Below are 72,089 nucleotides of genomic sequence, written 5' to 3'. Positions count from 1 at the left end.
TCTTCTATCCCCCCATCAAGAGAAATAGAAAATATGTCCATTTCTCACAACAAGGCTATTTTAGCGAATCGAAAAAGTGAATATTTATGTAGAAGTCAAAAGTCTTTGAGTTAATTTCAAGATCACGTGCTTTTGTAGATGGGATTGAATTATTTAATATATGTTTCACATGGGATTAAAATAAAATAAAATCACATAATTATAGAAATAATCAAATCATTAAAAGATTGATTATGATACCATTTGCAAAAATCAATTTATTGATGCGTGATTTGTACAGTGATAGATGATGATATATATCTGTTAGAGAATCTTAAACATGTGCTCTGTTCAATTATTGATGATGAAAGACAAAGACTACCACTTCAATGGATTATTACTTTATTATAAGGTTTGGCAAAGTCCATTTTTACATTATTGATTGTGGAATTTACACCGTCTACTTTTGGCACAATATTCAAGATGCATTTATTTTAATATTCACACTTCTAGTTAAAATTCAATCATATTTTATTCAACTCAAAACATTAACAATTACCTTTCTTAACAAAAATTTTAAAATTAACAAAAACACTCTCACTCACCCAAGCCACTATCACCCGCCAGTAGCCACTGCTGGCCACCGACACTATAAGGATGGACGATTGGCTAGATCTAACCGTTCATGCACCGATTTATCCTTTTTTGGTTAGATCCACCATGGATCTGACTAGAAACAGTTAGATCTACAACTAAAGATCTGGTTGTTGATGGCCAAGATATAACAATTGTCAACAACCAGATTTGTGGTTGTAGATCTAGTTATTTTCAGTTAGATCCACAGTAGATATGACCGAAAAATGTTAGATTAATGCACGACCGACCAGATCTAACCGGTCATGAGCTATCTCGGGGGCTTACGACTATTGTCCGACGGTGGTGGCCGGCTATTGGCAATAGTTGGGTGGATATGTGTTTTTATGTCAATTTTTAAACTTTTATTGTGGAGAGTGTTTAGTTAAATCAACAAACTTAGGGGGTTAAAAATACTCTAATTATTTTTAGAAAATATCCCAAAAACATTCTTAGAATCATATCCTAAAATGTATTCAGAATAAAATTTGACAAATGAAACATTTTAACTTGTAGTCCAATTCCATCCACTTTTTACATCTACACCTTTCAGTTAACCATAGAGAAACACACATTACCGCAATAGCATGTACATAAAATAGCATATGGAAGTAAAATTAATAAATCAAGGGTGACGATAAAAATCTTAATGAAATATAGATATTGATGGTAGAGGGTAAATATTATTTGAAGGGGAATTTTATTCAATAAAACCTGAGGGAAATGGCATTAAACCCTTAAAATTTAAAATTACCTCTAAATTGATTAACTTCTTTTTTTCTTTAAAAAAAAAAAAAAAAAGGAAAAAAGCTCACAATCTTGGAATTTTGGTCAAAAGGAAGAGGAGAGTATTTTCGAGGTGATGGTGAGCGTTTTCGATGCTGGCAACGGTGAGATCTAACCTAGAATATCAATACAAACATTGATAAGATCTGACTTAGAATACTGACGCTGGCATTGGTGAGATCTGGCCAAAATTGACCTGATTTTGGTTAGATCTTAGATAGATTTTATGGAGAATGGGTTAAAGGGACGATTGTGATTGCATTTGGAGTGTTACCGTCGTCAATCAATTGCCAATCGATTTGTATTTTGGGTGTATTTGTTAAATTTTAAACTTATAAAAACTTAATAATATTTAGAGATATATTTACTAAATTTCAAAAATTTTGTCACTTGTTTGATCCGCCAGTCAAAGCGCTTAAACCAATCATCTCAAGACCAACAACTTTACTCGGTTTCACCTTGGGTTGATTTTTAAAACATTGACAAAAATACATCTGCACTTTCCGCCCTTCTCTCTAGCTGTATACAACGAAGATTCGTCTCCCAGTCCCACGGCCACGAGTGGCCCCCGGCACCAATAAAAAAAAAAAAAAAAACTCTTCTTTGCTTTCCTCTCTTTATGAGGCGTGTAGTTCCAGGAATCAACCGGGCCCATGTGTTCACAAAGTCAAGAAAGTAACCAATCAGAGATTAGATATATTATTTAATTATTTAATTTTATTTTTCTGAATCAGTCAATCACATGCATCATTACTGTTGTTCTGTTCTGTAATTCTATTCTAGATTTTGCTCCCTGGGCTGGTTGTTTATTTTCAATTAGTTTCTAACAGGAACATATTTACATAGAAAATTAAATATCATTGATGAGCATAAATTTAATCATTTCATCATCGTTGCTAAGAATAATTATAATCTTATTTTTATTATTATGTTTATTCTGAATTTGAAATAAATAATTAAAATTATAAAATATTCAATATGAAAATGTAAGTGAAAGATAAGATGATGATATATATCTGAATTTGTAATGTTCATTGATTGTGTCTGTTGCTTTCAATATTTTGTTTTTTAAGCTAACTTAGAAGACTACCAAGTTTTGCTTTAATTGATATTGACAAATATATATAAATATTATTACAATGACACATACCAAATCTTTTATTTTTTATTTTTTTATATAAAAGTAATCACATAATAATGTTTGACGTGTACTATTAAATCTAAATTATAAGATATTATTATGGATGAGTATGATTTTTGATAAAATTAATATCAAGACATCTTGATCAGAGAAGAGAATAATGATGTATTAATCATTCTACATCAATATTAATTTCATCAGGACCATACTTAATTTACCTTTGGATTTATCTTATTAGACTAAAATTGTATTTGAATCCACTCATATATATATATTTATATATATGGTCTTTAACAGAGATGAAACCAATTAAATCATTATCATTATAGCTATATATTTTACTCCATGGAACGATGGAAATGGAAGCAATGAACGTGGATAGGGACGAAACCAACTAAAACATTAAATTATTTTTGTGGTCATCACTTTAACTTTGGTCGCATGCATCAGTTTGCTTCTACCACACAGTGAAAGATGATGATATATATGTATGGAAAATAATACAGCCATCGACGGTAATATATCGAATTTGTGCACCAAATAACGTGATAAAATCTTGATCGTTGATCAATTTTGACTTAATATTAATCAACATTTAGGATTTTATCACGTCATTTAGTGCATAAATTCGTACACTAGGCTATATGATTACTTTGCATGTATATCTGTTAGGGAATCTTAAACAGTATGCTCTCTTCAATTATTGATGATGAAAGACAAAGACTACCACTTCAATGTATTATTACTTTATTAGAAAGTTTGGCAAAGTCCATTTTTACTTTATTCATTGCGGAATTTACACCTACTTTTGGCATAATATTCATGATAGTGCCTTGTTACTTTCAACGTTTTGTTTTTTCAGCTGGCTTAAGAAGATTAAACTTTTGATATTTACTAAATCTTTCTTCTTCAAAAAAATAATAAAAATAAATAAAGCAAGAAACAGTTCAATTAATATTTGATCTATCATATTTTTTGGTGCGTTTCTTTGCTTTACTGTACTTTTATAGATTTGGTGATTTAATAGTATCTGCTGAATAACGCAGAAAGTTTGTTGGCAGGTTGCTTTCTTTGTTGACTGACATTTTGAGTCTTTCAAAAATAATTTTAATTTGGTTTTGAACCATTCAACACACATGTTAATGTTAGTAGTGAGCACATGAGATCACAAATTCACAATTCACAAATTTCCTGTATCACTTCAACCCTCTGTTATAGACATCTCTGAGTACACTTTTCTTTTTGATTTTCTTCTACTAAGTCGCCCCAAACAAAGTCCAAAACCAGATCTTTCCTCGTATTTGCTTGAACATACTTTTACTGTGATTGTTGATCACTAGATTTTTCACTCCTTCCCCTTCTTCTGGATCCCCTGCTTCTCTTTCAGTAAGCAGTAATATCCAAATCACTTCATATTTTAACTTGTAATCCGATTCTATCCACTTTTTGCATCTTAATTTCGCTGGTATATTTTCCTTGTCACTATTTTTCTGTTATTGTGGTTTTGTTACCTAGTTGTCCCGTTCTTTTCTCCGTTTTGTTTGATGATTTTTTTTTTTTTTTTTTTTTTGTTCAGATCTATTTTTTCTATAAGGGGTTGGGAATGGGAGAAACTGCAGGGAATGCTCTTTTAGAAGTTGGGAAGTGCTTTGCTTCTCCTNCAACTATGCGGCAACGCGTCGGGGTACGTGGCGTTGTTAGACCAGAGGTCGCCAAGTGCTGCCAGGCAGCGTTTAAGGCGGTTACTGGTTTCCAGCCGATATACCCTACAGTAGGACAATGCTGCTACAAAAACATCAGCCACGACGGGTCGGTGAGCTGCGGCCTCTACTAGATTCTGACAAGGAGGCCAGCTCCAAAAAACACCCGTAACTCTGTAGGAGAGTTATCATAACAGTAGAACCAGCGGAGATGAATAGCACAAAACGCCGCATCCAGGATCACAAAAATATTCAGGAGTTAACAGACAACCGCGGCAGAGCCGAACTGAGTGTCTGTTAAAACGAGAAACTTCTGTGAAGGAGGAGGGCTTCTGGCCGGAGAAATCTTTAACAGAACTAATGCATTAAGAAATTTAGAGAGAGAGAGACATTTGTAGAAAGAAGGTTTTTTATTTTTCTTCCCTGCCTTCTGAAAGAAGGGGAGCCTCCTTTTATAGGAGAAGGGCAAGCATTACAAGCATTACAAACCATACACGTAATACATAGGGATTACAAATATTACAACAAGTGGAAGGCCAAGATCTGGCCAGCATAAAAGGAAAATACAAGTGGCAAAAGATTAAGATAGACGGCTAAGATGTTGCCGACAGTCGGTGGAGGCTACGTGTCTGCATCTGGAGAGAGAGTGAGATTAGCAGGATGACGTCATTCAGAGGATGAGGTGTCAGTCCTGGTTGGGTCTTCATTGTCGTCTGAGTCCATTGGGTTGTGAGTGTATCCAAGAGTCTTCCACCAGAGTGGATCAGGAGAATATGGGTCTTGGGAGTCTTGGATCATGCGGGCTTGGGCCTGTATATAGGCGGGACTGTTGAGAACAAGGTCAAGGTCTGGATCATCAGTCTGTATGCCAGGGATGGTAATCGCATGGTTTGGGTCATAGTCCAAAGGATAAAGTGTTTGGGGGGGGCTATGGTTAATGAGCTGAGTATATTGGGAGACTGGAACAGTATCTTTGACATTTGGGCGGATAGTTGAAGAAGATCCTGCCTGGAAATCTGCATGTTCGTGAACAGCAGTGATCAAGGTTTGGCAATAAGGATGGGGAAGTGTATCCCAGGGTGGTTCAGAGGGATTATGGCGAGGCCAAAGGGATGGAGGTATGTATTTATTTATGTGACACATATGGGTCTGTAAATGTTTAAGGTCTGGAAGATGGAAAGACCAATCTGTGTGGAGGGAAAATATATGGAGGCGGTACTTCTTAATGGTACCAATATGGGTGAGGTCAGTGGTGAGGTAATGATCTCGTTGGAAAGTAAAGATAACATGGGATGTAGGAAAATGAAGTTTGGTGCAGAGGGATTCCTGTTGAGTGAAAAGATGTTTCCAATATGAGAGAGGATGAAACCATTCAAGGAAAGTCTGAAACAGGAATTCAGGAAAACCAGGGGGACGTTGGAAAGGGTTGTATGATTGGAAATAGGAAACCATGGGTTGAAGGGGAAATTCAAAGGCTAAAATGTATTTGTAAAGGAGACACCAAAGAAGGTACAAAAGAGGGGTGGTAAATGTGTGTGGGTCAGATATATGGAAAAGAGTGAGGAAAGGATAATCAGGGTGATAGTGTATTCCACCAAGGGTTTGTAAACCTGTGGCGTGGATGGTTTGGATTTGATATTGTGAGGTAAGGTGGGGAAGGCGTTGGTCTAAACTGTTTTCTTCAAGTAAGGCCGGAACTTCGGGTGGTTGATCCTGGAAAGGATTCATCATGCATAGAACAGGAATGGACGGGGTTTTAGTGGTAAGGTTTATCTGGAAAGTGGGCTTAGATTTCTTGGGCCGGGAGAGCAAGTCTGCAAGAGTATTGTGTTTGCCTTTGATGTGTTTGACAGTGAATTGGTAGCGAGAAAACCATTGGGCCCAGCGAAGTCGTTGGGCATCTGGAATTTCTTTTTGCTTGAACTCGAGCATGCGGGGAAAGGATGACATGTCCATTTCTACAAGGAAATGATGGCTGATCAAGTGGAATTCAAATTTTTCAATTCCACGTCTGACTGCAAGAATTTCTTTGTAGGTGGAATGGTAGTGTTCTTCACTGGGTTTGAAATGACCACTTTTGTATCCACAAACTTTGCGAATTCCATTAAATTCTTCAAGAAGGATAGCGGACCAATGAGAGTCACTAGCATCTGTCTGGAGTATCCGTTGACCATTAGAAGGAATTTGGAGTGGTGGAAGTTGTAGGGCAATTTCTTTGAGATGCTTGACTGACGTGGTTTGGTCTGGGCCCCAGGGAGGAGGATTCTTTTTGATCATTAGGTGAAGGGGACGGACCAAAGGAGAAAGTTTCTTGATAAAGGGAGCCATATAAGTAACAATTCCAAGAAACTGTTGGGTTTCTGTGAAAGTGAGATGTGAGTCCGGGAATTTGAGAAGTTCTCTGCCAATATGAGGTTGAAGTTGATATTGGCCATCTTCAATATGCATGCCAAGGAAATCAATGGAGGTGGTCTGGAGGACCATCTTTTTCTTTGAAAGCATAACACCATATTTTTTGAGGAGAGTGTAAAATTGGTGGAGGAGAGACATATGACTTGAATGGTCAGGGGAATAAAGCAAAATATCATCAATATAGATGAGAGCTTGCTTTAAAATAGGTTGGAAAATGCGGATCATAGCTTTCTGAAAAATGGAAGGGGCTGTTTTAAGGCCAAAGGGAAGAACCGTCCATTGGTAGTGGAGATTAGGGATGCAGAAGCCAGTCTTTTCTCGTTCAGAGGGATGATGACCAAGTTGCCAAAACCCTGCTTTGAGGTCAAACTTGGAAAAAATACGGGCATTGGTCAAATAATTGAATAAAAAGTCCTGGCGAGGAAGGGGAAACTTAATATCAGCAAGGAACCAATTCAATGGTTTATAATTGATGACAAGGCGAAGCTTTCCGCGGACTTGTTCTGCTCGTTTGTTGACATAGAAGGCTTGGCAAGCCCATGGAGATTGGGTTGGTTCAATGAGACCTTCTTTTTCTAATTGGGCCAATTCTTTTTGGGCAAGAGCAAGATGTTCTGGAGTCATTCCAGGGTGAGTGGCTTTGGTCGGATTGACGTCTTCATTTTTCTTAAAGGGAAGACTAACAAAAAACTCAGGGTTAAGCCACAAAGGTCTAGAACACTTGGTCAGGAATTCTGAATGTGAATCTGCAGAGCATTCAGAAATAAGTTGAGCAGTGATATCTGTGGTCGAGGCAGTGGACATGGGTAGGGTGGTGAAATAATTTTTGGGTTGTTTGTAAGGTTGTAAATAAGATTTGTGTTTCAGGCCTTGAGAGGTAAAAGTGAATTTAGCTTTGAGGAGTTGAGTGAGAAGATCCCATCCAATAACCATATCTTTCTTGGGATGATGTGAACCAAGGCATTGATGAGTCAAGATAAGGTTAGGAAAAAACTGGATGAGGATAGGTTTACTGATGAGATTGGTTGAGAAATGTTCACCATTGGCTGCTGTAAACCATTTGATATGAGGAGACCAATATTCTTCAGGTAACACATCTGGATTGAGAATAGTGGACGTAGCACCAGTATCAAATAATGCCATCACTGTTATTGGGTGATCATATTTGGATGTGAGGTAGAGAGTGAGTTCTACCATGGGGACTTGTACGGATAAATTCATAGGAAAATATCCAAACTGGAATGAACTGTCACTGGAATAGTCACTGGAAGTTGAATCATCACTAAGGACGACAGGAGTAGGAAAAAGATCAACTGCAAAAACAGTTGCAGAAGTTGGCTCGTCTGTCTCGGAATAGAGGGACTCAAGATCATGTTGATCTAGAGTAGGATCAGTCGCAATCAGTTGATGGGCTAGCTTTTGTTTGTGGGGGCAATTTTTGGCAAAATGACCAGGCTGTTTACATAAGTAACAGCGTGGAGCTTTGGGAGAGCCAGCCTTTTTCTTCTGGAAATAAGCCCGTTTTTTCTGTTTCTGTTTCCTGAAACGAAATTTGGACCCTTTCTTGGGAAAGGGTTTCTTGTTCCTTGGAAACCAAGGGTTCTGCTTATTTTGCTTATAGCGACGGAAGTGTTTCTTCTTTTTTGTAGGACAGGGACAGGAGGTGTCCTTGTGGGAGCATTTGAGAATAAGATCCGGAGCGTGGCATGATTTTCAATGCGTTGACCAGTCTGGGGAACTGGTGACAACATTCCATTTATTGCAGAGGCCTTGAAGGGCTTTGTCAATTAGTTGGCCAAGATGACCAAAAGTAATTGAAGCAAGTGTAAGCCCATTTTGTTCAATAAGCCGTTGGGTCTCTTGGGAGAGAGAGTCTGGAATAGAACTTAAATAGGCCTGCTTGATATTGGGGTCATCTGGACCACCAATCTCGTAAAAACGAAGAGAAGCCTGTTTGAAATGAAGTTGCAAGTCCTTAGGATCAAAAGAGCAACACTTGAGCTTGAAAAATTCATCACGAAGTTGATCAACTCGGTTTTGGGTTTCTCCAACAAATTCTTTCAAGAGAAAGCCAATAAACTGATCCAAAGTTTGGACATCTACAACTTGTTGTTGTCTATATGCGCCAAGATTATTCCACCATTGCTTAAGAATTCCCATGAAACGGGCAACAACAGCTTCAAGAACACCAAGTAAAGTGGCATTGGGCTTTATTAGCTCAGTTTCAGCCCAAGTATAAATCTCATGGATTTTCATTCTCCATTTAGAAGGATGATGTTCATCAAGATTGAACCAAGGACTTGAAGAGGGTGGAATATACTGTGTTTGGGGGAAAAAGGGTGTATAAGGTGGTTCAGTAGTATCCATTGGATCCAGAGGATCTTCCACAATAGGTTCAGGGGGAGCCGGAGGGCTCTGATAAGCTTGGTTCATGAAAATGACAGGGGAGTCAGATTCAGTGGATGAAGTTTCATCGGATTCTTCCGAAGAACTAGAATCTTCTAGAGTAGCATACTGTATGGGGAGATTCTGTATGGGTGTCAGATCTGTTGTGGTATGGTGGGTAAGGAAATCGGTGATCGGGTTTGATCCTGAAGAGGACATCATAAAAGTGGGAGGGGGTCCTGGTGGAACAGAAGAAGAAGGACCAGGTTGGTCTGTTCGGGGAGTTTTGGATGGTGGAGGTGAATTATATGAAGGTGTTGGTGGAACCTGAGATGGTTGAGTGGGTCTTGGGGACCAAGTTTGTCGGAAAGGTTGTCTGTTTCAGAAAACAGACATATTGGGAGAGCCTGTATTGAAAAGAGGTGTACTCTGCAAGGGCTGAGTAACACGTGGACTGTGAAACAGTGAGGATTGGTTCTGAGAAGGCTGAGTCCATAATGGACTGAGAGTAGAATCATATCGAGGACGAGCAGGTTGTTGTGATCTTTCAAGAGAATCAAGCTGAATCTTGAGAAAATTAATCTCTTGTTCTTGCTGGGAAAAATCTTCTCGTTTTTGAATCAGAGAGAGTATCTCATGATGAAGAGAATTGATATGAGCACGCAACTTAGCAAGATTATCCTCTTGAGTCTGCAGGCGAGTAGACAATTGAGATTCTATTCGCTGGAGACAAGAATTTTGAGCAACAGCATTTTGAGATTGCCAATTAAGGACAGATTCAGCAGGGGAGAGCTTAATAGGAGTTCCAGTGGGATCTACCGTAGTAGGATTTTTGATTTTCCAACAATGAGAAGCATTATCCGTTGTGAAGGGAGTAAGCGGTGGAAAATCATCTGGTGATGGAGCAGGAGTAGGAGTAGATGCTGGAGCAGAGCTGCTAGTATACATTGCACATGGAGCAGCTGTAAAGGCTTGTTGAGGTTGTCTTTGATCAACAGGGATGCATCGAAGAGCCTTTCGATAGTAAGGATTAAGATCTGTATCTGGATTATCGTCTGTATCCCAACCAGTTGGAGTGGTGGGATATGGTGTAGGTGGAGGAAACAAGATAATCATATTTGCCTGAGGGTTGGCCAAGTGGGCCAACATGTGGGTCACCGTGATCATACCGACTTTTAAAAGTCTTACACAACGAACGAGGCTTTTTCTTCTTTGTACGGCGTGAATGATTCTCATCGTAAATGGAATCATTATAACAATCATCACAGTCGCAGAGATCCCAATATTTGTGACCAGTGGAGGGATCCGAAAAAGCATAGACAGGAGCACCGTCGGAATCAAAGTAGTTGATAGGAACTTCAACAGTGATATCGTGTTGCTGTGATGGGGAGACATCTAGAGGAGTCATGGCAAAGGATGTGGAGAAACACGGAGGAGTATCAGTAGGAGGTGTTTCTCGCTCGTAGCGAGTTTCCACTGTGCCATCTGGAAGAGTCTGAAAAGTGCAAGTGGTGGTTTGCACTGGTTGATTAGTTTCAGCTGTAGGATGAAGCTTTTCGTATGCTGTGAGCCAGCGTTCAGGCATAAGAGTCAACAATTCTGGCTTAGGGATCTGGCGTGGGACATAAGTGCAACTAGCAGAACAGTTGTTGTCCACCTTAAGGAACAATGCCTTATCCAGAAGATCGGGATGACGAGGGGGTACCAAATCAAAAGCATGATTTTGGACCCTGTAGACCATCTGATAATGAAGAGTAGCCATAAAGCCACCAGCTTGGGGAATTTGACCTGCAATCTGTATTTGAACTTTCAAAAAATCAGGAAGAGCCTGATCATTCAAAAGCATGTTGAAATTTGGATAGAAGGTAGCCATGACAGTGCCAGCATTAAGTGTAGTTTCCATGCTACCTATACAGGCGCTGATGTATGCTGGGAACCGAGTATCGAGAAGAGCTATTCGGGCAGTAGTTGGAAGACCTTTACGCCCATGAAAAGTGAGAGCTAGGCGGATTGCCCCATAATGGATATGAGTGTATTCTTCACGAAGCCATTGAGTGATGAGCTCATGAGGAAAAGTCAATGGGAAAAACTGCTCAGCATGTGAAGTGGGAACACCATGTTGGTTAAATCGAGAACTATGAACATATTCTTTGGTATGGTACTTGGGAGGTTTAACTATGGTTTTAATGCGGGTAGCAACAGGGGGAGATGGTTTTTTATATGGAGAGGGAATAAGAAGATTATCCAACGGTGTGGAGTCACCTTCTGGGATATATGATAATTCGTACAAAGACTCTACCTTAGTTTTATAATCTGTATGGACAAGAGAAGTAGAAGANCTGAATCTTGAGAAAATTAATCTCTTGTTCTTGTTGAGAGAAATCCTCTCGTTTTTGGATTAGAGAGAGAATCTCCTGATGAAGAGAATTGATATGAGCATGCAACTTAGCAAGATTATCCTCTTGAGTCTGCAGGCGAGTAGACAATTGAGATTCTATTCGCTGGAGACAAGAATTCTGAGCAACAGCATTTTGAGATTGCCAATTAAGGACAGATTCAGCAGGGGAGAGCTTAATAGGAGCTCCAGTGGGATCTACCGTAGTAGGGTTCTTGATTTTCCAAGAGTGAGTAGCATGATCTGTTGTGAATGAAGTGAGTGGTGGAAAATCATCTGGTGATGGAGCAGGAGTAGGAGTAGATGCTGGAGCAGAGCTGCTAGTATACATTGCACATGGAGCAGCTGTAAAGGCTTGTTGAGGTTGTCTTTGATCAACAGGGATGCATCGAAGAGCCTTTCGATAGTAAGGATTAAGATCTGTATCTGGATTATCGTCTGTATCCCAACCAGTTGGAGTGGTGGGATATGGTGTAGGTGGAGGAAACAAGATAATCATATTTGCCTGAGGGTTGGCCAAGTGGGCCAACATGTGGGTCACCGTGATCATACCGACTTTTAAAAGTCTTACACAACGAACGAGGCTTTTTCTTCTTTGTACGGCGTGAATGATTCTCATCGTAAATGGAATCATTATAACAATCATCACAGTCGCAGAGATCCCAATACCAATTGAACTGAAAAGGATATCCTGTCCAGCTAACGGCCCAAATACCTTTATCACTCCCCTTCCCAACTGATGAGACCACCAAGCAGCCCCTACCCGCCTTTGAGCATTTTTCTCCACACTTAGGATTTTTCTGCTCCTCGCGGGACTCGAGCACAGGCGACGGGGATGGACGTTAGGCTCTGATACCAAATATGCGGCGGACGGACTTGGGTACGTGGCGTTGTTAGACCAGAGGTCGCCAAGTGCTGCTGTTTGACAGGCAGCTTTTAAGGCGGTTACTGGTTTCCAGCCGATATACCCTACGGTTGGACTATGCTGCTACAAAAACGTCAACCACGACGGGCCAATGAGCTGCGGCCTTTCACTTTTCCCCCCAAACCTCAACTATATATTAACCCCCAAACCTCCTTTTTCTTCACAACTCAACTCTCAACCTCTCATTCTCTCAATCTCTCTACTCCAATTCTAAAATTCTCTTCAATTCAATTTATATTTACAGTTATTCCTATTATTCATTTTCTTCTATTATTCAATTTCTTTCATTTTAATTATTTATTATTTTTCATAAATTCATAATGGATTACCAAAGTTATGCATTCAGAGGATCATCCCTAAACGAGTTTTACGTTCCATCCACCAAAGAAATGGAAGGGTTCGATCCATTTTCACCCTTTCCAGAGGCAACAACTGCAATTCCACAATCACAAACGATCGGGACTGGGTCCAGGCAAACACAAGGGAGCTATGACTCCATGGCCCAACCATCAAAGAGGGTCGTGTCCGGAGTATGACAATTCTTCACCAAAACAAAACGGTCAAAGTTATGCATATTATTATTATTGAATTTCTTCTATTTTTCAATTTCATCTATTATTCAATTTCTTTCATTTTAATTATTTATTATTTTTCGTAAATTCATAATGGATTCCCAAAGTTATGCATTTGGAGGATCATCCATAAACGAGTTTTACGTTCCATCCACCAAAGAAATGGAAGGGTTCGATCCATTTTCAACATTTCCAGAGGCAACAACTGCAATTCCACAATCACAAACGGTCGGGATTGGGTCCAGCCAATCACAAGGGAGCTACGACTCCATGGCCCAACCATCAAAGAGGGTCGTGTCTGGGGTATGACAATTCTTCACCAAATCAAAATGGCCAAAGCCAAATGGGTTGGGGGACGAGACGTGCAGGAATGTAATTTTTATCCAATCGTTATCGGTGCTGAGAATGGGACTTCGACGATGCGGTGATGCCTGGAGAAGAAGCACCCTCAATGTATGCAACAATCCCGCCAGTTCGATTCAACTTCAACCGGACCCGGTAAGTAAATTTAAACTTAACTTAATTTTAATCCACAATTCTTAGGTCTCTCAACATGACAATACAATGCACTCAGAACACGAGAGTTCATAACAAAATTCATATGTGCTACATACTCTCCTATTTCTTCATCCTTATTTTGTTGAAATGATTAAAAATGCATTTTGTCCAACATTTGCCCTTGTTAGTACAGGTACAAATAGAAGGGACATACTAAGACTTTATGATAAAATAAAAGATCAACTTAAAATAGAATTTGAAAATTTTAGGAATATATCTATTGCACTTACTTCATATATATAGGCTGCTAGATCAAAAACGGATTTTTTTAGTGTCACAATACGTTACCTAGATCATAGTAGGCATTTACAACAAAAATTGATAGGTTTTAAACCATTATATGAAAAACATAAAGTTGACACTATTTATTTTATAATTATTGAAGTTTTGCATGGATATTTATTATCTGAGAGAGTTGTGGCACTAAAGCTTGATAATGCAGCTGCTAACACTTCGGCAATTTCTTTATTTGAAAAGAGACTGGATCCGCTTGATGAAGGCAAATTTTTTCACCAGAGATGTGCTTGCCACATCATAAATTTTATTATTAAGGCAGGTTTAAAAGCTATACATTCAAGGATTGAAAGGGTGCATGCGGCTGCCAGATTCATCGCTGGTAGCAATTCAAGATGAACTGAGTTCCAAAAATATTCTTGCCAAGAGGATCCATCGGTTGAACCAAAGAAGTAATGTACAGACATGTCTGTCCATTGGAACTCCCCGTACATGATGTTGCAAAAAGCTATACCAACCGCAAGAGAAATTATAGAGTTTGTCAACCGGAAGAACTATCCGAAAAAAGTCGTCAACGAATCCGATTGGACGGTTTGCGAACTTTTTTTTTTTTTTTTTTGGTTTCTTAAAGTTTTTTACGATTCCACTACTACATTAATTGGTATTTATTATCCTACTACTAATGTAGCGTTAGATATTTTACTTTGAATTTCTAAAACTTTTCCTACATATAGATATAATGAAGATTTGTGCGATATTGTTGTTACAATGGAAAGAAAATACCGAAAATATTGGTTAGATATTTCATTCTTATATGGATTAGGTCTTATTGTAGATCCTAGGTTTAAATTAAGCATATTTAATAGTACGGTCGTTGAGATATGTCATAATTTACAATATGACTATAGTTCTTATTTGACAGACTTTAACAGAAAATTGGAAAGCTTTTTTTCTTTGTATCAGCTAGGTATAATGGAGCGTCCAACGCTAGAGGAGATGAGCAGTAGGACCTTGATGAAGAACAAGGATCGAGCATCTGGACATTTGTTGAACACAGCAGCGGTGGTGGTGGAAGTAGCAGCTCATACAGACAACTTGGACCAAATGAGTTGCATCGGTACCTACAAATGGACATGTCCTACATGATCAAGAAGGAGAGACGTGAGATGAATGTGCTTCAATGGTGGAACCACAATGCAAGTCAACTCCCTATAATAGCCCAAATGGCATGTGACATTTTATCAGTACCAGTTTTGACAATTGCTTCTGAGTCAAAATTCTCAATTAGTGGTCGCATTGTTGAAGAGAGAAGATGCTCTTTAACCGATGAGATAGTTGAAGTCATAACCTGTTTACCGGATTAGACTCATGCAGACAGAAGAGATTAGCGACACCCTAAAGATCCTGAACTACTCAACCTCTTTAGAAACACAGATTTGGAGGATGTAAATATTTTGACGATGTAAATTAATAATTTAATAAAATCAAATTTATTTGATTGTTTATTTGTGAAGTGTGATTGTGTGAATATTATATTTATCTTAAAATTAAATTATTATTATCTCCTTAACATTTAAATTAAAAACACCATAAATTTATAACCAATTAAGAATTAAGTCATTAACATTTAACCATTCATTTATATTTAATTATTTATTTACTAATTAATTAAAAAATTACATAAACCCCCTACATAATTTTATTAAGCCCCTAAATAAATAGATAAAAAATTGGGGGGAAGGGGGTAAATGAAAATTTTTAGGCTCATGGGATCGGTCCGAAGATCGGTCCTATAGGCCTAGGACTAGTCCTAGGGATCAATCCGGGTCTTAAAAGTTTTCATGGGCCCAGTATCGGTCCTAGGCCCTTTGAGACTGGTCCCAACTGAGCCCAGACCCGAGCCCGGTTGGGTCAGGTCCCTGCCCACCTCTACTTTGTAATGCCACCACAATTAAGTACATATATTTTTTTTTTTTTTCTAAAAATAAGGGTTTTCTTCACTAAACTTCCCAAATTATATCTATATTAAAACCCTACTTTTTTATTAGATATTGCTCACAATCCCCTGTCACGAAGAAGACGTTAGAAGTTTTATGTTAAGATAAAAAGATCAAGGTTAACCTAGTAATTTCAATATGAATAAAACGTTTAAAACATAAAAATCTTTAGAAACCCTTATTCCCATTTTAGAAACCCTGGAATTAAAAAATAAAACAAACTAAATTTCTTTTCTTCCATCTTTTTGGTTGATCATGTGCGATTTGGTTTAGGTTTTTTTTTTTTGGTTGTAGGATTGGTGTTGATTTGGCATTGGCTTTGTTGATTTGGGTGTTAATTTGGATTAGTTTGCAGGCTGTTTAATTTTGGGACTAGGGTTAGTTGATTTGGTGTTTTGATTTTAGTTTAGGTTTGTTAATTTAGGGATCAGATTCTAGTAATCTAATTTAGAACTTTTTAATTTTATAATTTGTAACCTATTTATAAATTAAAAAAAATTGTATATATAAATTTTTTATTTTTTATTTTTTGGAAGCAGGGGTAAATGAGGTATTTTATGACTTAGGATTGTCAGAACGAATTTACTAGCGGCAGGGGGTTGTGAACTCGGGGATTTGGTAATTTTCGCATTTTATATTGTCAATTCCAACTCAACCTCGCAGGCCCACGGGGAAAGACAAGTGCCGAAAACAGTTCGCGCCAAAACCCATTTCCCGCGAAACCAAAATAGGGCGCGAACAGCCCTAATTGGCTCCACAATTAACCCACCAAAATCATTTCCGTTTCTTTAATCTTTTGCTCAATGCTTCCTTCAACAGCAACTAAAATGATACTGAGACGCAGAACCGAAGCTCCGAACCCACATTCATTTGCTGAAGAAGTTTCCGATTACGAGGATGCTTGCTGCCAGAAATGCGTGTCTGGCGATTTCCCAGCCAAAATGCTTCTTGTGACAATGCGATAAGGGATTTCACCTCTTTTGCCTCACACCATTCTCATTTCTGTGCCTAAAGGCTCTTGGTTTTCCCCTTCTTGTTCAAATCACAAGATACCCAAATGTATGTTCATCACTCAATTTCTTTTTCTCTTCTCCAATTTTAAAATTTTTTTATTCTATCATTGGATTATGGGTTTTAGTTTTGTGGGTTTTTTTTCTCCATGTACCAATCTTTATTGCTATTTAATGATCTTGAAATAGCCTGTTTTATTTATTATAAGACACTAGAATTGGACTTCACCGGCTGATAGTTTGTTTGTTTTTCTTTTTTTCGTTTTTAAGTTTATTCTTAATTATGGTTTTTAGTTACGTGGGTTTGTTTTTCATGTACCAATCTTTATTTTTTTTTTAATGATCTAAAAAATAAGCCTGGTTTATTTATTTTAAGATACCAAAAATGGCTTCCACTAGTTGATTTTTCTTTTTTTCTTGTTGGATTTATGTGCAGCATTTCCTCTGGTTCAAACAAAAATCGTTGATTTCTTTCGATTCAAAGAACGCCGGAGTTAGCTCAGAAACTAAGCCAAGGTAATTGGAAATTTTGGTTTTAATTATTTTACCTATGTTTGTTTTATGTCGCTGATGATGATTAATTAAATTAAATTTGTTGTTTGTTCCAGACATCTAAGAAAGCGAAAGCGAGTGAGTGTTTAGTGATGTCAAAAAAAGAAGAAATTATTGCCATTCAGTCCACTGATGACCCAAGAGGAGATTGCAACATGGCATCACTGGCCACAGCTCTGAGAGCCTCTGGAAGATTTAGTAATGAGCTCATCTATTTTCCTTGCATGGCACCACGGTCTGCAAATCGCGCAGCTCTCGAGAAGGGAGGAATGCAGGTAACTGAAAGAATTATATTTTTAAATTAAACTTTTAACATGTTTGAAGTTAATGTACAGTAGATAGAAGCTTGATGCTTGATTGATGGTTTCTTTTTTGTGTTCTAAAATCTGCCCACATGGTAACAATATTTCTAGGTATTCTTTAGTATGTGTAACAGTTTGAAACTTCAAGTTATGACTCGGTGAATTTCGAATGTAAGCTTCTCTGTAAATTTGAATAACGTTTATGTCTTAATTGGAGATTTTGGCTCTTTGAATTGACCTTAGTGTCGGCAAATGTTCTATTTAATTTATATAAACTTTGGAATAAATTTTTTTTTTTTCCGTTAATTTGGAGATTTTATGGGTGTTAGAATTGAAATACGGAGCTTCTAAACCATCTGAAACCTTCCAGTGTGAATCTTGCCATTTTTGTCGTGCAGAGGAAAATCTTTGACTTGAAACCATTTGAACCATTTTGGACTGTCCAAGTTCAGATTGTTATGAGAAATGTAGAGTTTGAAGTAGTGTTTCTCTGAATTTAGCAAATGAGGTATATTAAACCGTTTTTTTTTTTTTACATATGGCAACTTCCCTATTCAATGACTTTGGCTCTTAGACTTTCCCCAGAAAAATAAAAAGGGATTTATGTTCTTTGTATTGGATTTCTACATTAGTGTTGCCTGCAAATCTTGAAGAACTCTCAACAAATTTTTGTTGTCATTATTAATAAAGAGAGTTTAAAGAAAAAGATAAACTATCTTTGATTGAGGTTATAGTGAATCTTTTTATAAATGCATTGCAGATATTGTCGAAAGAAGATACTGAAACCTTAAATTTGTGCAAACTTATGATGAGCAAAGGGGAGTGCCCACCCCTCATGGTTGTTTATGATCCTAAGGAAGGGTATGTATATGTAATATATGGTCTTTGATTTCGTATGCATTCATTCATTTAGTTAATTTTACACATTTGGATGATTGGATTCTTAGCTCAGAATGTTTGTTTGTTTGTATCAGATTCACTGTACAGGCAGATAGATTTATAAAAGATTTAACAATGATTACAGAATATGTTGGAGATGTTGATTACTTGAAGAATCGTGAAAATGATGATGGTGATAGTACTATGACCTTGCTTCATGCGGCTAATCCATCTCAAAGCCTTGTCGTTTGCCCTTATAAGCATGGTAATATTGCCCGCTTTATAAATGGCATCAATAATCACACAGCGTAAGTCCACTTTCAGCATTTAATTCAGTTTGCCATGTTCAAATAAGTAGTTTATGTCATATTATCCCCAAAAGTTAAATAAATTATGTCACAATAAAGGGTTAGCTTATCCTGTTCAGATGTCTATAAACTTGTATTTTAAACTGGTGTAATATTGTTTAGTACCGACTTTTACTGGATGGTAATAGCATTAAATTGATATTTTGCGTAAGAACATTAAGAGGCTGTATAGTTTGATGTCTAGTTTTCTGAATGTTTTAATGCAGCATTGTTCTCACTATTTACAATATTTGTTTTACTTGGTCTTAGTTAAACAAAAATTTAGAGATGAGCTCTGTTAGGGAAAATTTTGGATTCTAAACAGCTGTTGAGGAATAATATATTAGGCTCATTTAGATTCATTAAGAGCAAATTGGAACCGCAATGTACTGTTCTGTCCTTTTTAATAAGCATTACTTTCTTCATTAAACTTTGAAAAGTTCCAATAGACAAATTGGAGCTTTTGTTTCAAGTTAATGAGAAAACCGACTCTGTTGCAATTGCAGGGAGGGGAGAAAGAAGCAGAACCTAAAATGTGTGAGGTACAATGTCAATGGCGAGTGCCGGGTGTTGCTGATAGCTAACAGACATATATCGAAGGGAGAAAGATTGTATTATGATTACAATGGATATGAGCATGAGTACCCAACTGAGCACTTTGTCTAACTTACGTTTCTGCTTTCCTTTTCCTTTTCCTGATCCCACACCAAGATAGGAACATCATAGATGGAAGTAACAAAGCTAATTATATACTGATGATTTTTTGTCCCAAGTTCATAATTATGTAATCGATTCAACTTCAATGTTCGAAAATCATCAGTTCATTAAGGGATGTCACATAGTGATTTTGGTGTTTTACTAATTCATTTCATGCTCAATGCTCATCTTGTTTACAAGTAATGCCATCTATTCTTGTTGGTAAACTGAATTATGTGGAACTATAAATAATTCATAAATACTTGCCTCCAAAGCTTTGAACAATTTCAAATGCTTTGATTTTCACTGATCTCATTGTAGAAATTTGAGTACAAATTGACTAGATTTTAATCTATTCATAGCATATGACAGCATTTGTGCAATGAATGATTGTAATTACCAGTAACTCTTATGCAGTTAACTTGTGCAATTATTATAATACTTGTTGCCTTGTGGGCTCTGATTTTGTATATTAACCCAAAGCAAATAGTACTATGTTAACATCATTCTTGAAGAAAAAACATGCACCAAAATCGGGCAAATGATTAAAGAGTAGTGCCACAGTTATCGAAGGGTGTACACCGAATTTGTGTATCGAATGACGTGATAAAATCCTGACCGTTAATTCATTATAAGTTAATATTAATCAACGGTCATGATTTTGCAACGTCATTCGGTGCACAAATTCGGTGCACACCCTTCAGTAACTCTATTATTTTCCATGATTAAAATGTCATATTGGCTTTGAATTTAATTAAAAAGCCAAGTAGTTTTTTAGTTTTTACTAAATGACTTTAATTTTTATTAAGACAAACTAATAACAATTAAATACTAATCATGGCTTAATTAGGATTAATGAAGTATTATGTAATCTTTTAAAAATTATAATATGTCCCAAAAAACCTGAAATTCTTGCAAACAAACCCAGACTTAACATCTTCTTCTTCTTCCTCCCGCCATTAACGTATCCCTCCTCTGGTTGCTGTTTATTCTAAGCTTCGTCTACATCTTCTTCTTCCTCCTTCCTGTACATCTTCTTCTTCCCGCCATTAACACTATCTTCTTCCTCCGCCATTAACATCTTCTCCGCCGCAGATCCTACTCCTCCTCTTGATATTTCGTCTAGGTATGTGTATCTCCCCTTTCTATTTTGTATTTTGATTTACAAAGATTTAATGATGGATAGCGTTTGGGTTATGATTTTGATTTAGTTGTTTAGGTTGTTGGGTTGTGTTTGATGTAATGCAAGTTGAAAAAAATGAAATTTGTTGAATATCTTCTTACATTGTGGGTAACTGGGGGTGGTAGCACCTATTGTAGGTGGAGATGACTGAAAATGTGTTCTAGATATGATGGATTGCTTAAGCAATCTGGTGTATCACTTAAGTGATCTGGTATGTCTAGTATAATGCAGCAGATCGCAGATCGCTTATGCGATCAGATATATAGCAGAAGATCGCTTAAGCGATCTGCTATAAGTCTGGTAAATGGAAGCAGATCGCTTAAGCGATCAGGTTTATTTATACTAGATCGCTTAAGCGATCCAGTAAGCGATATACTAGATCACTTAAGCGATACACCAGATCGCTCAAGCGACTCTGCAGATGCTTTTTAAAATCTTTCAACCCTTAATATATCAGTTAATAATATTTATTTTTCTTGCATTATGGTACTTGGCTATTGTTAGACATGGGATAAATTGTTTTAGGTGTTAAATATTTTGGTGAGTGGATGGAGGAAGAAAGTTGTTGGAAGTGGATTGGGAAGAGCAAAGAAGTTATACCAATTACTGTGAGCACAGAGGTTAGTTTTGATGAGTTGATTGATGAAATAATTAGAAGAGGTGATTTGAGTTGCTCACGTAGTGATGTAGTTGTGAAGTATGTTTTAAGCAAAGTTCCTGAACATTATAAGGTACCTCCTGCTATATTAAAGTCAGAAGAAGGTGTGAAGTTATATATGATTGATGTGGGCGATAATGGTTCAAGGCCGATTTTAAGGATTTCTTTTGTAGATAAACCGTTGGAAGTTGGTTTAAAGGAATAGGATAACGAGGAAGTTGGTGGATAGAATGCTGGTTTTAATTTGAATTACGAGGGCATTGATTTCTTAGTTGAAAAATCAAGAGTAAGCGGTGATTTGGGTGATGAGGAGGACACTGTAGAAGAGGTTGGTCATGTGTAGCAGAATGAAAATGTTGACGAGGAAGACCCCATACATGTTCCCGCAAATGTAGAGATTCCTTTAAACACAAATTATGCAGAAGGTGTAGTTTGTGAGGAAGATAACACTATGGTCCTTTATGCAGGTTCAAAGGCGGCAATTGCAGGTAATAGTGAATCAGTTCATGTTTTTACTAATGGATCGGACTTGCGCATAGGGTATTTATTTGACAACAAAGAGGAAGTGGCGAGGAAGCTAAAACTTGTTGTCGTGAGAGGTAATTTTGAGTTCATCACTAAAAAGTCTAATTCATCGATACTGACGGTTGCATGTCGTGACCGAAAGTGCAAGTGGCAGGTTTATTGTAGAAGGTTGGCGGAGTCCGAAAAAATTTATTGTTAGCACATATACCCATGAGCAAACATGTGGTTTGGGACAAATTTCAGGTGAGCATCGACAAGCCTCCGCTGATGTTATTAGACAATTTGTCACAAGTCAGTTTGTTGAAGGGAAAGGTCCATCTCTTAAGGACATTCAGAAACTTGTGCACACAAAGTTAGGATGCGTTGTTAGTTACTGGAAATGCCGAAAAGGGAGACAACATGCACAAGATTTTGTGAGGGGCATGCTGAAGCATGGGTACACAGTATTAGAAGCGTACCGTTATATGCTTGTGTTGACAAACCAAGGTAGCAAGACGGCTTTGAAGTGGGACAAGAATATGAGTTTTAAATATTTTTTTGTTGCTTACGGTGCTGCTATAAGGGGTTTTGTAAACATGAGAAAGGTGTTGGCTGTTGGTAATTGCTTTTTGACAAGAAAGTATGGAGGTACATTGTTGGTGGCCACTGCACAAGACAGTGAGAATCACACATATCCCATTGCATGGTGTGTGGTTAACTCTGAGAACGACAAGTCGTGGACTTAGTTTTTTCAGCAATTACATACGATAGTGCCAGACAGTGATGAGTTGTGCATAATATCCGATAGGCACAACTCTATAAAGAAGGGGATTGCCACTATTCACCCTCAAGCACATCATGGATTTTCTATAAGGCACCTTGGCGAGAACATAAAACAAAATTTTAAGTGTGCTGGCCTCCTTCAGACATACAACATTATAGTAAAAGCTTATCAAGTTGATGAGTTCGAGGCGCACTTCCGGCAAATCCGAATCAAGGATGATAGAATTGCTAAGTATCTTAAGCATGATGCTGGTTTCGAGCGATGAAGTAGAGCTTACTTTCCTGAAAGAAGGTTTGATGTCACGACCACGAATATAACCAAGTCCATAAATTCGAAGTTGTTAATAGAAAGAGAGTTTCCAATAGTTGCCCTTTTTTATGCAATCCAGAGGACACTGTCATGGTGGTTCCATGAGCGTCGTACGAAGTTAGATAGTTTTACCACAACCTTTGTTCTATCAGTTGAAAAATTATTGTGAGCACGTATGGAACTGTCAAATGCACTGTTTGCCTATCCTCTTAATGCTCAAGAGTTCACTGTGCGCAGTTATGGTCCGGATGCTCTAGTTAACCTTCTTAGTAAAATTTGTAGATGTAAAGTGCTTAACATTCAACGTTTACCTTGTCCTCATGCACTAGTAGTACCGAAACACCAACAGAAGCCGGATTTTGGTTCAAGAATTTACATGGAACTTTGCTTCTCTCTCTATATGGCAAATCACTACATGCTGACTTATTTGGAAATGATATATCTAGTTCATCTAGAAGAGCAGTGGGTGGTGCTACCAGAGTTGGTTGACATTATCATTCATTCGCCATTCAAGAAGATAGAAAATGAGAGAAAATGAGTTAAGCGTATTCCTTCAGCCTATGATGTTCCCTGGAGGATGAATAAGTGCTCAATTTGCAAGCAACCTGGCCACAAGAGAAACAGTTGCCAGAATTGATCACATGCAGATTTAGAAAATTAGGTTCAAATTGATCAGTAGCAAGAAAGCAAGCAATCTGCAGATAAGATCAGATCACTTAAGCGACATAAGATAGCTTAAGTGATCGGCTGTTATCTGTAGATCTGAACAACAGATCGTTTAAGCAATCTTAGGTCACTTAAGTGATCTGATGTTCAGATATGCAAATAACAGCCGATCGCTTAAGCGATCTGCTTTTATCTGCAGATCTGAATATCAGATTGCTTAAGCGACCTAAGATCGCTTAAACGATCTGCTGCTCAGATCAGATCTGAACACTAGATCGCTTAAGCGATCCTTGTCGCTTAAGTAATCTGCTGCTTAGATTAGATCTGGTGAAAACCAGATTGCTTAAGTGACGTAAGGTCACTTAAGCGATCTTTTCTTATTTGCAAATCTAACAAGCAGATCGCTTAACTGACTAAAGATCACTTAAGCGGTCTAATTAAGTTATTATGTTTCTCTTTTGTGGTGCATTAAACTGATTTTATGTCCCTGTATTTCCAGCTATGTTATCAAGAAGAAGGATGAAATCGAGAGAGTTGTCAAGGCTAACCGTTGAAGAGTTGTTGTTTTCAAATTTTTATGTTTTAAATTTAATTGTTACCTTGAATAAATCATAATCAAATTAATTATTTTTCATTTTCATCAATTTTAAAAAGGGTTTAAGTAAGTAAAATTTTACATATTACCTTAGTACGACACTGATTGCTGTCCAAAGAAGTAAGACAGACAAAATAAATATTATCAACATAATTGTCGTATCAAGTCAATCAATCAATCAATTTACTAAATTAGTCACAAGTGTGGCACGTTAGTGGAAACGTACCTCATTTCACAAATATAGATGGTTATGATTGAATATAGAGCTCACCCACAATATGGAATATAATTTCTCACTCAAACGTGCACAATATCAAAAGATCGGCGAAATAAGAAGCAAAATGGCCTCGTTTAAGCGAGCAAGGCCAATAGTGAAGAAGAGCTTAAGTGATCTTGATTTTGCCTTAGATATGATCGCTTAAGCACCCAAGGGTAAAAGTAAAGAATCAATTAAGCCAGACTTTAAATCGCTTAAGCGATCATGCACTTGGGGTGACTTGATTCTGTCTTGGACATGATCGCTTAAGTGACCAATTGAAGCATCGCTTAAGTGATCTTGATCCTCGCTTGTAAGTGATCGCTTAAGAGACCAAGGCTAAATATAATGGATCGCTTAAGAGAGACTTAAAATCACTTAAACGATCCAGTATGGTCAGATGACCTTTATTCTGCCTTTGACAAGATCGCGTAAGCGAAACTATATATCGCTTAAGCGACCAAGGCTAAATAGACAGGATCGCTTAAGCGAAACCATATATCGCTTAAGCGATTAAGGATAATTTACTTTAGTACTTTAAAAACATTAAAATTTCTATTATATAGAATCATTCTACACTTTAATATTTCTTTTCCATGTTTATGTACAGACGTAAAAAAAAAAAATAGTTTAATTAAAATATAATTTAAAAAAATAATCTATTAAGTGGTATAAATAATCAAATCAATTGACACAAGACAGATCATGGTCCACTGAACTAATCGTACAGTCAAAATTGAAGCTTATTTCAATCTAATCATTTTCAAATACATCATCCATATTTATGAAATTGAGGTACATTTCTACTATCGTGTCACGCTAATGCGCTATGACATTCATCCATATATCATACGGTTGTAACCTTAATATGTGTTGATGGAATTAGGTTGCAAATAATCCTTCTTAATTGGCCTTAATAAGTGTTAATAATCTATGTCGCTTAACATTAACATTTGTGATATTGTGAACGTCTGAAGTTCACATTAACGTCACTTTTACCCTTGGTCGCTTAAGCGATCACATGCAAGGCAAAATCAAGATCTGACCAGATGCACGATCGCTTAAGCGATTTAGGGATTCTTCGCTTTTACCCTTGGTCACTTAAGCGATCAAGTCCAAAGCAGAATTAAGATTTGCCTAGATGCACAATTGCTTAAGCGATTCTTCGCTTTTACCCTTGGTTGCTTAAGCGATCAAGTCCAAGGCAGAATCAAATCTTCCCAGATGCACGATTGCTTAAGCAATTTATGGTCTCGCTTAAGCAATTCTTGACTTTTACCCTTGGTCGCTTAAGCGATCAGGTCCAAGGCAGAATCAAGATCTGCCCAGATGCATGATTGCTTAAGTGATTTATGGTCTCGCTTAAGCGATTCTTGACTTTTACCCTTGGTCGCTTAAGTGATTTGGGATCACTTAAGCGATCAGGTCCAAGGCAGAAACAAGATCTACCCAGATGCACGATTGCTTATGCGATTTATTGTCTCGCTTAAGCGATTCTTCACTTTTACCCTTGGTCGCTTAAGCGATTTGAGATCGCTTAAGCAATCAATCCAAGGCAAAATCACGATTTGCCCAGATGCACGATCGCTTAAGCAATTCATTGTCCTACTTAAGCGATTCTTCACTTTTACCCTTGGTCTCTTAAGCGATCAAATCCAAGGCAGAATCAAGATCTGTCCAGATGCATGATCACTTAAGCAATTTTTTGTCTCGCTTAAGCGATTCTTCACTTTTACCCTTGGTTGCTTAAGTGATCATGTCCATGGTAGAATCTAGATGTTCCTAGATGCATGATCGCTTGAGCGATTTATTTTCTCACTTAAGCGAGCCTGTATAGAAAACCTTTGGTCGCTTAAGCGATATATGTAGTCACTTATATATCGCTTAAGCGATTATGGGCAACACATAATTTTTCCAGCTTTTCTCCTAAATTCTGACAAACTAAAATCACCAACACATATTAATTCCATATTTTCTCCTGAATTTGGCAACCTAATTGCATCAACACATCAATGCCATGTAACAAGAATACTAAATAAACTCAAACTCAAAAGAGGGAAAGAAATACTAAATTGCTTTTGTACAAATTTGAAATGTGTCAATTAAATTAAATTACAACATTATATACAACAAAAAAAATGTCCTATATACACCCAAAACAAAAGCGGGGTTGGCAGCCTCCATCCACCCTCTTCATCATTCTCTTCAGCCACTTGCCTATGCTCCAAAATTATCCAACACACTTTCAGCATCAGCAGCAGCAGCAACAACCTCTTCTTCTTCTTCTACAACACCCTTCCAACATTATCCAGCCTTGGCCTTGGCCACAAAGCATACATAACACCACAACCCAAGTATCAACAGCCCGACGCCTAACAACACCAACTAATCCAATTCAAGACAATCCAGTTATTCAAGACAGCCCAATAAGACAGCATCACATAAACTACAAAATTCTAAGTCCAACTTCCATACCTTTTGATGACAGCATCAACAATAACTTGGATTGGGTTCTAGTCAGTCAATAGTCCAGCGCTCCCGACATTTGCTCATTGTTTCGTCATTCAAGTTGTCCATTGGGGTGTTGGTGTAAGAATTCATGTTAGAAAGGGTAAAATTGGTGTAAAACATGGTATAAGGTCATATAACATGTTATTAAAACTAAAAGGGTGAAATTATTACCTTTTATGCTTTACAACTTTTGTTACTTGAAAAGGAGTTCAAGATCTTCAACAAATTTGATGAAAATCCTCAAAGTAAAGTCCACCCCAAGATGAAGAAAAGAGAGCCGGCCATGAAAGCTCAAGAGGGAGATTTTCAATCAAAATGAAAAATTAGATTAAATTTGGGAATATCACTTATCTATATACAAGGACCATTTTGCTATATTTCAAAATTGTTCTCAAGTCCTTGAATTAATATCAATCATATAATAACACTTAATACAAATTCAATATTATTTTCAACTCCTTGAAATAATTTCAATTTAATATTAACTCTTTAATATTAAATCCTTGATTTAAACAAATTTATAATCAAGGCATATAAAATAATCATGTTTAATATTTAACCCATTATTGAATCCAATTCAATAATATATTTTAGTCCATCATTGAATCTAATCCAATAATGACCAAATTACCTTATTACCCTTGGTAAGTGATAGCTTCCCATGAGTAATCATTTCTCATCAATACATAAATTCGGATGCACACGTTTACATCTGAACATCGTTAACCTTTAATAATATGTATTACTCTCTCTTCTCATACTTGGTTTTTAAGTGTGACCACTTAGGTTCATTGTAACCTAGCCGTGGGCCCAATATCACAATCCGATATGTTTTGTCATAACTCTTTATAATCAAAACTCCCACCGATCATGGTAGGCATCTAGCAATACTCCATAACTCCTAAGCCACAATGAAGTTAAACTCCAATGAACTTTTTTCCCAATCGTACGTTTTATGTAGTAAAATCCCTTAATCGTCTAATCCCGATTAAGTATAGGTTTATGGTATGTCAAAACCCTTAACTTAATCTTTATCCGAATTATCAATCAATACAAAGGAACATGTCATCATGAAACTCCTTTTTCATATGACTATTTTGTACACTGGCTAGAGATTTCCTTTTTCCAATGTTTATTGACATTCGTTTGGGAACTTGGGACCAAACTATTTCGAGTCAACGGATCCCATCTTGAGCATCACTTGTCCTTGCACATGAATAACATATGACCAAATTGGCTTCTTACACAAAACATGACTAGTCTCGTGTATATACACCATATGAATCATATGCATCCTATGTTGAGTCCAACCGTGATGTCTCAGGTCTAAGGATCAATGGTACACTAGTACGATCTTACGATGTATTATTGATCACATTCTAAATGTCCATTTGATTCATCGTAATTGGTCATATTCGATAAATAGTTCACCAACCTTTTATCCATGCTAATGCCCTAGTGATATACCTCTTATAATCACCCACACTAATACCATCACATGATATTCAATGGAGACATTCAACATACCTACTATGCAATGTTATTACCCAATTAACATTACTTACGTAAGGAATGCTTCGATGATTTGATCTTCTAAACATCTGTATCATCCAGATATTTCACATGCATTATAAATAGTATAAATGAAGCAGTAAACAACATGTGAAATCAGAACTCTTTCTTCCATTCTCAAAAGAGTATTTACAAGATATAATGCCCTAAAACTGATAAGACAATTGGTTCCTAGGGCATACACTAATATTTGGTCATGTCAAACTCAATAAATTTTAGTGCATATGCCCCGCAATCAGCACTATAATAGCAGGAAGACATTAGCATTAGAATCAGCTTATAGAACAATTGTATTATGTAAGTTTTATACAAAATTTACCTTGAGTCATTTGTCGGGACAAGAAGGCGCTTAAGTGGCCACTTTCCTGTCAGTAGTTCATCACCCAAGTGTTGAAACATCCCGTTGTTGTGCAACAGCCGTGGGAACAATATACACAGCGACTGTAACTCTGTCTCCAACTGCCTCTCTCGACAAATACTTAGGTTGCAATCAAGGATCTATAACAAACCCTCCTCTAGTAGCGCGACGACAGTTATCCAATGCATATCCTTGATGTTCATGATGTAGTACACTATTTAACGTTTGCCCAACTATTGCCATGTTTGGGCCTTTCTTCCCATACTTACTACATCATCTTGTCATCAAACTGAAAATTATCAAGGATACCTTCGAAGTCATATGTGGCCATCTTTTCCACTTGCCTCCTCTTGTTGCACCTCTACCATTGGCCTTTTTCATTAAAGTGTCATATGTAGTTACTAGCGTTTGGCCAAAGGCCACATCAATGATGGCACAGTGCAGATACAAAATATCACCATTACTGCTCTGTCATAGCCTCATAAGTGCCAATACCTCATCGATGTGCTACATCAAATAAAAACAACATGATAAGTATACAATACCTCATGGAAAGCATAAGCAAAAATAAGGAAAAATAAGGGAAAATAATTTAGTGAGTCGTCGAGCCACCTACCCATTGTCAACATCTTTTCAAACCACTCTCGGGGATAATCCCCGATCTTGCACTTCACATGCCCATCACTTCCAGAATCATTCTAATAGGTATAAAAGAATTTTTTTCTTTTCCTCATCTATTGGCCTATACAAATCGACCTTTAACTCTCTGTTTTCACTTGCCCACTTCCTCCGCCTTCCTCCTCCATTTTCATTTCCCAATTTCCTTTGTGTCCCACCTCACCCTCCTCCATTTTCACTTCCCCACTTCCTTCGCGTTCCTCATTACCCTCCTCCCTCCTTACCCTCCTCCATTTTGCTTCTCCACTTTCATGGACTTCCTCATTTTTTTTTCTTTGTTTTCCTCTTCTTTCCATACGTTACTGCCATGTAAGGAGAAATTATGTGCTTACTCTTCCAACTCTCTCTTTTAAGCTTAGATTGCACTTCAACCACTTTCAATACCACACCAACTTCCTCCTCCACCCTACCAACTTTCTTTGCCACCCTATCAACTTTCTCCTCCACCCTATCAACTTTCTCTTCCACCTTTTTCATCCGTTCTTCCATCTTCTCAAACCTCTCATAAACGGTTGTTATAAAACTCTTAAACAAACTGTTTATGAGGTCAACCACCTCATTCTCCTAACCCCGATGCCTCGGCAAAGCGATACTTGTTATACCGGTTTGTCGATTGGGTGGAGGCGTACGAACCTCTTTATCCTCCTCATTCTTCTCTCTCCTGCCGATTAGAGCTTCATCATCCTTAGGGTCAACAACATTCTCAAGTAGTGCCTTTGCAACTGCACTCACATGCGTGACCCTTTCTAGGTCCCGCATTAGGTGGTATATCCTTTCATCTACTACATCATCCAATGCTTTGAACTATGTAACATACTCCTCTCCCGCTTCACCCCTAGTAGCGGTGAGGAAGGAATGGACGACTCCCTGCAATAAGAAAAAAAATCAATCAAATTTAAGCCACATTTAAAAGCAAGTGCATATTCAAAAGATTAATCCTTTAATCTTACCCGAGTCGCTTAAATTTCCATGTCTATTTTGTTGTAATCCCAATGGGTACACTTCTTGATGTGCCACCTTAACATCCTAGGAAATTGTAATCGCTCATTCGAAGTCTTCTTCCTCCCCCCCACCTTAGCCAGGACAGGGACAACCTCATACATCCAAGCCTACATTGTAAAAAAAACAGTCTATACCATAATTAAAACACATATAATACAACAAATATTACAAAAAGCTATTAATATTTACGTACATTGCCCATGAGAAGCCAAACAAATTGTATTTGCTTGGTCTATTCTTCTTGATAGATTGGCAATGCTTTAATGCCATGTCTTTTCCTTGTAGGGAGTCCATGGTTAGCTAAAATGATACTCGTCCCCACGGATAAACATTAAAGAAGTTCATGTTGCTTGCAAACTTCACCCAATCCATACTAACGGCTTTTGTTGAGTCAGAAGTCATTATGATCGAATGCACGAACCATACCAGACACATCTTGAACCTCTCTGAAGAGGTATACCCACCTTCTCCCAATCTCTCCTCTAAATCGCGTCTCATAATAGACGCCTTCCCCCCCAAAACCTTTTTAGCCAAGTTATCGACTGCCCTACTCTTCTTTATTCTCTCTTGCTCTTCCACATCTGGAAATGCCCCACATCCCCAGCCCTCCAACCTCCTTACGGCCTCCCTTACCTTCCCTCATCCTCTGGAACCCAAATAAAGCCACTTACTCGATGCCCACCAATTGCTCGACAAAACGGCACCACTACCGTAACAACTACATATCCCCCAAATTCGCACAAATCAATCAATTTTCTCATCAAATTCAAAACCACAAGTAAAAAACGTACCCTTTCTTCACTAGCGTCCTCCTCCTCGCCTTAATTCTCGCCGGCGTCTTCCTCCTCGCCTGAATTCTCACCGGTGTCCTCCTCTTCAAAACCATTTTTCGATTCTTCTCTCTGTTCTTATGCCACCATTGTCTCCTCTGCCTCTGGACCACTTGACTCATCGGATGATCCACTGGAGCCTCTTCTTTAATAGCCTTTGAAAAGCCGCCGCCACCGGAGTCTAAGATTTGGAATAAGGTTGTGTTTTCCTCCTCTTTGTGAATATCAGCTATGATTTTATGTAAGGAAGCTTTAGGATCAAATATTTGCCAAAAATAGGGTACTTTTATTGTCGAAAATCACAGAGAAATCAAAGGTGTTCGTCGTTCATTTTTTGGGTATATGGCTCGATTAAGCGATTTTGAAGGATGGGGTTGTTTTTAATTTTCAAAATTTAAGCAAACTTCGTTAATTATAATATTACCCACATATGTTTAAATCTTTTTAATTTAACATGTTTTATATGTTTAATGAATCCTAAGTGTGCCACATCAGTTTTTTCTAACTTAAAAAAAAGTGCAAAATCTTTTCAAGGTTATTTTTTTAAATGCAAACTTGGGAGGTCTGGCCAATTAAATTTCCTCCACCAAAACCCCTTTAACCATGCACACCAGCTGAATCATGAGCTAAACTCTTGGTAATGGACCTATACCACCAAGAGCTCTAAGAGGCAATCTAATTGATTGTGTCATGCATCAATCATCGATTGTGGCGTTTGTCAATAGGAAGCTAGCAACATTATTGACGTCTTGCAATTAAATATTGCCAGTGATGACTAATAAGTCAACACAGTCGTGTTAATTGCCTCTAAGCAATCTTGATGGTATTGGCATTGTCGCCAGATGTGTGGTTGGTAACGACCTTCAACACCATCATGATCACTAAGACGCGATATAATTGATTATGTTGGCGCATCATCCATCGGTTGTGGCGTTTGGTAACATGGAGTCGACAAGATTTTGCTCAAACCTTGTCAGTCTCTTGCACTTAAACGTTACTAGTGATGGCAAATACGTCGGCATGATCATGTAGATCGTCTCTTAGAGATCCTGATGGTGTCATCTGATGCGCGACTGGTAACGGTCACCAGTCACTAGCAGTAGTTTTCGGTTGATAACACTCCGGGCCAGGAAAGTTTTCAAGATTCTAAATTTTTTAATTCCATTAAGATATTTGAATATTAAATTTTTCATTTTATTTAATAATTGAATTAAAAATTATTTATGAATTTAGGGCGATTATGTAATTGACACTTTCAAAAGCAACTTTTGAATCCCAAAAGCTACAAAAGCCTACTTTTGAAATCCTTTAATAAAACACATTATTTCATAATCTACTTCTTATACAATCACTTTCAAAAGTTATTTACCAAACACTTTTGGATTGCTAACTTAAAAAATACTATTCATCTTGAGACAACCTCAAACTCAACCTAAAATCTAAACCTTGTCTATTATGAACTTTATGATGAATATGTTTTAAGTGAAGAATTGTAGGTTTCAATTCATTGATTATTTTAATAATAGTTACAAGCTTTATATAGGGAGGATACAATCTACGGAATCTCCTAATTATGTCTATTATAATATACAGACATAATTAGAAGATTACATGATATCAAGAACATTATGAGTATCCTAAAACTAACAAAATAAGAAGATCCAAAAATATTGAGGAAATATTTAGTAAATTTCAACACGCCCCCTCAAGTTGTTGTGTAGATGTCACACTTGCCCAACTTTTGTAAAACTTATGAGAATATACATTTGGAGATAGCCTTAGTAAGAATATCGGGTAATTGATCCTCTAATTGAATATTGGGCAATTCAATAATCTTTTCATCTAGTTTTTCTTTGATGAAAAATCTAGCTACTTCAACATGTTTCGTACGATCATGTTAAACTGGATTGTGACCAATATCACGTGTTGCTTTATTGTCACAATATAACTAAATTAATCGATTAGATTGATAGCCAAAATCTTGCAGGAGAAATCTTAGCCGCAAAGCTTCACAAATCCCAAGTGTCATTCCCCTAAACTTTGCTTCAACGCTTGAGCGTGCCACAACATTCTATTTTTTGCTTCTCCAAGTGACTAGATTACCACCTACAAAAGTGAAATAACGAAAAGTAGATCGCATGTCATCCACTGCTCCAGCCCAATTAGCATCAGTATATGCATTCACATTTTGGTAGTCCTCATTTTTAGTAAATAGGATTCCCTGTCTAGGAGCATATTTTAAGTATCTCATAATGCACGTAACTGGGTTCATATGTTGTTCTCCAGGATTATGCATGAACTGATTGACTACACTCAATACATAAGCAAGATTTGGCCTGTGTAATAAGTACATCAATCTTCCCAACAAGTCTCTGGTATCTGCCTTTGTCAACTAGTACTTGATCAGTCTCGACTCCTAATTTCAAACCTTCTTCCATTGGTGTATTAGCTGGTTGACATGCTAACATACCAATTTCCTATAGCACATCCAAGAAATATTTTCATTGTGATAGAAAGATACCTTCGTTAGATCGAGACACTTCGATTGCAAGAAACTATTTTTGTAGAGCCTTCCTTTTTTCTAGGTCATTTCCTGTAACCACCATATCATCCACATATGCAATAAGTGCAGTGATCTTTCCTTACTATTTTTTAAGGAACAATGTGTGATTTGAATTGCTCTGATGGTAGCCAAAAAACATAATAGCTTTTGTGAACCTCCCAAACCATGCCCTCGAAGATTGCTTCAACCCATATAGAGATTTCTTTAATTTACATACCTTTTGGCTATGCTTCTCTGGTGAAATACACCTTAGTAGAGGATCCATATAGATCTCTTCTGACAATTCTCCATGTAGGAAAACATTTTTTACATTGAATTTTTGTAAGGGCCAATCTAGGTTTGCAGCTAAAGATAATAAGACACGTACCATATTGATTTTAGCTATGGGTACAAATGTCTCTGTATAGTCGATCCCATGGGTTTGGGTGTACCCTTTTGCTACTAGTCTAGCCTTTAATCTCTCATTTGTACCATAAACTTTATACTTTACAGTGTAGATCCATCGACATCCAACAATCTTCTTTCCGAGTGGACGATCAACAAGTTCCTAGGTTTTATTCTTCTATAACAATCTCATCTCTTCATTCATAGCAGCTTTCCATTTTGGATCAGATAATGCTTCTTGCACACTGTTAGGAATAGATATAGCAGATAATTGATTTACAAATGATAGATTTGATTCTGACAAATGATGGTTAGACACAAAGTGACTCATAGGGCATTTAACCTTACTAGATAGTTTAGGTTCATATGTTGGTTTAGGAATCCCTCTAGTACTACATGAAGGTAACTGTTTTCTAATTAGTTCATACTCAATTGGTTTAGACTCCAAATCAAGAACATTCTCAACAAGAGATGGTTGTGGCATATCAGGTATGAGGGACTCGGACTGAGGTGAAGATTCTTCATACGAATTTGGAACTACCTCCATATTTTTATTATCCACTTCATCTTCTTGTCGATCAACAGGTCTATTTTTTTAATCATGGTCTTCCACGTCTTGAACAACATAGTCAAGAGTTTGAATTTCTTCTTGACAATACTCCCCCTAAAGTTTAGACTCAAAAGAAAAGTACAACAATTCTTCATGGAAAACAACATCCATCGTCACAAACATTTCTTGAGTTAAAGGATGGTAACAATGATGCCCCTTTTGATGAATACCATACCCAATAAAAACACATTTCAATGCCCGAGGAGGCAACTTGCTGCGTTGATGTTTATGAAGGTGTACAAATGCAACACATCAAAAACATGAGGTGGTAAGTTCGTGACTGCCAAAGCCTCCATTTCTTTACCAAGAGCCTGTAATGGTGTTTGGAACTCAATTGAGCTAGAGGGTATTTGGTTGATGAGTGTTGAACATGTGTCTCAAGATGTTGCAGAAGTGTTTCTAACTTGGAAGTGCTGAATAGATTGATGAGGTAGCAGCTGAAAAATAGGTGTTTCAGTTGTTGTTGAATAAGTCAAGTTTTGAAGCTGTCAAACTAGTTGTTGCTAGAAATTAGGCATTAAGTTTGTTAGTTGCTTTTCATGTAAATGTGCAGCATTTGTTTAGGCTTTTTTCATGTTTTTTCTGTTGCATTTACTTGTATAAATTGCACTGTTCATTCAACGATGTTGTAGACAAATGGCAGCCTATTTTCTTCATATTTTTGCTATCATTCTACTATTGCTTTTGTGTAGAACAATTGCTTCTCCCCAAAAAGATAATAGCATGTGAGCTTCTATTAAGGAAGCACAAACAACCTCCAATAAGTGCTGATTTTTCCGCTCAACAATACCATTTTGTTAAGGTGTGTTGGGACAAGTAGTTTGATAAATAATACCATGGGCAGTCAAGTATTGTTGAAGATCAAAACTTTGATATTCTCCACCATTGTCACTTCAGATAACATGAACTTGTGCACTATACTGAGTGCCAATCAATTTGTGAAATCTTTGAAATACTGAATTAGCCTCCCCTTTGGATTTCATTAGACATACTCAAGTCATTCTCGTATAATCATCAATAAAAGTAACAAACCAACAAGATCTCCCTAAAGTAGTAACTTATGATAGCCCCCAGACATCAAAGTGTATACGCATAAAAGGACTTAGACTTTTGTTTAATTTTATTGGAAAGGAGGCCCAATGACTTTTGGACAGTTCACAAACATCACATTGGAAGTTACTAATATCATTTTTTTCAAACAAACTTAGAAAAAGTTTCTTCAAGTAACCAAACAAAACATGACCTAGATGTCGATGCTATAACCAAATGTCATATTTCTGTTTATCCCTTTTAGAGTAATCTATTATTATAGCATGTTGTAACATGGTAGAATGTTTTGAGGATTATTTGACATCTTCTTCCATAACAACATCAGTAGAACTTCTCTTTGAATTCTTCCTTGGATCACGATTGTGATCCCACCGGTTTGGATATTCTACCAATTCAAAACATTGGCTTTTGGAATGACCAGGTTTGTTGCAGTGAGTACACCGATTTCCATTTTTTTTTTTAACTTTTTTTTTTTCTTTTTTTAACTTAAGGATAATAAAAGAAAGCAAATTAGGAGAAGAGTTGAAACACTTCTTCTCACAATATCACTGGCGTCTCCTCTCGCCACCTAGTTGAAAAGAAAAATGGAAGACTCCGGCGTCTTTTGATGATTGATGAACAATTTTAATCCTCGCAAGTATACGAATCACAACTATAATATAGTGTGCACATGCTAGGGTCGATCCCACAGAGATTTGTAAGCACTCAATTAATCCTAATAAACTATGCCTTAATTAAAACAAATAAACTTAAATAAATCAAAAGAATTGATGAGGTAACCAACTTAAAGTAAAAATAACTAATACTAAACAAATTGACAGAGAATTAATACTAAATTGATTTAAAAACCAATTAACTAAAACCTAGGTATCCAATTTCACCATAATAATATAGTTTTATGTCAACTATCAAACTATTGTTATCTCAATCCAATTTCTAGGGTTCGCATTCACATAATTAAGGTATTACCGTAAGGCGTTCGGGATTAACTTAGTATTTTTAACACTAAACTAGCTAGGGTGTATAGCCTAGCCTAATGATTAAAAACCCATTAAACACGAGAGCACTCGAAATCATGAATAAAAGCTCAGTTGTCAGGACGTATGCACAAATACTAATCATTCAAAAAATCATGAACCAATTCGCATTCTGTGAGAGCATATGCACAAAATACTAATCATTCATTCACATGAGCTAATTAAGATTAGCTACGGTGTGTAGTCTAACCTTGTCTCACACAATCAATTAATTAATATTAAAGGTGATCAAACAATAACATCAATTAAAGATTGAATAAAGGACAATAAATAAATCTAGAATTGGAATGGATTGATAAAACAAATAGAATTAATAAAGACATAAAACCTTCTTATTAGGCTGCATTGGATCTCTAGAAAAGTATTTAGTTACATATTATCATAAGGAAATCAAACCTCAAACCCTTCAAAAGCATGAAGCAAAAGAGAAAAAGATGAAACTCTAGGTAGATCTCTTCTCATTGCCTCCAATTCTCTCCAAGTTGAAGTAAAAGTCCTCCCCTAAAAATACCTAAAGACATCCTTTATAGTGCTAGGATTGTGGGAAAGTAAGGGGTAAAATCCTAGACAGAATAGAAGAATAAAATTCAATTCTAGGCGAAATAGAATAAGAGATTCCTAATGAAATTAAGATTCCTTCAAACAAGCTACGCAAGGGTCTCCAAAATAGAACACGATAGCTTCTGAATCTGGAAAATTTTTGAACATATTAATTGTATATCTTAAAATAATCTTTCCAAAACTTCAATAATAATCCAAATCTAAGGTCTACAGCTCAAGTTATTGTAGATAGACTAAAGCATGTTCCAGAACCTACGCCTGCTTGTCTTCCAGGCACTAATGTAACTTTTGTCTCTATTTTTAACCATTCTCCAAGTCTAACTGGATCCTGATCAAAACATGAAAGTTTTAGCCTTATTTCTCATCTTTAAAACTCCACTAGAATCAAGTCTATTGGAGTTGTGTAACTCAAGTTATGCCCATTTTAATGCAGCACGTTCTGGCAGAAAAACTCCCAAGCATAAAATTCGCGAAGTGCGCCCCAGCGTGATTTAGTAGCACTGCAGCATGAAGTTTTTGTCCGTTTTGCAATTTTATGCTGCGGCATAGGAATAGTTCCGCTGTGGAGTAGGAATAGTTCTGCTGCAGCAAACAATCTTTACAAATTCATAACTTCTTCATTTGAGCTCCGATTCTCGAATCGTTTATTCTTACACGATTATGATTATTTCCTCTTCAATGTCAATACTTGAAATCCTATTTTTTCAGCACCTAAATACCTGATCATAAAACATACCCGTGATTCTAAAAAACAAAAAAGATATAAAAATTAAGTAAAATTAACCAATTAACACCAAATGATGAAGAGTGGCGACGAAAAATCGGAGTTGTTGAAGGCAGATCAACGATGTTTCATTGGAGTGCTCTTCTGGGCTTTGGCGTCAGTTCAGATCTTCAATCTGGGTTTCTTCATCGGCGAACAATAGCGGTAGTGACGGCGGACAGGTTTCTTATGGCATCGATCTGGTTTTGCCTTGCGATTGGTTTTCTATCTAGCGACTACAAGCTTTGAGCTTCTGCTGGCAACGTTCAGACTTCGACAGTGTCGGCGGTATTGGCTTGGATAACCAGCTTGGGATCATCAATGTTTGGACTTCGGTGTCGGTGTCGGCTGGATTCTGCTAGAAAAAATAATAGGTTTGGTTTTGTTATTTATTGGGTGTTTGATTTCTGGTGCTTGATTTGGGTAGGTTGGTTGATTTGGTGGATAGGCGATGGTTGATTGGGATAGATTTCTGGGTATGTATTTGGATATTTTCTAAAAATGTTGTAGAATGACTAGAGGTTGAAAAGTTGACGATGGTTGGAATTGTTTTCTTCCAATCGGGAATGGCTTTTCTTTTTTTTTTTTTTTTTTTTAGATGAAATGGAAATGGTGGTTTGTTTGGTTTGTTTGGTTTGATTGGTTGAGGTTGGTGTTCTCCTTCTTGGTTTGACGATAGGATGAATGGTTACTACTAGGCTTGGTTGATTGAATCTTGGTAGTGGTGGTTGAATATTGGTTGCAGAAGGGTGTATCTGGTGACAGAAGTTGGAGGTTTGGTTGGTGGGTTTGGCAGGTTTGATATGGGCAGGATGATTTTGGTGGATGGGTTTGATTGATTGTTGTCGTTTTGTCTCCCATTTGGATTGACGACAATTGGATGGATGGTTAATTGTAGGTGATTTTTTTGGTGGTTTCTCTAATGAGTAATTTTTTAGATTAGAGAGTGGTTCTGATACCATATTTTAAGCGAAGAATTTTAGGTTTCAATTCATTGATTATTTCAGTAATAGCTATAGTGTGAAACCCCGTTTTTTTTAATCTTAATATATATTACATAGTGTGAAACCCCGTTTTTTTTAATCTTAATATATATTACATATTCTTTGTGATTTTATTTTTATGGAAGGGGATTTCGGTTAGTTTTTAAAAGTTTAATATAAAAAAGAGGAGGGGGGAGGGGGGCGGGTGATTTTCGCCCAGATGAAGGAAGAAGGAGACTGTGAGAGAAGAAAGAAGAAAGAAAAGAAGAGAGAGAAGAGAAAATAAAATAAAAGGGGTTTGGTCAAAGACAAAGAAAAAAGAAGAAAGGTGAGAAGGAAAAGAAGTGAGATAGAGAGAGTGGGTATGTGCCGATTGAGAGAGTTGAAGAACATTAGTTCCAATTAAATTTTCATCCGTGGGTAACATGCATGTAGTCTTCTCTCTAATTTTCGTTACATTTCTCCAAATTTGAGATTCCTAAGCTGATTTCCTTGATTTTGGTTCAATAGGGGGAAAAGAAGGTAACTTTGAGGAGATCACACCAATTTGAGTTGAGCTTAAACTTGTGAGTGGCAAAAACTAAAACTTTCTTCAAAATTCTAGCTTGCGTGTTTTGACTGAGATAATCATTTTAATGGGTTTGACAGCTTGTGTTGAATTGAGGTGTTAATTGTTGAGTTTGTCATTGTTTGAATGTGTGAAAGTTACATGCATGAAGTTATATTGCATTTGAATGTGTTGTATCAAGAATTGCATGTTATACTTTAGTTTATTGGTTTGAAACTCATGGAAGTTGTCTTTAAATTGAATGCTCGGCATTGTTTTTACATGAGCGGAAAATGCATAAAAGAATTCTTTAAAAAAAAGAAAAAAAAGAATGGAGTTTCAAAGCTTGCATGTCACCTTAAGCTTACTGTTTTTCAGTTACTTCAAAAATCATGTTGAATTGAATAATTGGAAATGTTGTTCATTCGGTGAAGTTGAGTTGTTTCTTATTGTTTGAAAAGATTTTTGGATCTTTACTGTGATATAAATCCTTATGTGATGAACTCTTAAAACCTTATTTCAAGTATTTATGGAACATGTATGTTGCTGTTGGAAGTGTCCTGATATTAATCAAGTTGATTAAAAGGTTTTACCAAAATATCTTATTAGTTAAAGGCAAGCCGGGTATTTCCAATTGGGCGTTAATGATAAAAGTTTATAAACAATTTATTAATTGCTTTGTTTGATATTAGGTCAAATATTTGAAAGAGAATGCATTGAATAGCTCCATTAACATATTATTCCCTTTTCTAAAAGTTGTTTGAACGTTAATGTAAAATAGTGAGATGGTGTTTTTTTTATTAGATTTTCTTCATATGAGACAAAGTTCTAAACTTCATTTGCTTTAAAGAAATTGCCTTACAATAATTACTTAGCAGGATGAACGTTTGAGAGTGGACTAGGAGTCATGATCTAAAAATATTTGTAAAGTTGGGATGCTTTGAAAGTTCAAGAACATATGGGGTTCCATAGAAAACTGAATAATCTGATAATTTTCTACAAGTTCAAGTAGTCAAATATTACGGCTATAGAAAATTGATATTCTTTTTGTGTGTTGCATTGAGTCTGAAGCATTAAATGCAAGCCACTGCTTTTCATGTCTATGAGACTCACATGGAGTGCAAACCTTAATTAATAATTACATGTTACAATTTTGTCAGGGTTTAAGTGTTAAGCTTAAGAGTACTGAGGGTGTATTTGAAACTATGATGCATCCAGTTTTGTGGAAGTGCCTGTCACGTGAATTGTTGATTTATTTAATAATTGTGTAAAGCTTCTTTTGGCTCCCTCATGTTTATTTCATTACTTGTCTTTACTTACATTTTAGCCCAGAATGCACTACCATAAATTATTTCATAATGTTTTAATAATTTTATAAAGGCCTATGTTTTGAAGAAATATAATGTATTGGGTTAAGAATAAGTATAGTAATGGCTTACAAACCACCCTACAAAGTACCCATTCCCCAGAGATTCAGATTTTTGGCTCTGTCCGAGCGATGCAGGATTCCGTTGGGTATGACAGTTTCAGATTTTGGATCTACACATAGGTATGACATATTTTATTGGCTCTGCCTGGGTGTTGAGTGGTCCACCAGGTATGAAAGTTTCAGTGGCTCTACCCGCGCGATGATAGATCTTGCCGAGTATTACAAGTACATCCCTTGCTCTGCTTGCGTGCGGGACACCCACCAAGTAAGACAGATTTCCTCGAGGGTACTAGTTATGGTGAGAGTTTTCTATTACTAATATCAGAATCAGTTTTAGAATGTTCAAAATCACATTCAGTTTTTAGTATCTGCTATGAGCGATAGTCTCAATATGAGTTTTTAGAATAATTAAGAGAACTTTCAGTATTAGCCACAGTTTCAAAATAAGATATCAGCTTATAGTTTTCAGTATCAGTAAAAGCTATTGTATTCAGTTTAAAGTTCAGTTGTCTGCATAAAGTTTATAGTATTCCAAAATCATTTATCAATGCATAGTTTCAGAAAAATCATCTTTCAATTTTATATCATCACAATAGTTATAATTTTAGTTTCCAGATTTTGTTTTGTGAATCATGAGTATTCATTGAACGATGGTTTGGATGTTTGCAGCATGACTACTAGAGTTATTATTTTCATAATCATATGCATTCTTGAGTGATGACATAGATGGTTGCAGCATGACTTATAGGAAACATTGTTCCCAGAAGCATAAGCATTTACAGTTATGTTTTAAGTTTCTAGAAAAAGAATTTTAAGCATTCAATGATGAGCTATAATTCAAATTTTGTTTTCAGCTTAAATGATGAGATTACAATACTTAGAACAATTAGAAATGAGTTGTACATGCATGCAGAAATGATTTAGTTACTTTCATAACACGTTCATAGAATCATGTTGTTTTCAGGATTTCATAAGAACTATTGCATGCTATGACTATTGTTTGAAGAATGTTTTGTAAACTCTCCCCAATCCCCCACTCACTGAGTATTTCAGCTCACCCCTTTTTAGACCCTTTTCCCCAGGTTCACAAGAAGAGTCCTGCTGAGGAGCGTTTTTCCTCTCGAGGTTGGGCCCACACGTAATTGACTCACCATGTGTAAAAATGTCATGCTTGTTCCCGGTACAGAATTATGTTTTATCCCTATGTTTATCTCCTGTGTTGATTATAAAAGATATGAAGATCTGATACCATCTATTTTTGGATTTTATGAACGTACGAGTTAGCTTTCAGATTTTCAAATGTATGTATATATATCTTATGTGTTTATGCTTTCAAAACGAATCCAAGCGAATATTTTTATGAAAAGCGTATTCAGAATACAGGTTTTTTTTTTTTTAAGATTCCCACATGGCACATCTCGGCCGCTCGAGTCTCATAGGTGTGCTCGGAGCTTATGGGATAGGGAGGGTAGAGGCGGGTCATGTCATATAGGCTTTATATAGGGAGGATATAATCTACGGAATCTCCTAATTATATCAATTACAATATACAAACATAAGTAGGAGATATCAAGAACATTATGAGTATCCTAAAACTGACAAAATAAGAAGATCCTAAAATATTTAGGAAATATTTAGTAAATCTAAACAGAATACTATTCATCTTGAGGCATATGACATGAACTAGTTCTTTGACATTTATAAAGATTAATAGTTGCGGTTTAGTTTAACCTAAACTTTAATTTAGGGTGAGTTTTGCGTTATTTTAGTTTCTCCCATAATCACTGGTTTCTTAAGCAATGAGCTAAAATTTGTTTGGTAAACACATTTCAAAAGAGACTATGGAACAATCTACTTCTTCCAATCTATTTTATTGAATGATTTCAAAAGCAAGTATTTCCAGCTTTGGAGTTCAAAATCAGCTTTTAGAAAAGTCAATTACAAAAATGCCACAATAAAAATAAATTTTAATTTTGTATAAATAAATTTTCAAATTAGATTAGTAAAATAATAAAATATATTAAAAACACAAAATTCATAAATCGATCAATACTTTCGAGTTTCGACTACAAAATGGTGCCAGTGGTTTGTTGAAATCTGGCAGCTTTAAGCAACAGAATACCAAAAGTTTTGACCAAACCAGAAAGTCTTTGGATTTTGATAAACCGTCGGTACTATTACATAGATCGCCAGCTGGCAGGTTCATCAGTGATGGCAGTCAACTAGTTTTAAATTTTTTTTTTTTTAATTTAAAACTTTTTTATTTAAGAATTTAATTTTAATACATTTTAATAATTGGAAGAAAAAAAACTAATTCAAAATGTAACCATGTTGGTCTTTTTACATTATAGATATATCATCACTAAAAAATTAAAAGTGATTTTAAAATTAAGAAAAACAAACACCTTAATAGGTTATTTCTAAAGTTAATTATTTTAAAAGTAGACCCTAAGTGATTATGAGACAAGCTAAAATAATCCCAAATTAAACCTTAGTTGGCTTTGTATTTAAGCATTACGTTTAATACTTTAAAATTTATAGTAGTGTGTCAATATGTTGATGGTGAAGAAAAAAATAATAATAGCATGCTACAAGTAAATGACAAGCATCTCTTTGATGATTATAGGCACCATAAAATTTTCCTATCTTTTAATGAGTTCTACTAAACTAGAGGTGGGCAAAGATGGGCCCGGGCCACCCAGGCCCTCAAGGACCGATCCTAGACCTGTCACTTTTGTGAGGGTTCGGACCAGTCCCAGGCTCGAGCCTAGTAAATATCTATTTAGCCCCCTAATTTTTTATATATTTGGGGGTAATAATAATTATGTAAATGGGTTTCTTTTATAAATTTATTATGTATTTCATATGTTACAGGGGGGGTTTGGTTATTTGGTAAGGGGTATTATGAAATAAATTGGGCCTGGGCCCTTGAGGAGAGACCGACCTGGGCCCGATCACCCCTCCCTAGGGTGTGGGCCGGTCCTTGGGCCCAGGTGTTTTGCCCAGCTCTATACTAAACAACTTAGTAGATAGATCTATCTATCATAATTTTGTTTAACACAATAGTATACTTTGTAAATTATTTAATATAATTAGATTATAAATGATTGGTTAAAATGTTGCAGTTAGTCATTGATTCTTGTTGTTTACCATTCATCTATATAGTTCCGGTAATAAATACATTTCTCTTGATAATAATCTATTAAAGTGATAAATTAAGAAATTATTTTGTTGTAAAAATCTATATTAAAACTCAAGTGGTTTACATGAACTTGAAAGAGTTCATCAACTCTTTTTAAGCACATGGGAATGGTTATGGATGGCTGTTAAACTAACTTACTCGATGATCACAAAACAACAATAATATCAATCAACCAAGAGCATAAACATAAAGCACACAAGGAGATACATGATTCAGATAAAACCTATGATCACATATGGTGACCATTCTAAAACTGTCAGTAGCCTCAATACTAGACTGACCAAGGACACAGATTATACAGTAAGACTATTAAAGCATTGAACGACCCTACCAAAATGTAGTGATATTTCTCACATGTCAAGGTTGTTAGGTGACAACCTGGTACGGCGCATGGGTGCTTGTTAATGACAAGGTCACTGGACCAACCCATACGAGGATTCCACACAAGATGCTAATGCTAGTGTTTATGAAATATATCCTCCAACAGATGGTGGTGCATGTGATCCCTTGACTTGAGATCACCAGAGCATCATGTGTAATTATTGATGTAATTTGACACTAGCATAACGTAATCCTATTTAGGGTTATCAGTACGATGGTTGTTGGTTACATCGAGAAGTACGCTATGGCTATGGTGGATCAATAAAGGATTCATTACTATTGGTTACAGGAGAAATTATCTCGCTGAGATATTCAGTTAGGAACCATGAACGCAAAATCTGTGGCCATAGTGGAATCAAGTCAGTACTTGAATCCAATTTATATGGTCGTTGATTCAACAACTAAATATAAACATATCAAGGTACAATCATTGAAGTTGACATTACTTCTGTACTTCAAACCTTAATAAGATAAATGATAATGAAAGGATTGGAATTACACGGTAACCATACTATTGAAAGGTAGCTACTTCGCTAAATCTTTACTTGCTAGGTAATCATGATGTCTTGCTAGATGCTAATCTTGATTGATGTATGAAACACTAATTAGTTGATGCTCAATTATAAAATTGGTCACTGCCAACATAATAAAGAGCCAACGGGTCACACACATTAAAGACAGTTTTATTAAGAACGAAAATGAAGGGTAATTTCGTGTTTTGGACAAGAAGGGTACTTTGGTAATTTTATTATGTAATTAAATTCATTGAAGGTCATTGCCAACATTCAATATTTATATTAAAGTTAATTAGCAAAGTTGTAATTATATTAAATTAATATTTATATGGATTAAATATATAGAATAAATATATTTTATATAATTAAATATATTTTATATCCCGTTAATTAAATATATGGATAAATAAATATTCATATTTATTGATTAGGAATGTATATTTGAATTGGGAAACATCCTATTGCAAAATAGGTATATATATTTGATTGGGAAATATATCCTATTGCAAAATAGGAATACATATTTGATTGGGAAATATCCTATTCCAAAATAGGAATAGAAATATTCCTATTCTTAATGGGGATATTTATTCCCCACTATACAAGAAAAGGAATGGGAGAATTAGATCAATAAGTTCATTATTTTCTCCCAAGCAAAAGCCCTAGCCGCCTATTAGCTTTTGAGAGAGAATGTCTTTCTCTCAATTGCGTGTTCTCTCTTCTTGCGCCCAATGATTCTAGCAAACTTCCTTGATTGTGGATTAGCCTCCTTGCCCTTGTGTGGACTTCTCAGGAGCGATTCCATCTTGAATCGACTAGCAAAAAGTAAATCAAAGATACTCGAAGGAGCCTCCAAACATAGGTAATAACAACATACCTTGTATGGGTTGTTTTATTTTATAAATGGATTGCATATGTCAATCTTGATCGTGGGATTAGTGGGTTAAATTGAATAAAAATTTTGTTTTATATTCCGTGTATTATTCAACCATAACCCAACATCATCTTTGATTGCTTCAAGGTTTTGTCACGATCAGCTTCCTCCAAGAATCCTCCAGGATAGCTTGAGCTCCCCTCAAGCTTCAATGGTTGAAACTTCCCTTCAACTCCTTGGCTTAACTCCCTTTAAACTCACAAACAAAGGAACCAAGTTCCCATACTCAAAGATAAACAAAGTGATTGGTGAAGATAAATCAAAAACAAAGAGAGCCTGAATAAAATGTACTCTAAAAGTTTCAAAGCATCAATGGAAGTTCAAAATATTAGGACTAAGGAAAAATGCAAGGAAGAAGATGATCTTAAATAGCACTCGCATTTTTCACCCATTCTCTAGTACACGTGAGAAGCACTTTTCAATAAAGTGCAATGGACCATTTTCTTAATCAGGCGCCACTTGTAAAGTAGAAAAGAAATGCAAATATCATGCACAAAAGAAAAACTTGATAAACAAGAAATAAAGTGCCACAGTTCAACGAAATGTTTGCATAGAAAGACAGTGTGCCCACATATTTTGCTCAACACAAACAAAGTGAACAAACTAATGTGTGCACATTTAACAGGATATTACAACATGTGCAAACGAATAAATTAATTCACGATTGTGCTAATATTAAACAAATATGCACAGAAAGTTCATAACATGATAATAGGACTTTACAATCTCCCCGTTTGTCAAACTTATGAACAAAGCACAATTTGAATCAATCAAACAAAGCAAACATGTCATGAAATAGAATAATCATAAGATGCATGGATAAGTGCTGGAAAATGCACTTATACTTAGTGGTTTATCGGGAGTATTTGTGGGAAATTAGGATTAATTTGCATGAATTAACTTAATTGTTCATAAATGCACTTTTCGGGATCATATGTATTTTTGTTGTGTTTTCAGAGCATAAAAGTTTAGGAATAATATTCGAATGCAAGACCGTGTTTTCAAGAGAATTTTTTATGACAAAAACAAACAGTTTGTGAGTTAGAGTCTCAATGAGAAAGTTATGGCGTTTTGAAGTTGAAGTGCAAATCTTGGAATACGCTCCAGTTTGAACATGCTTTGGTATTTTGACAATATCTTGAGTTGTGGACATCATATTGAGACAATTCTTGGACCATTAGAAATATGATTCAAAGGCTACAATTCATATGTTTCTTAAAATCACCGTCTTTTCATGTTGCAGCATAGTGTCGTGGCATAGCAGATTCTAGACAAATCAAGACTTTGGGGCATAACCATCAATGCCTAGGCATAGTGCCCTGGCATAACCATGATTCTGGAATTTTTTGCATTAAATATATGATTTTGTTTTCCAGATTTAAGAGTTCTAAACTAAATAGGAAGGGGGGACACAACCCTACAATTCTAGAACTATGACTAGGAGTTTTTAGCTATTATTTAGGGGAGAATAGAGAGAACAAAAATATTCAAGAACTCAAGAAAATGGGAGATTAAAGAAAGCTTGGAGAAGAAGAATTGGACGAGATCATCATCAACTCCATTAATCCAACCAAGTTTTACTATGTTTTTCTTCTTCTTTGTTATTATTATTTGTTATGAATAATACAATGATGTTCTCATATTCAAGAACTCAAGAAAATGGGAGATTAAAGAAAGCCCTAGACATGTCTTGAAATTAATAAAATCTGCATCTTTTTTATCTTTTGATCCCTCTTGTTTATGTGATTATTTCTCTGTGAATAGGGTTTTGTATGGATTGTCTTAATTGTTTTAATGCGCAATTAAATTGTCAGGGTTAATCTATTAATGCCAATTTAGGTTGTTTAGAATAGAATTGCTCTATTGACCTAAATAACTAGTGGTAAAGTGTATGCCTGCATACATGGGGGTTAATCACTCAAGATAACTAAACCAATCATATGAGTCTAGCCTTGATTCAGTATGTCTCTTGCAACTTAATGCTTTTATTACTTTGAATCTAGAGATCATATCCTAGGTTATTTAATAAATAGGGAATTGGGTTATGATCGTGTCTTGTCCAATGACTCAGTAAGGAGAGATGGGACTTATCTTAATGTTTAGTATTTTCTGAGCTGATGTGATCAAGAGGGTAGAAAGTTAAAGAGTGTTTTTATTCTATGTAATTCATGTCTAGTGGTGGCGAATAAACTTCAATCTCGTTTCTCTTATTTATCTCTTTCATGATTGTTTGCTTGTTTTACTTTCTTTAATTTTAGTTGTTAATTTCATTTTAGTTTTATACTTCGTGACAAACCCCTTTTAGAAGTAGATAGTTAGTTAAGTTTACAAATCCCCTACGAAGTTTACAAATCCTTTGCAAGAAAGACCTTTACTTATGTTGTACTGCTACATGACATTGTTATAGATTTTAAGTAAGGTAAAATTAGGTGTTGCATTTGCAAGCATCAATTTTTAGCACCGTTGCTAGGGATTTTTATTAACTTAATTATTTATTTACCTTTTGTTTATTTTTCAATTATAATTTGTTCTTTATTTTTTAGTTGTAGCTATTTTTGGTGAATGAGCTCGTGATACAATTTGAGATCAAATTTGCATTCTGATCTAATTCGACCTATTACTCATTCACAACGACCTTTGCATAGGTCAACTCTCAATCAAGCAATCCATACCTACCTTCCACTTACAAGTGATTCGTTAGATTTTTCAGAGTCTTTAGATTTTTCTTATAAAAAAGACATGGCTAATCTAACTCTCAAAGAGATGGTTGCACCAACCCTTGACCAATAACCCTTGTGCATTTAGTACAATGATATGGTTGGATCATTTGAACTAAAGTCTAGGATGATTCATCTTCTACCAACCTCCAGAGGTTTAGCAGGAAAGGATCCAATCAAGCACATTAAAGAGTTCCATGTGGTATGTTTGAGTATGAAACCAAATGGAACAACAAAGGAACAGTGAAGCTAAGGGCATTCCCATTTTCTTTAGCGGATAGCACTAAGGAATGGCTTTATTACTTACCATCCAGGATTGTAACTACTTGGAATGAGATAAAAAGGCTTTTCTTGGAAAAGTATTTTCCAGCATCTCGAGCTGATACAGTAGGTGCACTAGAGCCAACGATTTAGCTCTTATAAACTCATTTCAAATTAATGAATAAAAAGCATCACTTATTTATGAGCATATACTGTAGCATCTATTTACTGCACGTAAAGAAAATAGTATATGTCCTTAGAAAGGTTAGAACTAGTGACGAGGGAATTAAGTGTTATAAATATTAATTGTAAGAACCCTATGAGCACAAATGATGGCCCTTCTTAAACCATCCGTAGTCACAGTATAAATCTGACCAAGGACACAAATTATATAGAGAGACTATCATCGCATTGAACGACCCTATCGAAAGGTAGTGACAGATTTCACATGTTAAGGTTATGGGCATCAACCTAGTACAACGTATGGGTGCTTTTGTGTGCAAGTACACTAGACTGACCCATCAGAGGATTCCACACGAGATGGTAAACCCAATATCTGTGGAATATATCCTCTTACAAATGTAGTGCATGGGGTCCTTCGACTTAAGATCACCAGAGCGTTGTGTGTAAATATCGATGTTATTTGACACTAGCCTAACGTTGTCTCTTTTAGATATTACCAGAACGATGGTGATTGGTTACATCGAGAAGTACACTATGGCTATGGTGGATCAACAAAGGATTCATTACTCCTGGTTACATGAGATCTTATCTTGGCGAGATATTGGTTAAACAACTATGACCTCAAATCGTGGCCACAGTGAAATTGAGTTGGTGCTCGAATCCAATAGTCGTCAAATTCAAGAACCAAATATAGAACATGTCAAGGTAGCTTTTGAGGTAGATACTATTTCTGTATCTCAAACTTTGATGAGATAAAAGATGATGAAACGGATCGAATTGCACGATAACCATACCGAAGACAAGATAAGCCTAAATCGCTAATTCTTTACTTACCGGGGAATCATGATGTCTTGCTAAAGGCCAATCTTGATTGGTGTACAAAAACATTAATTGTTTGATGTTTAATTAGTTATCGGGACATTGTTGACAAAGTGAAAAGCGTTCGGGTCATACACATAGAAGGTAGTTAAGTGAGAAACGAAAATGGAAGGACAATCTTGTCCTTGGGCTGAAAGGGTATTTCGATAATTTGGGAGTCTAGGGGCATTTTCGTCATTATATGTGAAAATGGCACTTTGGTAATTTTGCTAAGGGGTTGATGCCATTATCCAATTTATTGGGAGATTTTTTGGCAAAATTGGAATCATATTAATTTTAATTAATATGGAGAATATATATTTAATTTAATTTAATATATATTAAATATGATAAACATATATGGATTAAAAAAATAGTAATATTTATTTAATTAGAATATGTATTTATATAGGAATTAAATAAATAGGAATATTCATTTAATTAGCATTCATATTTTCGGAGAATTTCTTTAAGAGATATTTTAATCCCTTATATCAAAGATTGCAATCCAATTCAAATAGGAATTAAAAGGATTGTAATCCAATCCAAATAGGAATTAAGGATTTACAATCCTTATTGGATTCTTATTTGGGATTGCCTATATAAAGGGTCATTGGGTTTGATTTAAGAGAGCAATAATCATAAAGTTAATTTGGCAAATTGAATAGCAAAAATTAACTCTCCCAAAACCCTAGCCGTTGCCAATCCTAGAGAGAGAAATTCTCTCTCTAAATTCTGTCACCTCCCTTAAGCCCTCCGATTGATCTAGCAATCAATCCTAGGGTGATCCCGAGCCTACCTTCGTGTGGATACCAATGAACTCAATCCTACATTGGATTGATAATGACTAGTTTGAAATATCCAAAGGAGGAGCCGCCAACGGAGGTAAATCACATAACCCTGTATGGGTTAAATTTTATATGTTTATTATTCAATCTGAATTGTGATCTTGAGTAAGGGGATCATGCCATGGCAAGATTTTTTTTTTATTGTTATTCTGCGCTTGCTACAACATGGTTCCTACACGAGTCACACTTTTTATGAAAGAAATTTATGGGATTCGGCAATACAATGGGGAAAACTTATATGAATATTGGGAAAGGTTCAAGAAATTGTGTGCTAGTTGTCCGCACCATCAAATAATTGAGCAATTACTTCTCCAATATTTTTATGAGGGATTGATGCCGATGGAGAGGAGTATGCATAGATGCAACAAGTGGAGGAGTGTTAGTTGATAAAAACTCCTGCTAAAGCAAGGAATTTAATTGCAACCATGGCGGCAAACTCTCAACAATTTGATACTCGATCTGATCCACCACCAAGAAAGGTAAATGAAGTGGGGATATCCGATAATCTTGAGCAACAATTGAGTAATTTGACTGCACTTATGCAACAAATTGCAATTGGACCAGTGAAGACATGTGGAATTTGTTCCAATGTGGGACATCCTACCGATATGTGTCCTACCCTTCAAGAGCCAAATTCAGAACAAGCAAATGTCGTGGGAGGATACCAAGGACAACAAAGGCAAAGGTATGATCTGTTTTCTAATACCTATAACTCGGGATAGAGGGATCATCCTAATCTTAGCTATGGAGGAAATCAACAAGTTGCTATACCTAATAATCAACCCAATTTGCCTTATCCACAAGCTCAAAAACCGTACTAAGCAAGACTCCAAAATGTTTCCCAACCTCAAGGTAAGTCTTTGGAGGACTTGGTAAACTCATTAGCAACTATCTCTCTTCAATTCCAGCAAGAGAGTCTCAAGTTCCAACAAGAAAAGAAAGTGGCAATCCAAGATACAAAAATGTCAATCAAGAATTTGGAAAGCCAAGTTATTCAATTGGCTACTACCGTTGGAAGATTAGAGGCACAAGGGTCCAAAAAGCTTCCTTCCCAACCTTTAGTTAACCCTACAAAGAATGCTAGTGCCATTACTTTGAGAAGTGGAAGACAACTTGAGGAGGCTCACAAGAAGCCAAGTGATGAGAAAGAAGTTGGAGATGAGTTACTTCAAGGTGGTACAAAGCAATCCAAAAGTGTAGAAAATTTGCCAACCAATTCTATCAATGCAAAACATCCACCTAAAGTACATTCTAAAGTTCCTATTAATACTTACAAACCTCCTTTGCCTTTTCCTAGCAGGTTTGCCACCTCAAAGAAGAAGGAACATGAGCAAGAAATCTTGGAAACTTTTAGAAAAGTACACGTCAACATTACTTTGTTGGATGCGATAAAGCAAATGCCGCGTTATGCAAAATTTCTTAAAGAGTTGTACACCAACAAGAGGAAACTTAAGGGAAACAAGGTGGTGAGTGTGGGAGAATATGTCTTAGTGGTTTTGCAAAGGAAACTTCCACCAAAGTGAAAAGATCTAGGTAGTTTCACCATACCATGCATCATAGGCAACACAAGTTTGAAAAGGTAATGTTAGACTTAGGTGCTTCTATTAATGTCATGCCTTATTTGATTTATCTTGATTTAAATCTTGGTGCTCTTAAAGAGATCGGCGTAGTTATTCAACTCACCGATCTATCTAATGTCTATCCAAAGGGAGATTTGGAAGATGTTTTGGTACAGGAAAATGAGCTTATTTTTTCGGTGGATTTTTATGTGCTTGACATGAAAGATGAAACAACCATGAAAACCATGCCATTGCTTTTGGGGAGACCATTCATGAAGACAACTCGTACAAAAATTGACGTGCATAGTGGGACATTGACAATGGAGTTTGATGTGGAAGTTATTCAATTTAACATCTTTGAAGCAATGAGGTTTCCTAGTGATTATAATGCTTGTTTTTCCATTGATATTCTTAACTCTTTAGCGCAACAAATGTTCGAGCTTAAGGGTGAAGATAAATTGGAAGTGGTGATAAGCAATGGGTTGTCAACTGAGGAACTTCGAGGTTTTGACAAAGATGTAGAATTGGGAGAAGAGCTAAACAAAATCATAGCAATGTTGGATGAACTTCCAAAGAAAAATCCAAGGTATGAAATCTCCTATATTTCTCTTCCCATATCTAATAAGAAACTTTTACCTTCCATTGTTTAGGCCCTTACCTTAGAACTCAAGCCTTTACCAAGTCATCTCAAGTATTTATACTTGGGAGAAGGAGACACATTGCCCGTGATTGAAGCGCCCAACCTTTCAAGGGTGCAAGAAGAAAAGCTTCTTCGTGTGTTGAGAGAGTACAAAATGGTGATTGGTTGGACGATAGTTGACATTAAAGGAATAAGTCCTTCCATGTGCATATACCACATATTATTAGAGGAAGGATCTAAGCCTACAAGAGAAGCGCAAAGACGATTGAACCCACTGATGATGGAAGTAGTGAAGAAGGAAATAATCAAGTTGTTGGATGTTGGCATGATCTATCCAATTTCAGATAGCAAATCGGTTCGTCCAGTCCAAGTAGTTCCGAAGAAATCCAGCATCACCGTAGTGAAGAATAAGGATAATGACTTGGTTCCCACTCAAATTCAAATGGGATGGTGAGTGTGCATTGACTATCACAAGCTTAACGCCACAATGTGCAAGGATCACTTTTCTCTTTCATTTATTGATCAAATGCTTGAACGTTTAGCGGGTCATTCTCACTATTGTTTTCTTGATGGATTTGCAGGTTATAATCAATTGTAATTGCCCCTACATATCAAGAGAATATAGCATTCACATGTCCCTTTGGCACTTTTGCCTATTTATGCATGTCATTAAAAACTATCAAGAATTCTACCACCTTTCAAAGGTGCATGGTAACACTACAAGAAAAAAACCTCATCCATGACAGAATGAGTTGACAGATTTTCTTGACCGTTCTCAAAAACTGTCAAGAATTGTAATTCTTGACAGTTTATGAACTATCAAGAATTTGAAATAATCTTTGACCATTTTGTATGATATTAACTGTCAAGGATTTGCTCAAAAAAAAAATTTACAAATTTTTTTCTTAACAGTTGTAGTCTCAATCCTTGACAGTTTTTAACTATCAATGATTAAGTTGAAAAAACAAAAATTAAAAATTTCACTAAGGCAAATGTTTCCCTCGCATCAAAAGTTTCACTAAGGCAAAATTTCCCACCCATTTTTCATTAAGGCAAAGGTTTAGGGTTATAAAATATTAAAATATACAATAAACTGAAAAAAACCAATATCTGCTACCCAAAAACCACAGTAAATTTGTAACCAGAAACACCCACAAAATTTTCCCTCTCTTCCACCCAAAATCTCTATTTCTCTCTCTTCAACCAAAGTGTAGAAGCTCTCTACAATGATGATTCATTCTAAATCCAACTTCACGGCTTAAGGTGATTATAAGTTTTAACTGTTGTCAATAATATTTTCAATTTAGGGTTCAAACTTCTAATTCTTTCATTTCTACCTTCCTATTTAAACCCTAATTCTAATTGAATCAATCTATTACAAGGGCAAGGGCTACATCTTAACCCCGGATTCTCTCTCTTTCTATCTTCTTTTATCTTTCAAAGAAAATTGAAGCAAAGTTCAAGGGCTTTGCAGGGGATTGCTAGAATACAAGGACTTAAGAAGAGCCTCGATTTTCTTTTTCTTTTTTTTTAAATAATTTTTTAGAAAAAAATCACAGCTCTTGGATTGGGGAACAAAGGGTTGTGCTGGGTTAGTAACGTTATGGGGCTCAAGATCATGAGTCTTCGCCTTAAGGAGAATTCTCGTGTTTTAAATGTGTTGTATGAGTGGAATATCCCAAAAAGTGTCTTTGGGGGGGGGGGGGGGGGGGGGGGGGGTGGTTCTTGGGGGTTAATGTAGTTGATATGGTTTCAGGGTTTGGGGTGTGTTGATTCGGGAGGGGTCATGGTGTCCCTGTCTATTGGTTTATTGGCTTTTCTGTCTACTAGTTCGGTTGTGTGGCCAGTAAGGGTTTTGGGTTGTGGTGGCTGGTGCTTGGCTGTTGGGTAGGTTGGTAGGCTGGTTTGGGGTGGCTTTGCTTTTGTCTATAGGTGCTTGTTTGGTTTGTGCAAGAGTTTGTTTCTAGGCAGTAGGGGTCTTGGGTTGTGGGTGGCTGGTGTTTGGCTTTTGGGTGGGTTAGTGGGCTAATTTGGGGTGGTGCTTGGTTTTGTCTACAGGTGCTTGTTTTGGCTTGTGCTAGAGTTTGCCTAGGGATGAGGTGTACCATGTTTGATTTTGTTTGCTATGTGTTGGGTCTGTTGTGGGTGGGCGACCAGTTCTTGGCTTTGTAAAGGTTGATAGATCACCTCATTTGAAGTCTCTCCTTGTGATATGAGGTTGGAATTGGTAAAAATGTCTCTGACCCTATTTTCTTTCTTGCTTTTATTCTATAAAAGTGAGTTTTCATGTCATACTTCATTGTGTGTTGTATGTTGTACCAATTGTTGGCTGTTAGGGAAAGTAAATCAAAGATAGAGAAAAAAAGAGAGGAAGGGAGGGGTAACACAATTACATAAATAATTAAGAGAAGAGAAAGCGAATCTTCTTCATATCTTTCATGATATATGATAGTGTAGTTTCTTCATGTTTCGTTGGTATAAAATGTCATAATACTGCTCAAGTTTATAAGGTACCTACGTTTAGGATTTTTTGTCTCACATCTAGAGTGCTTATGTACATGAAAGAATATCACTTTTAATTTCTCTTTACTGTATTTTTTCGTCTTGAAATCAAGAGGCGGGCTTGGTAATAGTAACATTTTTGACCTATGCTTACATGATGTTGTATGAACTCTAGACTCTAGTACCTACATTTGTTCAGGCGTTTTGATATAGCTTTGACATAAATTTTGCTTGAACCACCTCTTGTGTTAACTAGCCACTTGTAAATTATAATGAAATGTATTATTTGTTAACATGAATTGAGGAATAATATTTCTTCTAAGATTTTCTTGGTTAGAGTGTTTGCACAAATTCTCAAATTTCTAATTTTGCTTGCAAGTATGGAGACAATCAACTTTGTGCTATTAAAATTCAGGGAACTACTTTTTTATGGCACCAGCTCAGGTGCATGGTTGCTATCCTGTTTATGATTGGCCAAGGTCTTGAATCTAATGAGGTGCATTGCATATGTCCTTGTTATTATTAACCTTCAAATCTTGTTCTTCCAACTTTTTACTTTGACTGTTAGAGTAAACAATCACAAGTTCATCCAATAGATTGGCTTCTCTCAAGATTCCTTGAAGCCATCAGTTACAACCACATATTCAGCCTCTGTCATGGACAGTGCAACCAATAGTTGCAATTGTGACTTCCAACTCACACAATTCCCTCCAAGTGTAAAACAGAATGTTGTGGTGGACTTTCTAGTGTCCCTATCACTTGCAAAGTCAAAGTCCACATACCCCACAAGATCAAGTGCATAATTTCTTTTACAATAATCCAAACCAACATGCATAGAGTTGTTTATATATCTCAGCAGCCATTTTAATGCAACCTAATGCTCAATTCTAAGATTAAACATGTATCTACTTAGTAAAGAGATTGCAAAAAATAGATCTAGTTTGGTACTAATCATAGCATACATTGTTGAGCCTACTGCATTAGAGTAGGGAATGTTCTCCATTTTTATTAGCTCAGTCTCAGTTTTGGGACATTGCAGTTTGCTGAGTACAAAGTGACTTGGTAATGGTATAGAAACTACTTTAGAGTCATACATTCCAAACTTGGATGTAAGTTTATGTAAATATGACATTTGGTGTATCTTTAGCTTAGTAGACTTTCTATTTTTCTCTATCACCATTCCTAGAATCGTTTTTGCACATCCTAAGTCTTTCATATCAAATTCAGAACTCAATTTTGTGTTTAAATCATTTATCTTGGACTTAGACTCACTTATTAACAACATGTCATCAACATACAAAAGCAAATATATAGGCATGTCATTAGTGAATGCAAAGTAAAACCAATTGTCATATTTGCTCCTAGTAAACCCAATCCAAACTATAAAGGAGTCAAATCTTTTATACCATTGCCTAGGGGACTGTTTAAGACCATACAGGGATTTATGTAGCAAGCACACATGTTCAGGCAGATTTTTATCTATAAAACCAATAGGCTAACTCATGTATATAGTCTCTTCTAATTCACCATGTAAGAAGGCAGTCTTAACATCTAATTGTTTTAGTTCTAGGTCATGGTGAGCAACAATAGACAACATCAACCTGATTGTTTAAAATTTAACTACTGGAGAAAATATTTCATTAAGGTCAATACATTCTCTTTGTGTGTAACCTTTTTGCTACCAACCTGACCTTGTATCTCGTAGGGTCAGACTAATTTATGCCTTCTTTTAGCTTGAACAGTCATCTGCACTCCACACATTCTGATCTTTAGGTTTTTGAACTAGTGACCAGGTTCTATTTACCTTCAAGGAGCGCATCTCTTCACTCATGACAGCCAACCATTACTTGTTGTCCTTTGAGCTTACAGCTTCTTTATAGGTGGCCGGTTCAGCTCTTTGAATTTCAACACCAGCAATTAGTGCCCTGTAGATTAGGTTTGTATGATTGTATCTAGCAGGAGGTCTGATATCCCTCCTGATCCTGTCCCTTACAAGTTGATACTGTGACCCCTCACCATGCTCTATTATTACATCTTCAGGGTCTTGAGTAGTATCAATAGTTGGTGGCAACTCTATAGGTTCAGCTTCTTCATAAGAATTGGCCAAATTAGTTGGGTACCTTGCTGGCTCTACCTTAATTTGAGTGGTGTTAGTTAGATTTGGATCCACAAAATCACTACTAGGGTTACCTGCATTAAAGTTAGTAGTTTTGCAAGGAAAAACACATTCATTGAAGACTACATCTCCACTAATTATGACCCTGACCCCCTACGCCTCTCTTTCCCATAGCCTATATCCTTTAGTCCCTTATTGGTATCCTAGAAATACACATCTAAGAGACCTAGGCTCTAACTTCCCATCATTGGTGTGTGCATAGGCAGCACACCCAAATACCCTTAAATGATTGAGATTTGACTTTCTACTAGACCACATCTCTTCTAGACATTTGAACTCTACAGCACTAGAGGGACTCCTATTAACAAGGTAGGCAGCAGTGTTTAAGGTTTATCCCCAAAAGGTTTTAGGCAACCCTGAAATGAATAAGAGGCACCTAACTTTTTCCAACAGTGTTCTGCTCATTCTCTCAGCAACACCATTTTGTTGAGGGGTTCTTCTAACTATCCTATGTCTTAGAACCCCCTGGTCACTGCAATATGCATCAAACTCAGAGTTGCAAAACTCCAGTCCATTATCAGTCTTAAGGGCTTTAACCTTCCTATCAGCTTGGTTTTCCACCAAAATCTTCTAGCCTTTAAACTTGGTTAAGGCTACATCCTTAGACTTAAGGAGGTATAACTATACCTTCCTATTATAGTCATCTACAATGGACAAGAAGTAACTATTCCCACCATGTGATCTCACCCTCTCAGGACCCCACAAGTTAGCATGCAAATACTCTAAACAGTTAGTAGCCTAATGAATTACTTTTGGGAAACTCATCCTATGCTGCTTACCCAAAATACATGCTTCATAAAATTGTAGGTCAGAAACTGTGTCATTCCTAAAACAACCCTGTTGTCTAAAAATGTTCATGCCTTTCTCACCTATATGGCCCATCCTCAAGTGCCATTTTTCTACTACATACATGTTAGTAGTTAAGTGTGAAGTATTAAAAGAATCACGATAGTTGTGTCCACATAGTATGTACAAGCCATTGTTTTTAGTTCCTTTACACCCATTTTGTGTCTTATAATAGCATCCAGCTTCATCAAGGGCTCCTAAAGAGATCATGTTCCGTTTTAGTTTAGGTATGTATCTTACTCTAGTTAGCCTTATTACCTTGTCATTATTCAACTTAAGGGTTATGCTACCAATTCCCTGGACCTTACAAGAGTGATTATTACCCATGAACACGGTCTAATTCTCATTTGGACTTGTGTGAAAGGAACATCCTGAATCTAACACCCACTCTTTAACACTAGCAGAATTTGACACTGTGAGAGCTTCAGAGAGTTCAATATTGTTACTAGTACATGCAAGGTTGCTTTCATTATTGGATTGTTTCTGTTTCTTAATCCACTCATAGCAGTTTTTCTTAAGGTGCCTAGTTTTGTTACAGTAGAAGCATCTTCTAGTCTCCCTTTTAGGCCTATTGTTACCCTTACCCTTTTTCTTATTTTTAAATCCTGAGTTATACTGTGAGCCTCTTTGTGCCTCTTTTTGTAACTAACCAGAATCTGCCCTACTTTTACAAACAAGTTGTTCCTATTCCTTTTATGAATCTTTAATTCTAACCCCCTAGATTTCAACCTAGAAACAATCAGATCAACACTAGGGACAGTCCCACTATACTGTAATGCATTTTTTACCACTAAATAGTCCTCAAGCAACGAATTCAATAGAATCATAGCAAGGCTAGAGTCTCCTAATTCTTGGTTAGTGCCTTTTAGTATCAATGTCATTTTCAGGAATTCATCTAGGTTATCATCTAAAGATTTAGAGAGATCCATTTTATATGAAAACAAAACACCTTTTAAAACAAGGTTAGGAGCAGCTTGTAACGCATACAAGGTTTTGAGTTTAACTTAGAGAGCAATTGGAGTTTCCAGACTATCTACCTTCCTTAATACGTTGTCTGACAGATTCATGAGATGAAATTATATGCCTCATCATCAACATCCGATTTCTTTTTCAACTTTTCTTCTAGCCATTTTGTCGCATCCTTTTTCAGTGCAATTCCCACTTTGTTGTGTGACAGAAGAGCCTTCATCTTCTTTTTCCAACTGTTGAAGTCAATCTTCCCATCATACTGGGAGATTTCCATGCGCGTAGTACTCATGGTGTGATCTTTTGGTTAAACCCTAAAAATCAAAATTGATTTCTGATTCTCAATAATTGATAGATGAATTGATGATTTCCAGAACCTAAGACTACCCAAGAACTGTTAAATCAAGAAACCCCCAATTTTGGCAAACCCTAGAATCAAGAAATTTCCGAATCAAGAAACCTGGAGTTTCGACAAACCTTAGAGGAATGGTTCTACTACCACGATTGTGATTTGGGCCTAAATATCAATTCTATCTTTCTAATTCTCACACACAAAATCAATCAAGAACAGAACAAACACAATTTTACCATGGTTCACTTGTTCAAGATTGAACAAGCTACGTCCACGTTGAGCTCTAGAATACTGAGGCTCGCTGCACTATGATTATCAAGAGTTTACAGAGTACAATCTCAACCAACCAATCGCAAAACCCTTTCTACTGCCTAATCACTCAAACCCAATCATAGCAACCCTTAATCCTAAGAGAAAACTAACCTAGCTTCTCTACCCTTGAAGGAACCACAATCTTCTAGGCATGATTCAATAGATCGCCCAAAGGATTACAAGATTTTTAGTACAAAGATGAACCCTAGCAGAGATAATACAACACACAAAGAAGAGAGCTTGTTCTGTGTATGAAAACCGGTGATTAGCCTACTTTTATATGTTGACCAAGATGGAGAGTGGCAGCCATTGGATCTGATGCAAAGCAATGGTCAGCATTGAAAGAAGCAGCTATCAAAAACGACAGCGCATGGTGTTAATTCATACGATAGTGTTTAATGGCTTCACGGTTAACAAAAATTTATTCTCACAAATATTTAAGGAATAATAGGTGAAATCGATGGAAATTAAATAGCCTTTTTCAAGAACAATAAATTATAAAAGAATCATAAACAAATCACTTAACGTATAAAACTTAGAGTAGAATCGTCGTTACTAAATATGTGAAACAATATGTCTGAAATTATTTTAACAGAAGTCTTAGGGGGTGTTTGTCTAAGCTTATAAGTTGGTCAAACTTGCTTATAAGCTCTAAAATTAAGCTGACCTGTTTGTTTATAATTTTTTTGAGCTTATAAGTTGAGCTTATAAGCTAAAAAAAATAAGTTGGGGGGGAGGTACTTTTTTTTTTTGGCTTATAAGCACTCTGCTTATAAGCTAGTTTGACCAAGTATATTACCACATTATCCTTGTTTAATTTTAAAATTCCCTAGTATGCCCTTGTTTAATGTAGTACCCTTTTTAGTCATTTTATAATAAAATTTACTTATAAGCCACATTTTACCAAACACATCAACTACTTATCAGTCACTTATAAGTACTTTAACCAAACACGTAATTGCTTAAAATTTCAAATGCTTATAAGCTAAAATTAGCTTATAAGTACTTGTTGCTTATAAGCTAATTTTCATAAGCTCAGACAAACACCCCCTTATTTCTAACACCTTATATCTTACTAGAATCATTAACAGTTGGCGCACCTAAAACAAGTCTAAGGCAAATTAAGCAGACATGTAATCCTAGCATTATAATATAATTGTCATTCACACGATTAAAGCTACAATGCTTTTTTTTTTTAACCTAAAATGATTTGTGACTTTTTTTGTGTTGTACATTTATAATGACTTAGTTTAACATTATTGCGACTTAACTCTCGGAAAAAACTCGGTTTTCTTGCAGTGATCCCAAATTGACGGACACAATTCACAAATTCAACGGTGGTCTGATATTAATCAGTGGTATAAAATTTGAGTCATAGATTATTTTTTTTCTTATATTTTGAGATATTTTTCAGTCTTGTATTAATGATATATCATTGTTGATAAGGCATTGAAATTTGACGTTACAACTACCTAAATGAAGTCAAGGTAGATTCATTACAATTGACCCTCATCTTTTCTTTTCTTGTGATCGCATGTATATTTAGTTGATAAATTTATTTTTAATTCATTTTTGTGATATATTTGCGCTTCAACAGTTTGCACCACTAGTAATAGTAGAGCCTGTTGTAAAAAGGCACTGATAATACTTAAAGTAATATGCTTTCACAGCCTGTTAGTAACCTCTTTATCCTTTATTGTTGCGTGCTGCACCACAGCCGCACATCAGTGCAATTTGCAACTTTGGTGAAAATAAACAACAAAACTCGCCAAGACGCTAGCTCCTCCACTATAAATTTTATGTTCTAGCATGCAAAATAATAGCAAAAACAATAAACAAACACTTCTTTGGCAGTCTTCTCTCATCGTTCTCTAGCTAGATACTCTTTACGTCGTCATGGCCTCAAATTTTCTCAGATTAGTTCAATTTTTCCTCTTATTTGCAATAGTCATCGCAGGTGATCCAGACATAACCACAGACTTTGTTGTTCCAACGAACTATAGCGGTAACGATGTTGTTGATTGAACTTTCTACACTTTCACCAGCCTACGCAATGTAATTAACTCTAACTACACATAAACCTTTACAGTGACAAAAGCTAGCCAGGCAAACTTTCCAGCCCTAAATGAGTAAATGGTCAAAGTGTTTCTTATGCTTTTTTACAATTTCCAGCGGGAGCTATTAACCCACCTCACACACATCCGCGTTCAGCTGAGCTACTCTTGGTATTAAATGGGTGGTTGAATGTTGGATCAAAATGTATAAACAAACTCTCATAGCTGGAGACATGTTTGTGTTTTCAAAGGGATTGGTGCATTATCAGTCTAACGATGATCCAAAATAGCCTTCTGTCGCTGTTTCTGCCTTTGTAAGTGCTAATGCAGGCACGGTTAATCTTAGTTCCTCTCAATGTGTTTACAATTGGCATTGATGATAACATTATTACTAGGGCATTCAAAATTGATGTTACAACTATCCAGAAGCTCAAGGCAGGTCTTACACTCAAGGCTTAAATTCAATCTCATTTTTGCTAATTTACTATCCTTATGTTTTATTATTTTTATTGTAACTATTTTGTTTATTTTATCTCTGAATATACCATATTGAGTAACATCTCAAATGTTAGTAAAGAGGTGGAATCTAGTGCAATAATTCACAAATTTATAATGATCAAGCTGGGAAATCAGTTTGGATGTCCTTTAATGTGTATGAATTCCCTTGATGTATATTTCATTTGATAAATAAATTTATTACAAGAAGTCCAATCAAATTATTTGTAACATTGTTATTTTTAAGTTTTCAAAGCTCTGCATATTAAAAGCAAGAAGATAAGCGTTTACATATTTCTTTTTTACAAGTAATTGAATCATTAAAGAAAATTAAACTTCAAGTAGAATTGATAAATCTTTGTTTTACAGTTTTAATTTGATTTGATGAGATGAGTTATTATGCTCATAACTCATAAGGGGAGCACCATTTGTAACTTATTTTCAAATGGTTGAAAGAAGAACAATATGAACTATGACGGCATCAGGAAGTAATATGAAAATTGACTATTTATCAATACCACATTAATTATAGATAGAGGTAGGAAAAATTATCCAAAAACCAATCTAAACTGAAAACTGAATCGAAACCGAACTGAAAATCTGGTTTTTTTGAAAAACCGATTCGGTTTTCAGTTTATAAAAATTGGAAAACCGAAAACCGGTTCGATTTGAGAGTTTGAGAGTTTTCCCTAACCGAAACCAGTTTTTAAAATCGGTTTTTACCCTAGCCCTAAGTATATAAAGAAAATGTTTTTTTTTTTTTTTCTTTTATCAAACTTTTTGCAAAGTCTCCACCTCCACTTCCACTCTTCCAGACTCCATCGCCAGTGCCACCCACCACGAAACTCCAAAGTCCAAACCCATCCATCTGTCTTCTTATCACCGTTAACCATTCTCATCGGCGACAGCGAACGGTGCCAACCTCCAATGACCACCACAACCACCTAGTGACGACGGGAGCTCCAGTTCCGCCAAAGTTGAACTACAAACCGAGACGACCAGAGACGACGACCACAGTTGAGCTAGTACACCGTCGATTCAAATCTTCAATCCTCAGCTACTCCACGACCAGTAGTCCACCGCCAGTTCAACAAGGCAATGCATCTTCTAATTCTGTTGATTTGTCTTTCAAGCTTTCACAATTTCATGTTTGTCGTTTGATGCCAACAGAAGCTTCAGTTGCAGTAGTTTGATTCCAAATTACAGCTTTTTGGTTTCCTTTTTGTTGTTAAATAACTCAATCTTTCATCAAAATAACTCAATCTCTGAAAATTTCCTCAAATAAGCAAATGGTTTGATCTTTGGATCCAAAAAAGAAATTGAAAAAATTTTGAATTAATTTTCATTGATTTTCCTGCAGTAAAACCCCCATTATTATAAATCATCCTTCTTTTCTCACCTTCGGAAACAAACAAAACCCACCAGTTTTGATTCATCAAACAAAAAGCTTTGATAGTTTTTTCTTCATTACATTTGTCATCAAACTTCTTTACTGTTTTTTACAATCAAATATGGACACAAAGATTGGATCACAAAGATTGGATCTGAAGAGCTTAAGGCAATGCAGTAGTTCATAAATTTGATTTGATTTGATTTTTTTTTTTTTTTTAAAAAAAAGGGAATTCTCAAGATTCGAACCTTAGCCTTAATGTCAAGTTAAATTGAGTTGAAAAAATTGTTACATTTGGTTGTGTTGTGGAAATAAAGTTTTTGATGCAGTTCTTGAGTTGGAAGAATTGTTACATTTTGTTGTGTTTGTGGAAATTGTTACATTATTGTGGAATGTGGATGAGAAGGGTTAAGAGTTTGTTATTTTTTGGTGACGGACGCAGTTTGAACTTTTATCTTGGATTATTTTTAATTGACCTGTTTTTCCCCTTTAGACTGAATGTGTAGATGAAAATTTTTAGCAGACCACAAACTATTAGTTTTTTAATTAGTTTGCAATGTTTTCAGACCACAAAATTGTAGACTGAATTATGAGGAATTTGTTTGCAATGTTAAATTACTAACTACAATTTTACTGCACATGCAGATTGTTACCACGAAGGCCTGAATTGAAGAAGTCTGGACTCTGGAGATTTGAATTTTGAAGAAGACTTTTTATTTGAAAACTTTTCACTTTTTATGCCAATGTTTTCATTAAATGACTAATGTATAATAGAATACTTTATGTTTTTATTTCATATTTAGGATTCAGCATTTGAAAATACCACCATTTAATGTGTTTTTCACACAAATAATACAATAACAATACCTAAAAATGATAATAATAATAAATAAATTTCTGCATTTGGTGACTAAAATGTAGAATTTAGGGTTAAATTGGAAACTCAGTTTGAAAACCGGTTAACCGAATAACTGAACCGAATATTCGACTCAATTTAAATTCGATTTATACTGTAAACCAGTTCGGTTTCGGTTTAGCCTTTTGCCAGAACCGAATAACTGGTTCGGTTTTAGTTTACGCCATCCGGTTCCATTAACCGGATTATCCCACCCCTGATTTTAGGTTGATGTGATGAGAGATTTACTTAATTATAATTGATATAATTTGTACACCTCCTCAACCACGATAATTAAGATATCCAATGATAGGATCCAATTTTGTATTAAAACGTCTATGATTAGCATGCACGTTCAAAATTGTTAACCTACACAAACTTGATTGGTTTAAAACTCTAATGCACTAAAATTATATGCAGTGATTGGATGATTATATAAGAAAGTAAAGGCTAAGAATATTATCAAGGGCAAGGAACTTGGTCATGATTTTTGAAGGACAAAAGTAATAGTTTGTGATTTGTGAACATATATGTTACTTGGTAGACTTCTAAAGACTGAATTGTGACAAGATGTATTAAAAATTTTATAAATTATAGAACAAATACTTGGTGAATAGGAACTCATCAGTATATAAAAGATGTCTCTCATGGGTAGTGATTCGATTAGTATAACCTCTAGTGCATAAATAGTTGATAAAAAATTTATTCTCACAAATATTTAAGGAATAGTTGATGAAATATGTGTAAATTAAATAGCTTTCTTCAAGAATAATAAATTATAAAAGAATCGTAAACGTACAAGATGGATGGTTAAACCGCTTGTAAAACCGTGACCCAATCACCTAGTCGGGTTGTCACAGAGGCCGGGTTCCTAATCATTAAAATTTGAGGTAGAAGACACGACATATCTCATGGAAGAGGAGAGAGATAAATGTCAACTTAGTTATATTTTAATATTATTTTCTGTTATTTTTCAGCCCTTTTCTGTCCTTTTTGACAGTGTTGCTTTGAGAGATGTGCGCTTATCTCCTTTTCCTTAAATGGAAATAAAAAATGATAAATGAACGGTGTTTACATGTTTACGATAAATGAAAATTAAATGGGACGTTGAGAACGTAAACGAACACCGCCTAACATTTTGGTTCTCTACATAGATGATATTTTTATCTGTAACAAAATTCAATTCAACTTATAATAAATAAAAATTAAAGAAAAACTAAAAAACCAGAAACATAATGAAAATATTTAAACAACAACAACAAAAAAATCTAGCATTCAATTAAATTACTTTCAAGTGTATAGATCAGGGAAGTCTAGATCAAGTAACCGGCTGCATGTAAGAACAAATATATTTGGCTGGTAAATGCTTGAGTTACCCATGTTAAATGCTCAACTGTCAAGTGTCAAGTAACCATTCACCAATCTTATATAGAATTTCTCTTGCTGATAGTAATAGGGCTCTGCTAAGCAAATAAACTTATGTCAAAATAAATTAATCCTATTGAAATGCTTTTTATTATTATTATTATTATGTTGGGTTATCTTATACTACTATAGATTGAGCACACTGGTTTAGATTGGTATTAAAAAAAATTACAAAAAATTAAAAAAAAAAAAAAAAACCAACCTATTTTGGAATATATATATTTATAATGGCCTGAAAATAATTATGTTGTTAAAAAATTTACAATATACTTAAATAATGATTTTTTTTTTTTTTTTCATTTCTTTGTTTGTGATGTATATAAACCAATAAAATATTTTAGGTACATGAAAAGATTACTTAACAAAATATATCAGGTTTTTTTTTTTTAAGTGTGTAAATAGTAAAAGGTTCTTATAACACTCATTTTGAAATAAAGTTTGATATATATATCTAACAAAGTTTTTTTTTTTTTAATCATTAATATTAGACATTGGTTCATAAATCATACTAGTGTTAAGAATAAGATACGACTTTTTTTTTTGTCATTAAATTCAGTATTAATACGACATATTTTTTTGTCATAATATTCAAATTATACGACATTTTTTTTTGTCACAAAAACATTTTAAAAATAAGACTATGCTGTAACGTTTTTTATTATGGTTTTTAAATTGTTAAATTCTAAAAGTATTTCTTTTTTGCAATTTAGTTTTCTTAAATTGTATGTCTTTTTATTATGAATTATGCTAAACGGTTTTCGCTTGATTTCTCATATTACTTTACCTATACCATAGGTAACACTACACTCACTAACACTTCTTACTACTTTTTCTTTTACTAATGCCACATGTCAGTTCACAATTCGTCAGTTCACATGGGTCCCGCCTGTCCAATATGGGTCCCGCCTAACCAAGCCAATCACAAACTCCCACATGGGGTTAGTGAGAGGGTTAGTAAGAGGGTTAGTGAGATTAGTATTATTGAACCATAGGGTTGAGCAGAAATCTCGAGTGGAACCAAGAACCGCAAGGTACCCCACTTTTGATTACGGTTCTACTCGAAACTGAAACGGCACGTAGGTTTCGGTTATGAAATCAAGAACCGATCTATGTGGTTCCTATACCAATTTCACCGCTTTAGAACCGAAACTGAGCTGAGAACGAAGGACAACCTTTAATTTCAGTAAAATTGGGGCATTTCATAATTTTATGGTTCATATAAAAGAATTTAGTTCATTTGCTTCTATTCTGTCTTCCTCTCATGGTCTCACTTCTCTTCTCACTTTCGCAACTTGTGAAGATGATTTCTCTCTCAATCCCATGCCATCTCATTCATTCTCATTCCCATTCGGCTATTTCTATACAAAGGTTGGCATTGCAAGTTCTCCAGCGAAGGTATTTTTCAAATTCAGGTTCACTTTGAAATTGAGGGTTTTCAATTTTAGTCCTTCTTTCATGATGTTAGTTTGATACTGGCTCATATTTTTCACAAATCTTGATTTCTTTTTTGCTTTAACAACTTTTGTTGTTGAAGATGATGGAATAACAAGGTCATCCTCCTTAGGGACGACTTGCTGGAGCTGAGAATATAGGGAGGGCGTCCTTTTTCACAAGACATGTCCTTGCCTTGGTTACATTAGACAGTATGAGGACGGTCATGAAACAGCTCATCCTGCATGAGGAACTTGCTCTGGAGTTAGATATAGGGATTGGCATCCTCTTCATAGGGACGAGTCGTGCTCTCCTACATTCTGTTCAAGACACAATGTTATTCGTGATTTTAATTATGTGAACAAGACATGGTATATTTGTAATTTCTTGAACAATACCGTACTTGAAACCGGATCCGGTTCTAATATTTAAGAACCGCACAGTACCGGTCCCATTCCGATTCCTAAAACTCAGGAACCGATACTATGCAATTTCAGTTGGGGTTCTTTAGTTTTGGGTGGGGTTCCCAGACCCACTCACCCTAGTAACCATTTATAATAATAGTGAAATATAATTCATTCAATAGCAATGGTATTCAAATTCTAAAACTAATTGTAACTCATGCCCCATGTTTCATGATAAATACAGTAAATGAAAATTTTATTACCCATTGAAGTTTTTACTTTATAATGTCATAAGTTTATTGAATCATTATTTGGTACACTTGATTTGTTTTAGTAATCCAAACATGATTGGTTGATATGGGAGCCTTAAATGTAAATTTGGCTCATAGATAACCAACAATTTCAGGCATGGATCAGACTCAAGGTGAGTTTAGGTTGCTGTAACCTGTAACTTCTCCTATAATCACTTATTACATCATCTATAATCCAAAAAGTGTTTGGTAAACTAATTTGAAGAGTGTTATAAAATAAGCTGATTAGGAAATAATCCGTTTTTAAAAGGAGTCAAAAGTAGGAATTTTAACTTTAAAATTCAAAGTTTCTTTTGCCAAAGTTACTTAATTATAAATTTTATTTAAAATATTAAAATAAAATATTAAAAAAGAAAGTTGAAACTGGAGCAGGGAATGGTCGGACAACCACCATTGACAATGGCTGTTTGTCGTTGTCAAACGATCCTCAACGGCGAGTGACTTTGATACTTTGGCACCATTGCACTAGTTGGTCGGCAATCTATGCAATCATGCTGATTGGGTGTTAAAGAACCATTGGAACGGAACCGGGTACCGGGGTTTGGTTCCGTTTTACCCAGAACCAGCAGTCAACAGGTAGGTTCCGGTTCCAAATTTTTGGAACGTTACTGTGCGGTTCCGATTTCGTTCCTAACTATAGAAACCAAAACATAACCGAACCGAGACATAAAATAATTAAAGAGTAGAGGTTTGATAAAAACTTTTGTAGAAAAAGTAATGTGATACCTTTATATTTATTTCGAACTTTAAAGTATTGGTTTGACTTTTGAGAATCTACCTTTACAAAGTAATGGAGTTTGTAATTTTGAATTTAAATTTGTAATTTTATTTTTGTTACAAGTTTTTTTTCCATTTTAAAACTTTTGGGGGGTCAGTAATTTTACAGGGTACCCAAACCAAAACCGTAACCGTTGTTGTATGGTTTTGTTCTGGTTCTAATTTAAGGAACATCGGTTCGGTTCGGTTCCTTCAAAAAATACTGGTACCAAACCAAACCCCTAATCTGGCAGTGTCATCAAATACTACTTTCTTTTGCTCAGATGGCCAAAAAGTTTTGATAGAATTATGTTGGCCCTTACAAAAAAAAAGCCTCATACTTGACCACACCGCGCACACATTGCACAAATTGCTAACAGGGAGTGCATAGTGCCGGCAGTGTTGACTCACTCGTCCAGAGAATTCACCAATGACACAACCAACCACCGTCGTTGTGGTTGTCAGCCATCCCTGCTCTAGTCTTTAATTTTTTAATTTTTATTTAAAAAACGAAATTTTAATTTATTTTAATAATAAAAAAAGTTATTATATGTTATATATTTTTGTAATTTCACATTGTTAACATATCATTCTACCAACAAGTGATTTTAAATTAGAAAAACAACACCTATATTATTTGTAAAGTTGATTATTGAAAGTTTACCCATAAGTGATTATGAGACAAGTTACAGCAATCTCAAATAAGCCTTAGTACTCATAAGTTGGTACAAAAACATTCAATACATAAAGGAAAAAACAATAACAATAAAAAAATCACATAAAATAAAATAAAGAACACACACATCCATTTGGGCTTTTTATCTCACCCACAAACAATTATGAGGTCACCCTCCTTGATTTAAGTTGTCTAACTCAATACCTGCCCAATCCTAAACAATCTTTAAATTTAAAGCTGATGACAATCTATAATTTTAAAAAATAAGAAGAAGAAGAAATGATCAAATATAATTACACCTTCATTTTAATTCACAAAGAATGGTTCAGGCTTAAAGCTTTTACACCATTGGGCCCAGAAAGGCTACCTGTGCTCATAAAAACCCACCTTAAGAAATATCCAATATTTTTTTTTTTTTAATAATATAATATTTGATAAATACCAATATATGAATTCAGACTTGTAACATATTATAAATCTCATTTCCATATTAAAGTTTGATATATTATTTACAACCCATGAATATTTTGTTACAACAATAATACTGAGAATATCATTTTTTTTATAGTACCGAAACATTATAATCAGTTTAACACTAAAAGGCCATGAAGTTACAAGACGTCACGTGTAACTTTGACCCGAAACATTAAATTAGTAACACTGAACATAGAACTTATGATGCAAAAGGTTAAACCAGTAACGTCGAAATCACGTCACTTAACTAAGTTAATGGTTTGTAGACAACAGCACGACGCTGAATCAACAAACACTCATAGAAACGAATGATTTGAGACCAAAATTTAGGACCACCCTATATTTGCATGTACTGAAATTTACCCTAGGGCTAGGGGGTCCAAATTTGAAGGTTATTAAAACAACTGTAGCTGGCAAAAGCTTTCATATGTTAAGAGAAAGAGTGGCTGGCTCTCAGATTGGATCAATTAGGCCCACAAAAAGTGGTCCTAGAGACTTTTTTTTTTGTGTTCAGTAAAATGGACTGTCTGAGATACGGGTCAGATTTACCCCCAGAAAAGTGGTCCAAAGCCAGACAATTAACTGGAAATTGAGTTACTTCCTTTGGGTATTACTAAGTCCAACCCAATAGTTTTGTACCTGTCACCGGAGATTTTCATTCAGAACTCAGATCCCGAGGGCTTAATTTAAGTTCAAGTGGTCCTCAAAAACATCATAAATTGAGTTTTTTTCTTCTTCCTTAAACTATTTCAGATCCTCTCCATTGGGTTAGATTTAGTTGATTATCATGATTATAATCAGCAAATTAGCACTTAAAAAAAGGATTGATTTGAGGGTTATTTCATTCGCTCTATGAGAGATATTTAAATCCCAGGTGTCACAAGATTTTTGTACAGTATTAAAACACCTTCTATTAGGGGTTATTTTATATATATATATATATATGTTTGTAATAGGTTTTGTGATTTTTCTAAGAGAACTTTTGATAATTTTAAGGAGATTTCAAATAATTTTCTAAAATTACTGACACTTATCTCTGAATGAAATTAACCCCTTAATTCAGCCTAATTCTTTTGATAGGATTTGGCCCTCTAAAATGGGGGCAGAAAAACTTTGTGACTGCCCAAGTGCGGAGAGTTATGGGAAAATGCAGATTTTGAAGTAGTTATTTCTCTGAACTTAGTGAAGTA

The 72,089-nt window shown here is 35.8% G+C and overlaps 1 protein-coding gene, 1 non-coding gene and 2 pseudogenes across 4 annotated transcripts; 3 read left to right on the top strand and 1 right to left on the bottom strand.

The window, feature by feature from the left end:
* The first annotated feature begins 16,544 nt into the window (after nucleotides 1-16,544).
* LOC116110753 lies at nucleotides 16,545-19,721 on the top strand (annotated as a pseudogene).
* Nucleotides 19,722-39,661: 19,940 nt separating this feature from the next.
* On the top strand, nucleotides 39,662-42,683 carry LOC116110749. Of its 3 annotated transcripts, none has more exons than XM_031396967.1 (4): nucleotides 39,662-39,791; nucleotides 39,871-39,926; nucleotides 41,412-41,634; nucleotides 42,405-42,683. In XM_031396967.1, exons 1-4 carry the CDS (start codon nucleotides 39,786-39,788, stop codon nucleotides 42,480-42,482), a joined length of 363 nt encoding a protein of 120 aa, XP_031252827.1. In that variant the 5' UTR covers nucleotides 39,662-39,785; the 3' UTR covers nucleotides 42,483-42,683. The 3 variants fall into 3 exon arrangements, 1 of the variants encoding a protein (XP_031252827.1); XR_004124960.1 differs by having other exon boundaries at nucleotides 39,668-39,776; XR_004124961.1 differs by having other exon boundaries at nucleotides 39,668-39,780.
* Nucleotides 42,684-51,420: 8,737 nt separating this feature from the next.
* Nucleotides 51,421-51,528, bottom strand: LOC116110758. The gene has a single exon (XR_004124963.1). It is a non-coding gene; the product is annotated as a small nucleolar RNA R71 (small nucleolar RNA).
* A 10,956-nt stretch (nucleotides 51,529-62,484) lies between these two features.
* LOC116110726 lies at nucleotides 62,485-63,101 on the top strand (annotated as a pseudogene).
* Nucleotides 63,102-72,089: the final 8,988 nt, after the last annotated feature.

This window comes from Pistacia vera, unplaced genomic scaffold (genome assembly GCF_008641045.1).
Source record: "Pistacia vera cultivar Batoury unplaced genomic scaffold, PisVer_v2 Contig612, whole genome shotgun sequence".
NCBI classification, from domain to species: domain Eukaryota; kingdom Viridiplantae; phylum Streptophyta; class Magnoliopsida; order Sapindales; family Anacardiaceae; genus Pistacia; species Pistacia vera.
Note: the sequence above shows the minus strand (reverse complement) of the source record. Positions and strands in the feature narration are given on the sequence as shown.

Coding starts and splice junctions, on each gene's coding strand:
- LOC116110749 (XM_031396967.1), top strand. Junction 39,927..41,411: donor TTTGAGTTGAGCTTAAACTT/GTGAGTGGCAAA, acceptor CGAGCGATGCAG/GATTCCGTTGGGTATGACAG. Junction 41,635..42,404: donor CCTCGAGGGTACTAGTTATG/GTGAGAGTTTTC, acceptor ACCCCTTTTTAG/ACCCTTTTCCCCAGGTTCAC.